Consider the following 72,089-nt stretch of genomic DNA (forward strand, 5'->3'; position numbering starts at 1 on the left):
GTCATTGAGGAATCGCACGCACTCAAATCTGGAAAGCCTTTTGCAATCACCTTGATATAAATGTGAGCCTCACCTCAGGATACCACCCTCAGTCTAACGGACAAGTGGAGAGGCTTAATCAGGAGATTAGTCATTGCCGAGAACTTATTGCAGTAGAGAACAGCACCAGTGGTCTGAGTTTTTGCCATGGATGGAGTATGCTCAGAATTCGCTCACTCATTCTTCTACTGGCCTCACCCCTTCTAGTGTGTCTTGGGATACCAACCTCCCCTGTTCCCATGGTCGGGTGAACTCTCATCAGTTCAGCGTCTCTCTTATGTGCAATCAGACCAGTAAGATGGTGAGGCGTCACTGGGCAGGTGGCGTCATGGGCCAGGAAGCATAAGAGCATGTGGAATGCTGCTGGCCTCAGCCTCTGTCATGAAGCAGGCACGGGCAGGGCCGTTCAAGCAATCATGGTTACATTCAGTAACCTCAGAGGCGTTCCTCTTCAGGAACTCGAGCTGCGTCAATGACACTTTGGGAACAAGATGCCAAAGCCTCAGGCTTCCCAGTCCCAGCCCAGTGTGCAGACTTGGGGAAGGAGGAGAGAGGAGCCACAGGAACCACGGGTCCGAGCGACCGTTCATGCCCGCTCCCCAACCAGTGAGGGAAGCGATACATCCGCGATACGTGGTGACAAGGAGCTCCTAGCATGGGTCCCTGTGACAGGAAGTCGGGCTTCCTCCACATGTCTAAGGCACATGCAGCATGGCATGACACTTTGATCATGCCAGCGGATTTCCACCCCAAAAAGCGCCCTTGTTCCTGAACCACCACTGTGTAGGGTCTTATGTACAGCAGAACAAGAGGTGCGATGTTGGGCGCACCTGCCATCAGACCCAGCAGTTTCTGAAACTGTTTGACAGTGAGTTATCGGCCTTCACAATGTGGGCAGTCAGCCCCCTCAAGGGGCATGCTCCATTCCCAGGCAAGCCATGCACATATCGTGTGTGTCATCTGGCATGATGTACCTTTTGCACAGATGAACACACACTCGCCTCTCTCGTTTTGCCTTGTTTTTGGCATTTACACACTGGCCAAACTGCACACACACTTTTTGCATGCTGAGTGACAGAAAGCTGAGGCGGCATTCAACATGCTCTTATGCTTCCTGGCCCATGACGTCACCCTCCTATGACGTCTCACCATTTTCTTGGTCTGATTGCACATACGCTCAGAGTTGTCCTGCTGGGAGCATTCCCCAAAGTGCCATTGGCGCACCTCGAGTTCCTGAAGAAAACATACCTTGGAATATCACAACTGACCAGTCAGAATCAAATATTCCACAAAGCCTTGTAATGACATTATATTCCAAAGGCGTTTTTCTTTATGTAGCCTAAGGTATGCAGCACTCATTTCAATTGACATGTAATAGGTCTGTTGAACTCTTTGGTAAACCTAACAGTAAAGTTCACTAAATGAAATTTATTGAGGTTTATTTAACTCAAATGTAAAAACGTTAATTCAACTCAATAAATATTTGTAATGTGAACACAATAGATTAAGTTAGGTAAAGCAGAACTCAATATAAATAAGTTACTATAAATTAATTTAATATATAATTACCATACAGCCTATGATTATTACACATGTAAATGACTGACCAAGAAATATAGGCTTAATTTATGATTTCTAACATTGTTTCATTGTTTGTTTGACATAGGGCAATGGTTAAAAAGCTAAACTGTAATGTAATATAATAAATCTATTTCATGTTAAGCATAGAAACTTCACAAAAAATGACAGGTATGCATTCTAACTTATTTTTTTTTTCTGTTAAAGACACATTTGAACATTTTGTTATATTGTCAACTTTATCTGAAGATGTGTAGTCAACACTGGAGTTAGCTAGCAAAAGACCCTAACATGCCATTTTATCAAAAGATAGTCTTAAAAATGTAGTGTTAAACAACAGTTTGTCCATGATAAATTAAGAAATATTCTTCTGGTTTTTAACAGATAGTAACAAATACCACAAATTTTATTTTTAAACTGAGGAGACGGCTGGCAGACCCTCTTCCTCGTCTTTAACTGTCACTCACTCCAAGACTCATCAAGACTCTTAAATCATACTAACAAATTGTTTTCATGCATTTAAAGGCAAAGAAAGTACAAAGGCTGCAATAATAATAATAAGCCTAAAATGAAGTAGAATTTACATTACAATTGACAGTAGTGTACCAAACTGGCACTGTGTGGTTTAGGCGTGAAGGAGCACTCGATGAGAATAAATAAACTTAAACAGCTTTAATTCTCTTCAAGCGGACAAAATAATAATATACAGGCAGAATATAAACCACACGTAAAAAAGCAGTGAGCAGACAAACATGGACTTAAATACACAAGGTCATTGACTAAATTAACAAGAAACAGCTAAAGACATTGATACAATTAACAGGAACAGAAGGTAGGGCACACAGAGCACATGGCACAAGACAAAAACGACAACAAAAAAGAGTACAAAGGCGTGATATATGCCCCCCGTGGTGGCCAGTGGGCAGAAAGCAGAAGGAGTCAGGGAGGAGACAGGAGAGTCCTGGTGCAGGAGGAGATCCAGAGCCCAGCCATGATGATCCACAGTTGAGTCAGCGGAGGAGGAGGAGCCATGGAGGAGGAGCAGCCATCGACTCCATGGGGCTGACCAACGAGAGGTTGAGCAGGTGGTGGAGGAGACCGAGGCAGAGAGCTGAAGAGACAGGGTGACACAGAGCGCTGGAGGACCTGAGCAACGCGCTGCAGGCTTTGGTGACTGAAGCAGAGGCGGGGGCGAGAAGGCTGGAGCCAGGCGACAGAGGACTGAGGTGGAGCCGGAGGGAAGGAGGAGCCTGACAGAGCCAGAGGGATGGAGGGACAATGCAGAAGCCAGAGCAGAGGAATCCCAAGGCAGCGGATAGTTGGCGACAGACCAAAGCGGAGGCGGAGGGATGATGCAGCCTGGTAAAGCTGATGGCCTGATGGACCCGCGGTGGAGGAGCCGAGCTGGGAGCCAGCGGGTCTACAGGCGAGGTGGATTCCAGGACTCGGAGGCCGGACGATGAGGTGAGGATCCTTCACCTTGGCGCAGTGATGGAGACTGGCAGACCCGTGGCGAGCACCAGATGGTGAGCTGAGGATGAGTGCAGGGGCTGCTGGGATCCATCAACAGCGGATGGTGAGGGTGGGAAAACTTGCACCGTAGACACTGGCAGCGGAGCTGGCACTGGGAGTGCATGTGGTGTGGGCACTGGGCGGAGCACAGGTGGCGCGGGCACTGCACAGAGTGTGCGTGAGTACGGGCACTAGCCAAAGCTTTGGGGAACAGTCTCTGGGGCGCCCTTTGGGAATGGTCTCTAGAGTGCGCTCTTGCATTCTGGATAGCTGAGCGGAACCAGTGGGCAAACAGGACGGCTGGACAGAACCAGGAACAGGTGTGGTGCCAGGTCGAGAAGTCCCAGGCCTACATCAGTCCGGGACAGCATCGCTCGTGTGGTGGATTTTAGTCCGCGAAATGAATCGAGCACAGGAAGCTGTCCGGGTACCACAAGTCGTTTGTGAGGGCGAGAAAGTCCTTCATATAACCCTCGAGAGAGCGATCCTTTGGGTCATCATAGAAATTCATGACAAAAAGAAAAACAAGAAAACACAAATACTTTTAGGGGTCGATCGTTCTGTCAGGGTGTGGTTTGGCGTGAAGGAGCACTCGATGAGAATAAATAAACTTAAACAGCTTTAATCCTCTTCAAACGGACAAAATAATAATATACAGGTAGGCAGGCAGACAGGCAGAACATAAACCACACGTAAAAACCTTGACGATCGGACAAACGTGAACTCAAACACACAGGGTCATTGATTAAATTAACAAGAAACAGCTGAAGACAATGATACAATTAACAGGAACGGAAGGTAGGGCACACAGAGCACATGACACAAGACAAAAGCGACAACAAAGAGTCCAAGACGTGACACACACACACACACACACAAAAGCTGGCAGGCAGCAGGTGAGTATCAAATTGAGCTTTCTTTGCGCCTTGACACTAACAGTCTTGTATTCATGTAAACATGCATTGTTTTATCTGCACTTTTACACAAACTTCTTTAACCAGTCTTCAACTCCTAACAGTATTGGGCACTTGCAATTATTATGGACTCAACATTAATTTCAAATTGATCTAGCTCAATTTCAAAGCAAGTGTGCTTTTTCAAACTGTAAAGAAATTTTGACTCTACTATACTATACTGGCCATCGAAACAAACCAACTTTGTGACTTTACCAGCTGTGGCAAATCCCTTGCTCTATAATAGGTGTGCCCAACCCTGCACCTGGTGATCGACTGTTCTGCAAAGTTTAGCTCAACTCTAATCAAATACACCTGCTTGTAATTTTTAAAGAGATCCTGAAGACCTTAATTGGTTGCTTCAGGTGTGTTTGATTATAGCTGAGCGAAACTTTACAGTGCAATCCATCGCCAGGAGCAGGATTGAGCACTCCTGCTCTATAAGCTATAGACCCTTTTCACATGACATCATTCAACTTCAGTTCTGACTAGAAGCTGGGTATTACTTCCACCAATATAGAAAAGCGCTATTCACTCGAATGTTTGTAAAACTTGCGATGCGATAGGAGAACCTGCTGCTGTATGTTTTTGTCCTCATTTTAGGAGAGGCATCTGGCATCTCAAATGCATTTACCAACTACCGATCAGCGAGATTTGATGCTTTAAGTTGAGGAGGAGTTACAAAAGCAAGCACGCGATCACGATTCCCACGACTCTTGTGCACTGTTTGCTGTCTTTATTGCAGTCAGACATATTTGTCAAATAAATGTTTTAGACATTTACATGTAGTTACAGAAAGCCTTTTAATTCAGTAATTTAGGCCCTGTCTTCTTTTGCCCTATGCGCAGGAATAGTTCAACATAAAGTTGTACTATTAAAATATCGTTAAATGTAACTTTCATACTTTATATTTATAACAGTGTAATTCAGAACAAATATTAAATATATTAAAAGTAAGCTTTAACTGCTTACTGTTTAAAACAGATAATTGAGAATATCATATTGCATTTAGCATAATGAAAAAAATTATGATTGATCATGCCTCACCTTTATGAATGCAAAACTTGCCATGTAATAAAAATATTTAATATATGGCTTATAATTAAGTTTCCTTTAGTAAATAAAAACCCTCTTTTTATTGCCTATACTATACAGGCAATTTAATTTACACAGTGTACTCTAAATTATCCATGGAATGACTATAAACTGAATAACTAGAAAGAACAAAAATTAAAATAACTTTGATGAAATCTCCTGACCCTCCATAGACAGCAACACAACCTGTTCCCAGACCCAGAAACACAGTAGGGATGTTGTTAAAACAGTCCGTCTGCGACATCAGTGGCTCAAGTTCAATTTTTAAGAAGCTAGGAGAATACAGTTGTGCGCAAAGAAAATTAAAATTATTCAACAGTTATTCTTCTCCAAATTGCACCTTCCACCATTCCACTTCTATATTTAATCAGTGCTGCTGCTGATGTGCTGATCTAGTTTATGTGCAGAGGAACATGTGTTGTGATGCACTCAATGATGGTGCCCTTGGGTGATGCAAAAGAAAAAAATGAATGAAAGTCATTATTTTGGTTTTCTATGTGCACAAAACGTGTTCTCCTAGCTTCATAAAATTGTATTTGAACTACTGCGGTCACATGAACTGTTTTAACAATGTCCTTACTGTGTTTCTGGGTCACAACTTTTCATGTTTGGGTGAACTATCATGTTAAGCATAATTTTTTTCTAGAATAGTTTGATAGCTTATAAATGTAACATTTTTGAATATACAACCCACAAATGTATTTTTATGCTTGAAAAAATACATATATTAATATTTAGAAAAATACACCTGTTTTGTCATAATTTCTTTGTACTGGTGTTTTTATTGCTTTGAGTTTAATGAACTTAAACCATTTAAGGCATCGGTTTCCTCAAACTATTTAAGTAGCTATAGAGTTAGAATAAGTTACCTTAATTCAAACTGGATGAATGGAATAAACTTAAAATATTTAAGTTGAGTTTACTCTAATAATTTACTACACCAACACTAAAGTTAATTTAACTAATTTAAATGTTTGTAGTACTCACATTTATTAGTTTTAAAACTTAAATGGTTTAAGTCTATTTCCTCAAGCGGTTTAAGTTACCGTAACTTGACGGGTTTAACAGTGATAGCATTTAATGCCTAATATGCATAATAGGGAAATAAATGGTTATCATGCATCCTAAAAAGTCAGTAGCATATAGCAAATAGTTAGTTCTCAGGGTGTGGGACAATATGGAGACTGAAAGTCTAGGCGTAGTATTTGAATCTGCTTATTCACAATTGAAAGACTATGCGTGAATGCACTTGAGATTTTTCCAGTTTTGTGCCTTCCAACCCATAAACCCATAAAACCATATGTCTCTGTCTTTGAAGAGAATCTGACACTTGACTGCTGCTCCATTGTCCCTGATGTATGCAAAGGCATCACTGTCTGTAATAGTACAACCCTGTGCCCAGATGTCAGTCCCATTCATTTTGTGTCGCAGAACATGCACCTGTGATCAGTCTCTGTCATCTGTCGACTGACATTGTCATAGCACTGTGTGAAATAATAAAAAAATAGCTGGTCTTGACCACTGATTTAGCAAATAAACTAACTGATTAGAATATTTTTGAAGGTGAAATGAATAATATTTGTAGTAAAAATGTTTGGTTAGGTTAAGGATATCGCACACACTGACCTATGATGACATGTCTAGCTAAACTGGATTTAGTTTTTTCTTGCAATTCAATAAAACTTCAGACAGCACATTAAGACACATAGCAATCTATAACCTGTTATAGGACAATTTAATCATCTGTCAGCTGGGTTGAAATACCTGTAATAATTTCCTTTATAATGTAAACTGAATCCCAGATGTCCTTATGGCCATGTTTGAAGCAGAAAGTGTTTAAATAGGTATTCCATAGTCTAGTGGGTAAAAGGATGTGTTTTTAATAAGCCAATTTTTCAGCAGGTTAAAGCTCTACACTACATCTATGGTCAGAGCAGAATAAGTGCCAGAGTGCATATGTACACCAAGAGAATTTCTAGAAGAAATTGTCATTAATCACATAATCCCCATGTCATTGTAAACCCATAATAGCTTTTTGTCTTCTAGACACAATTTTACATGAAACTCTGCCGCAGTAGTTCAAACTGAATGTTATCTACCCTAGCACCATTATGGAGAATATATGTAAGTGTGCATCCACAGGATTCTTTACTGAAAGGGGCTCAGTATGGAGTTAGCGATGATGGAATATCGCTGGACCAATTCAATAAACTGGAACTGGCATTGATAACTTCATCTGAACTTGACGTCAGGCTCATTCTCTGGGCTCGGATGAGATTCAGTTTACTACTGAGAATGTAACACTTTGCACTGGGGCCCTCCACACTGAAACCATCTTATTTGTTTTTCAGTCACCCAGAACACCCATCATATTGGCATTGCCTTGGCTCGAGAAACATAATCCCCGTATCTCCTGGTCAGAGAAACAGATTACTCAGTGGTCCAAATCCTGCCATCAAGAATGCCTCAAGATCACTCCTCAGGTTGACACAACCACTCATCGAGCTAATGACTGTGCTATAGAGCTCCAACCTAATGCACAAACCCCCAAGAGTTGTATATTCCCTCTATCACAACCTGAATCCAAGTCCTTGAAAGAATACATCAAGGAGGAGCTGGTCAAGGGATTTATTCATCCATCTCACCTCACCTGCATCTGCTGGCTTCTTCTTTGTAAAGAAGAAAGATGGCTGATCTCCGCCCTTGCACTGAATATAGAGGTCTGAAATGAAATTATTGTGAAGTTTTGGTACCTCTACCATATGTACATTCCTCACATTCTACATCAGAGAGTCATACACTGGGTACACTCCATTCCTAGCTCAGGCATCCAGGCATTGCTGCTACCACACAGTTGCTTAATAATTGGTTCTAGTGGCCTACTTTGCAGGCAGACACCATAACCTTCATCGGAGATTGTTCCATCTGTAGCACATCCAAAACCACTCACCAATTACTGGCCTGAACTTTGCTATAGATTTCCTCACAGACTTACCACTGACTTATGGCCACACCACCATGCCCACAGTCATCAACCTTTTCTCCAAGGCATTCCATCTAATCCCTTTGCACAAATTACCCACAGCCCTCGAAACAGCCAAAGTCATATATAACATGTTCAAATTTTACAGCTTCTCAGAGGATATAGTCTCTGACAGTTCACCTTCTGGTCCACTTTCTGTCAAAAGCTCAGTCTCAGTGTTGGGTTTAACACCATTCTATCATCCACAAGCCAATGGATAAGTCGAATGGCTAAACCAAGAGCTTACATGCTTTCTTCACTCCTATTGCCACCATAACCAGATAGACTGGAGTCTCTACCTCATGTGGGCAGAATATGCACAGAACTCTCTGAAAACCAGTTGCCTCATGGCTACAAGCGGAGTGAGGAGAAATGGAAAAGAGGCTCATTTTCATCTCCAATCAACAGTGTGCAATGAATACAATTATAAGCTGATTGTCAAAGACGTCCCAGTACCAATTATCAACCAGGTCAATGGGTTTGGCTGTCAACCCGGGATCTGTGCCTCGAAGTTCCCTGCAAGAAACTTAGTCCAAGCTACATAGGTCCCTTTAAGGTTGGGTCAGTGTCAAATAGACATCTATAAAATGTCTTTAAGATGTTGAACTATGACAGGTCCTTTACTGCAAAACACTGAACACTGCAGAACACTCTGAAGTAACGAAACCATGTGCTTTTTAAAACCATTTTCATAGTTTTATGTTGGCTTGAAAAAGATGCAAATACATATATATGCAGAACCCACCACTGTATCCCTTCTATCCTTATCCACAAATCAGACAAGAGAGTAGATAAACTTCAGTAAGATTAACTTAACTTTCTGGTATTCATTTATTTTATTTCATGCTTTAAATAACCATGAATGATAAGATGATAAGTTCAAATTACACCTTTCAGGTCCTGACACTTTGTTTAATATCAGAAATAACCTCGTCTGTCTTCTCTGTTGGTGTGTTGTTAGTTTTCTCTTTGCTCTGTGATGTATTTTTCATTTCATAAGAACACACATGTAGTGTGAGAGCTGCATTGTCGTTCATGGCAACAATATGGAGGGTGGGTCTTTGTGAACAGTCAATTGTCATCAGCTAGAGGACATTAATGGTCCAAATAACTCTGTAACCATGGATACATATGTACACACCAAGAACCAGAGGTTGGGCGTCCTCCCCTACGTGTGCGTGCAAAGGATAATGGGTAATTTCACATTCCATTAAAAAGGTCTGGTTGGTGCCGCCGGCTACAAATGCAGCTAATGGTGTAATGAAGTTGGCTCACTTCAATTTGAGTTCTAGTTTCTTTCGCTTAAAAGCCGTCAATGGCTCATAACAAGGATTTGTGGCATCTATGTTAGGATCAAAGTCTATAACTGCAGTCTCCGCCCCAACCCCTGACTCTGTTCCAACAACAGCCTCCTCATCAAAAATTAGCATGCCAGTTTTAACTAACTCATCACCCAGCTCTAATCATCAACTTCAGGTGAGGACACTGTTTCTGCAGGGAGAGAAAGAAAAAGAAAACACTGCAACAGCAGCAGAACCGTATGACTCTGGACATTACAATAAACAAACATAATAACAAAATAAAATAAAATAATAAAAAAAAACATGTAAATGAACCAAAATTAAATACAGTAAAAAAGTTCTTTTAAATTAAATGATACAATTCCAAGAGATAACTCAGTTTAAGGGCTTTTGTAATCTTAAGATTTATATAAGAGTTTCAGATTGTTACACCGACGTATAAAGTTGGGTTTAGCTATAAACTATCTGCACTTGTCCCAAAACAAATCACAAAATTAACAAATTCAGAATCTTTTTTTTTATGAAAAATATCAAACTTGACTGCCTTCACATTAAATGGCAACTGGGATGGCTCTGGTTATTCTATTCTAAATATTAATAATACAGTGCAAATTTCTAATGTACAAACTTAAATGGCGCACTCAAAAACACAAAAGAAGGTCTATACTGTTAAACAGGTTAAACGTACATTAATTTAATTGTATCCAGTAATACAGTGGTAATCCTAAGTATTATCCGTGATCGTGATGACCGACCGTAATATAAGACTTTTCCACTTGCGTGGTGATCTGTAAAACCTTGCTTCCAGTTATTATATAAATATTTCATAAATAAGTCCATGGAGTATTTAATTCCCATTTCGTGGACTTCTGTGTCCAAAAATGTGCAAAATCATGATTGGACAAGGTTTTCACACTGCAGCTGTCATCGTAAGAAACTAAAGGAGGGCGGGGCTCACCGATAGGTCAATTGGGAGTTCAACATCAGTTAGGCAGAGCATATCATCCAGAGTCTCAAGGTGAAGGTGAATTAGAAAGAATATTATGCACTCCTGCCCCTAGAGAAATACAAAGGTTCAGTAAAAACAACAGTAATACGCATATTGAGTACACCTGCTCTGAGAACACCTCTTAGTAAACATTAATATGAATATTGAGTACCAATGCCCTGAGAGAAGTAGATAGATTAGTAAAAATAAAAGTGATATGAACCTATTGAGTAATCCTGCCTGAGAGCAGCACGGAGTACACTAAAAATAACATTGATATAAACATTGAGTAATTCTGTCCACAGAGCAGCATGAAAGTTCAATAAAAACAACAGTAATAGTAATATTAAGTACTCCTTTCCCAAGAGCAGTGTGAAAGTTCACAAAAAAAAGCAGTAATATGAATATTGAGAACTGCTTCCTTGAGAGCAGGCTAATGCTAACGCTAACCCACTGATTATGACTGATGTCACAGAGATTTTAATGTGTTCCGTTGTCACTCATATCGGTTTCATAGACAGTGCACACACATTAGAGCCCGACAGGCCCAGACTTTTTACTCGACTCTGGCCAGGCTTCAGGCCAATTTCCACATCAAAGTTCAGACACAGGCCAGGCCTAGGGCCTGTTGCAAGGCTTCTTCTTATTTTTATATTTTAGACATCTAACAATGTTTAGTGTCTTGCATGAAACAGCAGAGACCTTCCGTTAGCAGTTCTGTGCTCAGATGCATGCAATAGTTTAGCAGAAAAGCTGCAGAAAAAGTAATTAAAAGTAATTGTCTGCTTTGTTTGCCTGATTGGACTGTTGACCTGTTGATGACTCACTGCCTGCCCACTGGGCGGATTATCCTTGACCCTGTACTTGTTTCACCGTTGATGTCTATTGTCTTTATCTCTAATAAACCTCCGTGAATGGATTCTACCCTGTCTTCTGCATCATCGTTACAGAATACTTTGCCTACTATGAATCCAGTGGAGGTGTCCAATCTGCAAGTGGCATTTGCATACCTAATCAAGTTACTTTAGAACTATCAGCACTGACCAAATTACAATCTGTAAATGAGCACCTGACCCAGTTAATCCGCTCGCTTCCTCCTACATCAGCTACAGGTAAGCTTTGCCCATCCTAATAAGTTTGATGGTTCTGCAGATCAATGTATGGGGTTTCTCCTTCAAGTTAGAATATATCTCAAGGACCAGGAAAGCAAATTCGAATCTGAGGACAAAATGAGCTTTTATAATGGATAACGGATATATCAACCCAGCTACTTCAAATTTCACGGGGAAAAGTTCTGCGCACTGTACTCAATAGAATTTAGAACACTAGCAGCACAAAGTGGGTGGAACGATGTTGCTCTCAAGGCAGTCTTTTCTAAGAGTTTATCGGCAGAACTTCAGACCGAATTAGCGTGTAGAGGAGAGGAACTACAATTTTCTGAGTTTGTCATACTTGCCATAAAGATCGATAATCTCATGAGACAAGCACCCAAAACCAAGAGCACCAAGACCAACCTATATTTGCTGAGTTTACTTACAACCAAGATAAAAGATCTCGAACCGATGCAAATCAGAGTTTCCAGGCTATCTGAGGAGAGAGAGAGAGAGGCGCCGAATTAAACATCTCTATTTTTACTGTGGCACCCGGGACATCGTAGTCTGAGATGTCCCCATAAGAGCTCTGTACCTCGGGTAAATATTGAACATCTAGCTCTCTTGTCAAATAGAACTTTTACTCTACCTGTACTACTAAAAACTGACACCTATCTGTTCATCTCATAGCCATGATCGATTCGGAGCCACTTTGAATATAATTGACCGTAGTATTATCACCAAATTCAACTTGCCCCTCAACCTTCTAATCCTCCTATTCAAATCAAATGCATCAACGATTCTGTCATTGGCAAGAAATCTCAGAGCAGACACAAACCCTAACCCCTCAAGTTGGTCTATTTCACCAGTAATACATTTCATTGTATGTAGTTGACTCACCAAAACACAAAATCGCTCTTGGATTCCCATGGCTGAATGCACACGACCCCTCATCTCTTGGGAAAAAAGGAGAATTACTGAACTGGTCCCCAGTCTGTTATCAATGATGTTTGCTTCCTAAACCTTTGCCGTGCTTAACTATCAGTGTGGAAAGCCTCAACACTCAGTCAGTCGACATTCCCCTCTGTTACCATGACCTCATGGAGTAAAGTCAAAGCCACGAAACTACCACCTCATAGACCTGTGGACTGCGTAATTGAACTGCTCCCTAATGCCATGTCACCCAAGAGTAAAGTATACCTGCTAACATGGATGAAAAAGTTAAGCTATGGAATAATATACCTCGGAAGCACTCATGTCTGGTTTCATCCGTCCCTCCACATCTCCATCCGCCGCTGGATTGTTCTTCGTAGAGAAGAAAGGTGGATGATTATGGCCATGTATCGATTATCAGTCCTTTTATAGACTTAATTTCAGTTTTTCTCTGCACTGCAGATGCATAATGCAACAACTGAATCTTCGTGGTATGCTGTTTGCACTGCTTTTAGTCCATTTAAAGCTAAAGTCTGAAAAAGACATTAAAATCCTAACAATTGAATAATAAGCTTTGGTTGGCGGTCAGAAAAATAACCTACAAAATCTTAGGTTATTTAACCTACAAATTCTCCAGCAGATTTAGAGGCTGCGTGCAGGATCAGATAACTCAAAACTTTGATCATAGCAACCACTAAGTCCATATCGATTTTTGTGTAAGTTTTGTGTAGAAATTACCATATGCCCAATATTTTGTTGTATGTTTGTTTAGTAAATGAATCCTACATACACACGACATTACAGTTAAGTTTGAGTAACTACACATGAAAAGCTACACACTTGCATATTGTGTACCTCTGGAAGATGGCAAGACCCTATTGGGGGTATTTCAAAATGGTTCTTGTGCTTTATTTTCAATTTTCTTTTAGGAACTTCAAAAAGTCCCATGTAGCTAAACCACGCTTTATTTTACCCTATAGCATAGGTAAATTAATAATGCTGCATCAATCCTGTATATAGAGCGTAGGAAGAAAGAGGAATAGAGAAAGGAAGAAAAAAAGGCAATGGAGCACACCAGCAAACGCTGCCACATGTTGGACTTTGCAGACACCCGCACTATAGTGGGTAATCAGGTTGTGGGCTTCACAAGATGGTGGTGTTTTCCCACAGCGTAAAAGAGGAATAGGGCGAAAGATGCTTGAAGAGGTTTGTCCAGTCTGGTGCATGTGGTATTAATACTGAACCATGAGGGGTTGAAGAGTTAGGACAACTGCACACCCATGCCTAGAAAACCACAAACAGAAAGCCACTGATTACATACTCTCAAAAAAAAAAACTCAGGGCGAGATAGATATCACTGTGTTTACTCTTTTTGAAAGTGTTGGAGAGTTTCTGAGGTGTACTGCTATACTGCATGTGTTCCGTGGAATTAAATTTTAATTTTTTTTGGTAATTTGTCTGTTCAGAATGAAGTATTATCATTGCTAGATCCACCTAGGACAATCATTCTCTGTGCTGTAAAGCTACGCTTATCTATCACAGTTCACCTTAAGCCAACTCTGACTCTCTTTTTCACTCTCCTTCTTTTTGGCTCGTAATTGGTTCCAGAGACCTAGACGTCTCCAACAAGCTGCACTGCAAATAAGATTCTAAATGTAAGTGGTTCTTGCCTTTAGATGACTAACTTTATCATTTAAATACCAGTGCTCTAGAAAGTTGCTTAAAAGTAATGTATTACAATATTGCATTATTCAAAAAAAAAAAAAAAAAAACATAACTGGTTGTGTTAATTGTTAATGAATTATGTTACTTTTGCATACATTTTTTTTACACCCTAGCTTGTGGTTGTACCATTTTTTCCCTTAAAAGCCAAGAAAGCGAAAACAAAGAGGTCAAAATAGAACTTTAATAAATATAAAAGTAATTAAATAAATTGCAATTAAATTGCATTATCTGTAAATTAATTGTAGCTCTATATAGTAACCTATATGATTTTATTATACAGTGGGATTGATTTTACGGTCTCAAGCAATCATAAATCACAGAAAATAAAATTAAGCAGTTTTACTTAATTTTGGCAAGGCTTGTGATGTCCATGTTTTGTTGAAGACATTAAATAGGCTGTTTATACAATATTAAACAAATAGGCTATTTGATCATGCTGTAAGTGTAACAACAGCAATTATCAGCCCTTTGGTGCCCTTTGTAGGCATTTGTAATAATGTAAAAAAAAAATTTGTATTACTGTATTACATTATGTATTATTCAGTGTTATTCAATGAAACCATAATTAAACCGTAAACTATATAGTCCTATTGTCTTGTTGTTTTTATATAATAAAAGTCATAGAAACAGAAATATTAGGTTAGATGTATTGTTGTTGGTTGTGAAATTATTACCACCAATAAAACACATTAGCCTATAATGTCAACAGTCAAAAATGTTTCACAGAATTATGAACATATTACCTAAAATTGATGCACTGGCTTCATCTAGAGAGTTGATGTAAGTTTGAACTTTGAAAAGTTTACAGAGGTTTGAATTGGTGCTTTTTGTAGAGAACAAATATGGGTGCTTTGCATAAAAGTTTGAGCACTCTAGCTAGTTACAGAGTTACAGATGCTAAAACAAGTAGTGTTACAACCACACAAAAAACCCAAACGTTCTTGTCTTGTTTACTTAGTTGTATTGGCTTCTGTGATTCTAGACTTTCTCTTTGAACTGAACTTCAACAGTCACCCAAACATGTGCACTTAATTAACATAATATAATTTGTCTCGTAACAGCATTTGTATTGCATGCCATATTGTATATTACACATGGATTTTTTATAACATTACAAGTCTGTGGTCCATCCTCCATGTGGACACATGAGCATATACAACCCACTCAAGACACAATTCCTAACATAAAAAGATAATGCAGTGCAGCGGTGCTCTGAGGCTGTTGTGGCGTGTAACCTTGGCTTTCATGAGCTCACGGCAGAACCAGAGCCAGACCAGAGGGATCTTGGCTCACTTCTGGGCTCTTGGATGGAGTGTTCAGAATGCGTTAGGAGCTTCCACACTTTCACCCACTCCCATATGGTGTGTGAATCTGGCCTAAGCGCATGTTTGAGGACTAAAAAAACGTCCCATATGTGTGTCTGTTTCTTTTCATTTGCTCCCAAATCCAACAGAAGCCTGTCTTCTGTGAATTTAACAACATCTTCTGTTTTCCCCTCTCCATTACCATAAAGAAAATATAGATAGAAAGAGAAATTTAGTGTAATAGAATGCATTTCTTCAGTACACTATCAAAGAACGCAAGCATTCAGTTAAATGCAATTAGCCCTGTCACAATAATGAATATATCAATTTATTGCATAATATATGTAAACAACCTTAATAATTTTTGGTAAATTGCTCATTATATTTACATAAAAAACACAACAGCATAAAAAAAAATGTTGTTTTTTTTTAATCTGCCTTGTTTAGGGATCTGTACCTTTGTGCATTACAGAGATCTGACTGCTAAATACTGTGCCCCCTTACTTTTCAGAGAAAAAAGGATATAAATCTGTAGATGGAAAAATCTCTTTGTGCATTTGCCTTTTTATGCTTGTAAGAAAATGTGTATTTACTTTTTATTTTTATCTAATATTTTAATACTTCATTTTCATGATCGAAATATTTCTAAGAATAAAATGTTTTTGTCAGCTGAAAGTATGTAAGCCTTCTTGCATTATTATGCAGTTACTTTATGATTATACATTCAGTGGCATAAAATGGTCTTAAAAATGACAACAATACAGCTTATCGCAATTATTTATGGAGCAATATATCGCACAACAAAAAGTTGGTATTGTGACAGGCCTATAAACAATACTTCATTTATTTACTTTTTACTTGGTCAGGTGAATTAAGTGGCCCAATTTATCTAAAGTAAATTACCTAAATATAAATATTTCATAAGTGTTTAACATATTATAATCAGCTGAGATAGGTTTTCTCTTCAGTGTTAGAGTATATACATATATATACACTCACCAGCCACTTTATTAGGTACACCTTACTAGTAGTGGGTTGAACCCCTTATGCCTTCAGAACTGCCTTAATCCTTCATGGCATAGATTCAACAAGGTACTGGAAACATTTCTCTGAGATTTTGGCCCATATTGACATGAGCACATCAGCTGCAGATTTGTCGGCTGCATATCCATAATGCGAATCTCCCGTTCCACCACATCCCAAAGGTGCTCTATTAGATTGAGATCTGGTGAGTGTGGAGGCCATTTGAGTACAGAGAACTCATTGTCATGTTCAAGAAACCAGTCTGAGATGATTCATGCTTTATGATATGGGGCATTATCTTGCTGGAAGTAGCCATCAGAAGATGAGTACACTGTGGTCATAAAGAGTTGGACTCAACAGCCTACTCAGGTAGGCATTTACATGATGCTCAGTTGGTACTACTGTGCCCAAAGTCAAAGTGTGCCAAGAAAATATCCCCCACACCATTGCACCACCACCAGCCTGAACCGTTGATACAAGGCAGGATGGATCCATGCTTTCATGTTGTTGACACAAAATTCTGACCCTACCATCCGAATGTTGCAGTAGAAATTGAGACTTATCAGACCAGGCAATGTTTTTCTTCTATTGTCCAATTTTAGTGAGCCTGTGCAAATTGTAGCCTCAGTTTCCTGTTCTTAGCTGACAGGAGTAGCACCCGGTGTGGTCTTCTGCTGCTTTAACCTGTCTGCCTCAAGGTTCGCCGTGTTGTGCATTCAGAGATGCTCTTCTGCATACCTTGGTTGTAACGAGTGGTTATTTGAGTTACTGTTGCCTTTCTATCAGCTCGAACCAGTCTGGCCATTCTCCTCTGACCTCTGGCATCAACAAAGCATTTGCGCCCACAGAACAGTTTCTGAAATATTCAGACCAGCCAGTCTGGCGCCAACAACCAAGCCGTGTTCAAAGTCCCTTAAATCACCTTTTTTCCCAATTCTGATGCTCGGTTTTAACTGCAGCAGATCGTCTTGACCATGCCATTTCCTTAGCACATCAATACATCAGAAAAACTTGTGATAATAATATAAACTATGCATCTTTTTCTAGCACTTTAGATAGAAGGTGGGCAGGCGTGATTACCATCTCCTGAGGAGCAACTCGTCACCTCTCCGGGCCACCCGTCTCAGGGTCTCTTTCATCGTCTTCATGGAGGACTTGGAGGCTACCTGAGGTGGAATGCATGGTGCTCTACGGCCCGGCCTTGCGGGGTCTCAGCACATGGCGGAGCTGGTGTTGTTGCTCCAGAGGGTGCCCTCAGCGGCAGAGCAGAGCGAGAGGCGAAACCCACGGTGGGGCGGTGGCAGCTGGAGGATCACACCAGGGTAGGATGTACTGAATCGCCTCGGTCTGCTGTTGTCCCACCGAGAACTGCTTAGCGAAGTCCTCAACAGTGTCGCTGAATAGCCCAGCCTGGGCGATGGGAGCATCTTGTCAGCATTGCGCATTTCGGCCAGGTTAAGCCATAAATGGCACTCTTAGGTCACCAAAGCAGACATCACCTTCCCGAGTGGGCGCGCCGTGATCTTTGTTGCTTGTAGAGCAAAGTCGGTGGCAGTGCACAGCTCCAGCATCGACCTTGGGTTGGAGCCACCCTCGTACAGCTCTTTCAATGCCTTGGCCTGGTGAACCTGCAGGATTGCCATGGCATGCAGGGCAGAGGCGGCTTGGCCCGCAGCACTGTAATCCTTAGCAGTGAGTACTATAGGCTTTGGATGGGACGATTCCGCTAGGTGACGGCGTTTTGAGAGCACAAATGCACGCAACCGCTCTCTCTACCTGGGGAATATCTACATAACCCCATGTCACCCCGTCATCGAGGGTGGTGAGGATGGAGGAGGAAGAGTGGCTTCCACCTCCGAGAAGAAAGGCAGGGGCGGGCTGCGTTTTACTATCACGGGCAGCACCCAGAAACCAAACATCCAACTGCGAGGGCTCAGGGCTGGGCAGTGTTGACACCTCCAGCCGATACTCGCAGCAGCCTGGGCAAGCATGGCTTGAAGCCTCGGATATTGCTCAGAGGAGGCTGCAGCTCCTGAAGGCCGTGGCTCCACCCTCGGCAGGCGATAGCACATCCCCGATGCTGCAGTTGACATTGGTCCTCCTTGGTGCACCAAAGCGACACAAGAGGACCGCTGTGAGGCGGCCCCCTGCATCGCTAGGCAGTTGGACGGGACAAGCACTGTGGGAGGAATGAGTGGTCAGCAGGGTTGGAACTGACAGAGCGGCACTCACCGTAGCCTCACTCACTGATCCCCCAATATGTCAGCCACTAATCCTCTGTTAGCCACAGAGAAACCGAGTGGGGTGATAGCAAAGGGTGCCGATCCCTCCCAAAGGATAGAAAGGTGGGATAGCAGAACTGTCATGGGCATGACCTCGCAATGAGGACATAATCCTCCCGATTACAACGTGATCAGCGGTATTCCTGAGTTTAATAATTACCCTGGGTGTCTCACCAAAAGACATTTTCCCAAAATGCCGTTTCAACTGTGCCCTCTTGGGTGCAGTCTTCAGTGTCTGGGGCCTTGGTGAGACACCCAGGGTAATTATTAAACTCAGGAATACCGCTGATCACGTTGTCGACGCCACCCAGAACAGCTTATGTTTTCAGCTTCTCCTCTGTTTGTAGCACTTCAGGGCTGGTAGTTATACAGACTGTCATTCAATCTGATGAGTGGTTTATACCTGCGTGACGGAAAGGGCTAAGGATTAGTTAATCACTTGCCAAATTTCATTGGCGTTTTCTCTTATCAGAGCTAATCAGAGCATATACATATATATATATATTTTTTTCTTTTATGCCCACCAGGATTGGTCAATGGGAAAAAAATGCTTTTCACTGATGCTGCAGTTATGACAGTAGGTATGTCTACAAAACCTGGAGAAAACTTAATTATTATCATTTATCCTGTAGTATTCTTATTTATACTATTAATATAAATGTCAGAGTTATATTTCAAATGACATCAATGGTGAAAGGTGCACTTTGGAAGTAGAATCATGCAGTAGTAATGTATACTGTAAACCCTAACCCTAAAGTTGAGACTACTCAAATGATTTGAGGAAAGTGTTTTCTTGTATTAGCTCTTGTATTAAATAATTTATAAATCATTAAAATACCCCCAACACACACAGTCTGTTTTTGTCTGTAAGCTCACATTCAATCATATTTTTAAAAGATACATGAACAAAAACATAAACTCAGATTTTTAGAAGTACATGTCAAAAATTAATTTTCTGTTAAAAATAAGTTTTAAGTTTTAAATTAATATTACTCGCCAAAAATATAGGCCTATCTATTAAAATGTGTCACAATTTTGTTAATCATTTTTAACCTCACCATTTCTCGAAGTTACAGCCACAGTTTGGACACTTCTCTGAAATTCTCAAAGAAGCTTCTTGTTAAACTAAAAGCATGTATACCTTGTTAATCCGTATAAAACAAAACATTTTACCAACAATAAACCAAAATGTACAGGTGTGTTAGACATTAACTTACCAGCGTATTCCATGGGCCTTTATCACAACATCCTCCTCCCCACCCACTTCACGACCGCTTGCCTGTTAAATATTCTTCAGCACAATTCATCATTTAATACCACAAGTAAAATGGCATTTTTTGTAATCCCAGTTAATATGTAATGGTCTCATTTACCCAGCGTTCAAGTTTATGGAGAGCCAGTAGTCAGACATTCTTACTTAAGATATTAACTGAACTGTACAGTTTGACCTTTCTTCCTTACAATGACTCTTAATCCATAAATAGTTAAATATGCCCTCTGATCAGTGCCAGAACACAAACAATTAGCCCTTCCTCATATGACTACATCTCCAATCACATTCTGCAAAATTCCCTAAGGGGCTCTTTAAAAACCACAAAGTGGAGGACAAAAGGCACTGCTCAATCTGTCACCGCACACTTACTGAAAGAGTTCTTTGGTCAGGAGGCTCATAAATCTACTAATACAAGGCCAAAATTCAAGTGGAATTTAGTGCTAGCAGCCATTTTGGTCTACGCATTGTATTTACCTAATCTGCAGCATGAATAAAAAGCATGATGTTGAATGTGAGCTCTTGGTAGCACTAGTCTGTGCAGATTATACATTAATCCTGTCAGACCGAAGCTCTGGCCAAAGTGATTTCAGTAACAAAAAAATTGAAATAAGAAAGTAAATCAGAAAAAGGAAGGAATTTTCTTTTCTTGTCCATACCTGCAACTGTTGTCTTGTTTTCTTCTACTTCCTTTTTTGTGTGTGTACTTTTTCCTTTTATGTAACATAAAGAGGACATAGGTCAAACTGTTCAGGGTTTAGCAGTTAATTTAAATATGTTTGTTTAACACTCTTCATGATATGTATATTTTTAAGCAGTTTCATAACCCCAGCCATTTCCTAAAATACTGAAACATATACAGACTACACAGACAACAAAAACAATATTTGTTTTTATTTCTTTCAATACAGTGATATAATCACAGTTATTTAACCCTGTTATATAAATAGATTACTGAACACTCTTTTAAAGTTAGAATAAAGAATGGAATGTTTTTAGTAAAACAACAACAAAACACCCTTAACATTTTAATTAATGGTCGCAAGTTATGTTAACTCTGATAGCCTTAAAAATATTCACCTGGTGCTTGCCAATCCATAACACAAAATGGATACAACCAACCAACCAAACAAACAAAAACACTATAAAAAGCTTTTTACTTTTTGATGTATCCATGTGATTGGATCATAAAAGGGAGGCTTTACATAACTGCACCACAAATAATCTGGGTGACTGAATGGCAGGGGTTGCCACATTTTCTTTCAGGCAGTGTAACTTATAATATTGTTTTCATAATGCATTTATTTTCTTTTAGATAATTAGAACACAATTAGAATCAAGACACTAATAAGTGTGTTGACTTACAGCACAATGCCTTTGGAATGAAGGAAAAAAAAAGTGAAACACAAGCATGTCTGCATGTCTAGCCATACTTAGAAGGTTGATTCTGTTTCTATTTGTGGGAGATTCAAAGCTTTTCCAGGAAATCTTGGTCATCTTTGATTAAAGGGAACCCACGGGCTCAGCGGTCACACACTAAGCAACAGATTTACACACCAACATCTCTCATCTCGACCTGGCCAGTGTCCGGGCTCAGTCAGGAATGGCCTCCTTTAAGCCAAAAGCTACACGAATGTTGTGCCAAAACCAATGGTTTGAGCCAAGAAGTGCTGTTCCATTCGAGTGACTCCACACTGCTGCATCACACAGGCAGGTCTGAACTGTGAGCAGGGCTGGATTAGAAAAAAAGCTTCCAGACCATGCCCGGGAAGGCCTGAATAAAAACTGAACAGGTAAAAATTTGCAAGATAGACCGCATGTAATGTCCCTTTTGTTGATTTAAGTATACACATCTTTTTTGTGTTCAACGTGTTCCTAGTTTCACATATTTTGTTGGCCCTGGAACAACATTTTAATCCAAATATTTTGTCTTGACCATATCTCTACACCTAAACCTAACCTTACCCATGGCCAATCAGGAAATTATAGACTAATGACACTGCTGTACAAGCACCAAACACTGATTGTAAGCCTAAACTTCACAAAAACACAAATCTGATTGGCTAATATCAATGTTGTTCAAAGGTCAACAAAGACCCAGGAAGACAGAAAATTAGAATATCCATGTTTGAATCCTAAATTTTATCAAGTAAGATTTGTGTTGACACATATAAAGAGAGTTCACTTGTTTCTAAATATTATTAGTTCATTCAATTTTAGCCATCCTTAGCACCCTCTAATCACCAATACTGGTAGTTTTTCTTTTTTTATTAATTCTCTCCTTTATGTATAAACATCTCAGATCTGATTCACTCTCACTTTCTTTCTCTGACATATCTGTTTATGTTAGAAAAGGTTAAAAGTAATCTTAGATTAAAAAAGATTAAAGGTTAAAAGTAATACAAAAAGGATTTTCATTTTTTTTACATTAGCTTATTAATCAGATTGTAAATGTAAGACAGTGCTCAGACAAATGAAGCTGTTATATGTTATATGTCCTTGTGTTTTTGATGTTGTTACTCCTGAACATGCTGGTCATTTTGGAAAAGGCCTTTTAGCATTAACAGGATTATCTGTTTGGTCAGTCCACATGTGAACAGACAGAATGTTCCTTTCTCCTTTCAGGTTCCTTAAACTTTAAATGCTGCAGCAAAGCAGTGAGTAAGAACAGATCATGCACATGTGAAAGTCAGGATCAGCCTGCATATCCACTGCATTGCTGCCTCAATCTGAATGCAACTAGCCTATAAAGGCTAATTTTAATACCCCCTCCCAACGTGCACACAAACGCCCATGCCATATGAGGTGAGGTAGTGTACGAGGGTGGAACTCCCATCTGCTGAAGGCCTGTTGTGGCAGAAGGTGCTGCTAATGAGGCCTGATCTGCTGTTGCACCTGCCACTGATTTAAACAGACTCACATACATGCACTCACAAACACACACACACACACACACACACACACACACACACACACACACACACACACACACACACACACTCCCTCACTCTCCCCTCCAGGTGTAATCATTGTTTATCTTAACGGGAGAGCCCAGGATTCCGACCTGGGGAATTCATTACCGGACGAAGAAGGCTTCCAGTAATGGCAAACTCTGACCTATCTAAACCATCCCCCTCCACTGCTACTTTCCCCATGAGAGAGAGAGAGAGAGAGAGAGAGAGAGAACGATAGAGAGATAGATACACAAACTTAGAGCCATGGGATATGTTGCGACATTTTTTTTGTGTGTCAAAGTTTTGAAGTATTTTTCAAGCAAGCGATCCAGATAGAATCTGTGGCAGATTTTTGGGGGAAAATGAGTGGAATGGAGTTAAGTGTGGAGAAATGTCTTAAATAGAGCTGAGAGTACTACTACATTCATATCTGGCTGAATACATAATCAGATTATTTAAAATATTCAGTAACGAATAAACAAAAAAAATTTAAGTATACGTATAGAATTTTATGAATGTTGGACCTCTTTAATATTTTACGTTATGTAGAGTAAAATGTTTTTATTAGACTTTGTTTATAAGAAGCTCTTTATGTCTGCAGAGTGGTCAAATAAACATGTTTATTTATTTGTATTTATGTAAACAGAGTGATGTTCTTCCTTTGTCAGACCACCCTCAAACAACAAATAAAAACCGTAAATGTTAACAAATGTTAAATGGCATTAATAAGCATTTTTATTCTGATCATGGCTTTAACAAGGGCATTTAAGAAATAACTAAGCTTGCACTTATAACAGATTTTTTTTGCAGTGTATATCTTCTAACAATAGAGATCTATATAAATTTACACATATACTTTGCTTTAAATTTGCTGTTTGGAAAACTAGTGGTTTTCCAAAATCTAAAGACAAAGTCACTCTATAGTAGGCTAACTATGCATAACCATAAATTACATTCAAATTGCTTATCCTCACATGCAATCCTCACATCTCTTTTTTGGGGGAAAAAAGAAAGATTTAATTTTTAGACAAAAATAAACCACCTGAATTCTTCCACTAAAAATGGATACTTGGAACATAGTATAAAATCAGTACAAAAGATGTTCTGACATCCTAATATTATCAGTTTCTAAATCAAACACCTCGATCTAGGGTACACACAAGCTGTGCTGATACCACAGCTTTGGATCAGGACAGAAGACAGACAGCAGGCCTCAGATCAGCTTATTAGCTCTTAGCATTTTAATGTCAGTGAGTAGTGCTAGTACTAGGGCCAAGCAGATTCTGTATATAGGGATGGGGACTGCCCTCTGCTGGAAAGAAGCATGTAGAATACGTGCGATATCTACACTGGATATTTAGAGAAGCTTATCTAAACTACACTTTAGGGAGCTCTCTCTTACAGACCTGTGAAGATTCTGGGATATTTTTGCACTAATCTGTACCATGCCACAAACACAACTGCATAATTAAAAACTGTTGCAAACAGATTTAATATGATGAGTAGTATTCATCTACAATAATATATTGCATAGCGCACACTAAACATTAAACCATGAAGGAAATGGGGATATTTATATTGTTCACATCTACGGCACACTTTATTTTAATGCACTGCCCTTATCCAAACAGTGTTTCAAGCATTGCAACTATATCACAGTGAGTTTGTGATATTCATGGAGTGAGCTCAGATTTTGGCATGCTGTGGTTTGGCTCCTGGGCGCAGTGTGAGAGATGCTGACAGTGTGACTGAGCACTTCTCAAGGACAGAGAGGACAGACTAGAACCTGCATAAATCTGGTCATTCAGGTCTCTGCACCTTTCTACCCTAAAATTAAGTGCACATATGAATTAAAGAGAAGAATAAATATTCATATCAACTGAATCCATTTATGGACCATTACAAAGGCTAGTTTACTCTCCAAAATTCACCCTCATTTCATTTTCAACCGTTATGCTTTTATTAGCTACAGCTTTATTCAGTTAAAATGTTTTGTTGTAGCACGTTCATGAGACAACTAGATTTCTGATTTGTCAAAAAATATTTTATTTGAGTAGAATCTTCTCTATGAATAATTCACTTACTAGTCATTTTTATACAGTCACTGAGTTTAACTGTCTGATGATTTTACTAATATTAATAGTATTAGTAGTAGTTTTTTTCATTGATAATTATATATATTTTTTAAACATAAAATGAATTATGGGTTGACCAGCATTCAGATTGAGAAGGAAAAAAGACAAGCGCAGCATTAGGTCTATATAGTTTTTTTTTTTTTTTACTGAAACAAATAAGATTGTGCAAAATACTTTTAAAAAATAAAAGTCGAATATAGAGAAAATAGAAACAAATTCAATAATTGTCCACTAAATAATCACTATATTTTTTGTTCAACCCAGATAATGATATAATATTGCTATCAGGTCCCTGCATATTCCCACTCCTCCCCAAACCCTCCTGAATGGTTTTCTATTATTAAGCATGTGATCCTGAACTACCGTGAAGGGACGAGCTGTGGAAAGCACTAAAACACCAACCATGGCATAGCACGTCCCCTTGCCAAAGAACCCTTCAATTAGAATCCCAAGCCTACATTCATAATCAGCTGCCACTTGGTGAAGAGGAAAGAGAGAGACAGAGAAGGAGGGGGACCAGCTAACGAGGCCTTTGTGGAGACTGATCTGTTCACAATAAAACAAGAGAGAAACGTATGACTTCTCAGGGCCCGAGTCCTCTATCCAGCGCTAACGTGCCTCCAGGCAGGCGCTCGAAGAACAATCAGGCCTGATTTCCAATTCTACGCTCATTAAGATGAGAGCGCGTTCGCACAGAGGGGAGGACCGAGGGGGAGTATCCGTGTGTGTGGGACAACGGCTGCGTTTGGGACTCTTGAAGGCCTGGGAATTTTGACTCTCACAAGGTTGAGTGATTAGTCTTAGACCTCAATGCCTGGGAGCGAATGGGTGCTCTGATCCCATAATGTTTCCCAATATCAGCTGTCATCTTCTCCCAGCCTGGAGAATGGATTGAATATACTGGTTTAGTGGCTAAAGTGGTTTGCAAAAAGGTTTTTTGAGAGTGGGTTTGAGTATTAAAAATTATAGAATAATAAAGACTTAAAATAATGCTTTAAAACAATGCACTGAACTGTACTCCATTATTCAGTTATCTTCAACTGTGTTTAGCCTAAGTTTCTGTTTGCTGGTAATGGTTGATGGTAGCATTTTAGACTGTGTTTCAAGCAACTTGTTTGGTCCAGGACATCTTATAGATGCTCCGTCAAAGATCTGGGGATTTTTTTTTTTTTTTGCCAGCATAACACATTTATTTTTGTTTGATTTTTCTTTCTTTCTTTTTTAAATGTTCCTTAAACCATTCCCCATTTCCTCGTGTTGCTTGTGTTCCTGGTGTCTTGTGGAAGGAGGCCACTGTCATAATCAACTGCTATTGCAATTTCCATGAAAAGGTGTGCAAGGTCTGCATAGTCTCACTTTGCCAGGCCTTCAGACTGACAGCAGAAGGTCTGAGAACCTGGGCCGCTTTAAATAACCATATGACTGACAGATAAAGTAACCAATCACATTTCACTTTGTTCCACATCATGTTTAGGGGTTGGAAAAATTGCCCCCACCAATAATAGACTTTTATTTTAAATGTTCTGTACTTTAAGCATTGCATATAATTTTGAAAATCCAATTGCAGTTCAAGTTTACTTCAGCCTACCAGACAACAAGCAAAGCCACTAGAAGTCAAGCCTGCAACCATTAGCCAAAAAAGTGTAGGGAAAAAAGCTTCTGGTCTGGCAGTACGTCAGTGGAGGGGAGGTTTTACTACACTAAATAAACACCTTTCTTAGAGGAAACGACTTATCATTTAATTAATTGACAGCTTACCTGCTAAACTTCAACATGTTTTGCAATAAGCAATATTTTTGGATCTAGCTGGTTTAAAAGAGAAGTCACTGACATTTTTGCTCCATGGTTCTGATGCTCACGTACTTATTGTAGATTGAAATGATTGATTCTTTCAGTGGTGGACAAACAGCATCACGGACCCTCTGACAGATCTGAGGCCACACAAACCCATACACAGCAAACTGTGATGCAGTGTATGTTTTGACAACTTTTTATCATGGCCTACATTAAGTTTTTCTGAAATGTGATCTATAGTAGCTCTTCTGTATGACCAGACAGCCTAGCTAGCCTTGCATCAGTGAGCCTTGGGTGCTCTTAGCCTTGGGTACCAATTGTCATTTTTTTCTTACAGTACTTACTGTATGATGACTGAAACACACTGGTTAAAAAGTGAAGAAAATGGGCAAGATTCAAGGGGGGACCAGCTTAGAATGCTGGTGTGCTGGTGGATCTTTGAAGTGCTGGTACAATCACAGCAAAACCAAAACAAAACTCTAAACATATTACAAATTATGTTTCTTAGTGTCTGTTCATAGTTAAATAAAGACCAATTATCAAACTAATTTTAAATAAATTATTTTGACAAATTATTGAAAGTAAAAGACACAAGATGCAGGTTACATGATAAAAGGTAATGCAAAACCCTCAGTGCAAGGTCCTATTTCATATACACAGAGTAAAAAGTAACACTGAAGCAGAGTTTCAGATACAGTAGAAATACAGTAGATTGACTTGATTAGTGATTAGTTAACAAGCAGAATTACTAAGAGAACAGCAATAACAGAAGAATGAGAAGAGACAAGCAGACAGACAACAACTGACTCAATGCCACTCAGCCTATTAGATAAAATCAACTGCAAATGAAATTAGTTATATCACACCAGAAAATGCACCAGCGGACCAACACCAGTAGTGCATTTTTTTGGGGTGTTTACTACAAGCATAAAATGGGACAACTTTACATCAAATATCTTTGTTCTTATTCCATAACCTGTAAATACATAATATATTATTTATTTATGATTTAAAGCCATGCCAGCAACAATAGCTATATTCGTCAAGGTCTAAACATCTCGATTTTACAATTCATTTTATATATATATATATATATATATATATATATATATATATATATATATATATATATATATATATATATATATATACATACATATATATTCTCTCAGGTCCATGGTGCGAGGGGCGGCTGCTTCTTCCTGTGGCTTCTCCTGGCTTCCTCTGAACAGCAATCAAAGGGGATGAACAGCCCGGCATACTGGCCCACAAACGGTAAATGTGTGCATCTCAGGGAATATGGGTCTGACAGGGAGGGATTCCCTCACGCACCCTTCCTGGACTCACAAGGACACCAGCGTGCATGCCCGGGGTAAGAGACCGGTCTCTCAATGATAATTTTGGTGATAATCAAGGGTAGAGGCAGCTGACTCTTTAAAACAACTACATAACCATTTTTAATGGTGGAAATGCACCACTTCATATTAATGCCTTAAGACAGTTAAATAAAATAAGCGTGAAATAACTTGGAGGAACATCAGACTGGAAGACAAAAAATTAAAAATGATTAGTTTATGTACCACTTGCATTAAAGCTCTACAGAACTCCATAAAGATACAGCATCTATTCATCCCAAATTCCATTCTATCCTTCCATCAGACGTCACAGCAACTTGGTGCTCAAATAGCTACTTCAGTCCTGATGCTTCATCCAGCACCCAAAGGATTCTACTTCATGTTCACCTCCAGTTTCAATTCAAAATTTTCTATCCTTCACTTCTGCCTTTGCTACCATTCAGACATGCTTGCTTATAGCTGTGTGCTTTGCTCTCTTCATATGTAATTTTCTACTGTTCTAAGAATTTAACTTCAGCAGATTAAAACACGTTCATACTAAAAACTGGAATACTACAACCAGTTTACATTCCAGAGAAGGGAAAACACAGCTGCCTACAATCAAACAGATGAGCAACTATTCCTCGACCCCTCCCACTCCCTCCACGCTTCCCTTTTTCCTCCTTCCCACTGTCACTTTCTCCTGCCTTAGTCCCTCTGTCCCTCCATTCCTCCTTCCTTTCCACCCTTTTTCCTCCCTTTGTCCCTCCATTCTTCATTTCTTTTCTCCATCCCTTCCTCTTTTTTTACATACCTTCTTCCCTCTATCGTAGCAAATCAGCTGAATTTACCTCAATAAGTGACATGCAAGCTGACCCAGACACGGAGCGATTATCCTGATGACATAAAGTTTGCTCAAAAGCCTCTTCTGCAGTCCAGATGTCTCATACAGCATCCATACTTCAGCATAGGACCAATCTTCAAGCTGGTTATTCAGGACTCCCTTATCCTCCAGTTCTATTTACAACTGGTCTACCTTCCACTCCTCCCTTTCTCCCTCCTTTCCCCTATTCCTCGATCATTCCCTCAGAAGCCCTATATCCTCCAGTTTACAACTGGTCTATCCTCCATCCCTCCCTTCAATATCAATAAATCAATCAATTTTATTTTTATAGCACTTTTAACAACACAGATTGTATCAAAGCACTCAACAGTATAAAATAGAAGAATACAATGATAGGGATGTATAATGACAAGATTAAACAATTTGTTATTAAATGCAGAGATGGTCTCTGTAATCATTTTGACGATAATCACTAGAAATTTTGTGTCCCCAACATCTCAACATCGTGTTCTGGTCTCTGATGAACATCATCTCTGGGTCCTGATCCACCATCTAATCTGGATACAAACTGAAAAACAGAATAAGAAAAAAACAAGACTAATATTAGCGTAGATGCCATTCTTTTTACAATGTCATGAATACATTGTGTCTTATGAGGAGAGTTCCTGGTTCCAGCTCATCTAATTAATGCAGCCTAGCAATCATTTTACAGATTTGAATAATAAAAGCATATTGGTGTGTTATGTGTGGGCTTGGTTAAAAAGATGTGTCTTTAATCTAGATAAAACTGACAGAGTGTGTCTGCTTCCCGAACAGAGTTAGGGAGATTGTTCCAAAGTTTGGGTGCTAGATAGGAAAAGGATCTGCCACCCGCAGTCAATTTTGATATTCTTGCTATTATCAAATGGCCAGAGTTTTTAAAACACAGCAGGGGTGCAGGACTATAATGTGATAAGAGCTCGCTCAAGTATTGAGGAGCTAAACTATTCAGGGCTTTATAGGTAATTAATAAGATTTTAAATCTATCCAATGTTTGTTAGGGATCCAATGCAGTGTTGACAGAACCGACAGAAGCAGAAGCATAGGTCATAATTTGGATATGTTTATAAGATGGAAAAAGGTACTCCATATTTCACTGAGCGATATGATACCTCCTCATTTACTGCTACAAACTGATAGCGGTCAGATAAATATGATTTGAACCATGCTAACGCATTTCCACTAATGCCAACATAATTTTCTAGTCTCTTCAAGAGAATGTTGTGATCGGTAGTATAGTATTATAGTAGTATAGCTGAGATCTAATAGCACTAATAACAAGATACAACCATGATGAGATGATAGAAGCAGGTCATTAGTAACTATGGTACGGTCTAAATCCTGATTGGAGATCATTGCAGATACCATTTTTTCTAAGAATGAACATAGTTGTGAGGATATTACCTTTTCTAGTATCCATAGTTTCTTGAGAGAAAAGGGATATTAGAGATTGTTCTGTAATTTACTTTCAGTTTTGACTTTCAGGTTTAACTACAGCCAGTTTGAGGCTTTTAAGGACATATCCTAATGACAATGATGATTTAATAATAGTCAAAATAGGATCTATGACTTCTGGAAGCATATCTTTTAATAGTTTAGATGGAATATGGTCTAACATACATGTTGCCGGTTTAGATGATATAACAAGTTTGTATAATTCTTCCTCTCCTATAACAGAGAATGAGTGTAATTTTTCCTCAGGGGATCTATAGTTCACTATCCGATGTGAAACTGTATCTGTCGGCTGCATAGTTAAAATTTTATCTCTGATAGTATAAATCTTGGAAGTAAAGTAGTTCATGAAATCATTACTGCTGTACTCTTGTTAGGAATGTTAGCAACTGTTGACACTTTAATTTTGTGTTAATTTGGTCACTATATTGAATAAATACTGGGGGTTGTGTTTGTTTTCTTCTGATGTAAAATAATCAGATCTAGCCATTTTAAATGCTTTTCTGTATGATAGGATACTTTCCCGACAGGCAATATGAAATACTTCTAATTTTGTTTTTCTCCACCTGCGCTCCATTTTCCAAGCTGCTCTCTTTAGGTTGCGTGTGTTTTCATTATACCACAGAGTTCGATTGGAGCAACTGTAAAGGAGCAACTGTATCTAAAGTGCTAGAAAAAAGACAATGTATAGTATCTGTTATATCATATCATAGTACTTGTTATAACACAAATTTTTGTGTTGTATTGGATGTGCTAAGGAATTGATATAAGTCAGGGAGATTACTTAGAAAGCACACTTTTGTGGTGGAAGTGATGGTTCTACCATACTTGTGTAAGGGACCCCCTTTTTGTCACGAAAATCAAGAGAAGGATTCAATAGCGGTGAACGACAGTTTATTATAAGATAAACAAGAGAGAAAGTCACTGATGGCGATGGAGCTCGTGCAGCGCGAGGATGGAAAGCAGTGCAGGGACGCAATGGGCAGCCAATCCAAGCGTAATCCAAGCGTAATCCTCCGAAGCAGACCGAAGCAGACCGACAAACAGAGCAACATCAGAACAGGAACGGACAGAACAGGAACTCAGGACAACGGTGAGGATCTGACAATGAGAGTGGTGTTAGCAGGTCTTAAATAGCCCAAATAATGAGCCACAGCTGGGGCTGATCAGATCGCAATCATGAACTTAGACACACCCAACACTCAGCACATAACAAACAGACACAAGATGAGACAATGAATCCATGAACCGTGACAGTACCCCCTCTCCTAAGAGCGCCCCCTGGCGCTCCCAGCCAACCTTACCCGTTGATTGTAATCATCGATAAGAGAGTGATCCAGAATGTCCCTGGCAGGAACCTAACTTCTCTTCTCTGGACCGTAACCTTCCCAGTCCACCAGGTACTGGAATCCACGTCCCCTCCGCCTTGAGTCCAGAATGCGATTGATCGAATATGTTGGTTCCCCATCTACGAGACGCGGCGGTGGAGGAACCGGCGGATTAAGGGGTGAATGAAAAACAGGTTTTAATTTAGAAACATGAAACACGGGATGAATTCTCCTGTACGCTGGAGGAAGTTTGAGGCGGACTGTCACCGGACTAAGAACTTTGGTGACAGAAAACGGGCCAATGAATTTGGGAGCAAGTTTATTACAGACGGGGCGGAGAGGAATATTCTTAGTTGAAAGCCACACCTTTTGACCAATGACATATACAGAAGGCTTTGACCGGTGGCGATCGGCCTGAGCCTTAGTGCACCGTCCCACCCGGAGGAGGGTCTCTCGGGCCCTTCTCCAAGTGCGACGGCACCTCTGGACGAATGCGTGGGCAGAGGGAACCGCGACTTAGGATTCCAGACTAGGAAAGATAGGTGGCTGGTACCCTAGACTACATTCAAATGGTGAGAGACCCGTGGATGACACTGGTAACGAGTTATGTGCGTACTCAACCCACGAGAGTTGTTGACACCAGGAAGCGGGATTCTGCGCCACCAAACGTCGCAACACCCTTTCCAGATCCTGGTTAGCCCGCTCAGTCTGGCCGTTGCTCTGAGGATGGAAACCAGAAGACAGACTGACGCCGCCTCAGCCCCAAAGCGACAAAACTCTTTCCAAAATTTGGATACAAACTGGGGTCCCCTGTCGGAAACCACGTCCATCGGGAGGCCATGAATGCGAAAGACGTGATCAACGACAGTAACCGCTGTCTCCTTAGCAGATGGTAATTTAGGTAAGGGGATGAAATGAGCCGCCTTCGAGAACCGGTCCACTACGGTCAAAACAACCGTATTGCCCAGGGAGGGCGGGAGGGCCGTCACGAAATCTAGCGCGATGTGGGACCAGGGTCTCGAAGGGACAGACAGCGGTTGAAGTAATCCCTCTGGGGGTCGATTGGAAGTCTTACCACGAGCGCAGACTGAACAGGCCAAAACAAAATCCTGAATGTCCCGAGCCATGGCGGGCCACCAGAATCGTTGGTTAACTAGAAACCTAGTGCGTCCAATTCCTGGATGGCAAGCCACATTGGAACAATGACCCCACCGGATAACGTCGGACCTTAACCCCTCAGGCACGAATAACCGGTTCGGTGGGCACCCGGATGGAGGCGTTACCCCTTCTAAGGCTGTGCGAACCTTCGATTCGATCTCCCACGTGAGTGTAGAAACAATGAGTTTCTCAGGTAGTATGCACTCAGGAGACGACGGGCGTTCTGAAGAATCAAAGACACGGGACAGCGCATCGGGTTTGATGTTTTTGGACCCCGGGCGGTATGACAGCGAGAAATCAAAACGACCGAAAAATAGTGCCCACCGAGCCTGCCTGGAGTTGAGGCGTTTAGCGGATCTGATGTACTCTAAGTTTTTATGATCGGTCCAGACGATGAAAGGTACCCCCGACCCTTCTAACCAATGACGCCATTCCTCCAAAGCAAGCTTAACCGCCAACAACTCTCTGTTACCAATGTCATAATTGCGTTCAGCAGGGGATAATCGATGGGAGAAAAACACGCAGGGGTGCATCTTATCATCCGAGGAAGCCCGCTGGGACAGCACCGCACCTACCCCCACCTCTGAGGCGTCGACCTCCACCACAAACTGACGTGTGGGATCAGGGGCTGTAAGAATGGGAGCCGAAACAAAGCGGCACTTTAGTTTGGCAAATGCAGCTTCAGCTGCATTGGACCACCTGAACGCCGTCTTGGTGGAGGTCAAGGCCGTCAGAGGAGCGGCTAGTTGGCCGAAATTACGAATAAAACGTCGGTAGAAATTGGCAAACCCCAGAAACCTCTGCAGGGCCTTACGGGAATCAGGGGTTGGCCAATTCACCACAGCCTTGATCTTGTCGGGTCCATGCGAATTCCTCGGCCGAGACGATGTACCCCAAAAAGGGAACTGACTGTGCATGGAACGCGCACTTCTCCGCTTTGACAAAAAGCCCATTCTCCAACAGCCTTTGGAGCACTCGCCTGACGTGCTGCACATGTTCATGGAGAGATGAAGAAAAATCAATATGTCATCCAGGTAGACATATATGAACTGATCTACCATGTCTCTCAGCACATCATTGACGAGTGCTTGGAAAACTGCGGGGCAATTAGACAGCCCAAACGGCATGACCAGATACTCAAAATGCCCCCTGGGGGTATTAAAGGCAGTTTTCCACTCATCCCCCTCCCTTATGCGGACCAAATGGTAGGCGTTACGCAAATCTAACTTGGTGAAGATGGATGCTCCCGGCAACCTCTCGAATGCTGAAGACATCAACGGCAAAGGATAGGTGTTCTTTACCGTGATGTTATTCAAGCCTCGGTAATCAATGCAAGGTCGCAGAGAGCCATCCTTCTTCGCGACAAAAAAAAATCCTGCCCCCGCTGGAGAAGAAGAAGGGTCGAATGATCCCGGCTGCTAGAGAATCAGAAATATATTTCTCCATGGCCTCCCTTTCAGGAACTGAAAGTGAGTATAACCTGCCTTTAGGCGGAGACGTACCTGGAACTAGATCTATCGCACAGTCATAGGGACGATGTGGAGGAAGAGAAGCAGCCCTGGACTTACTGAACACTTCCTTCAGGTCGAGGTACTCCTTGGGCACGTTTGACAGATTCACCGCCTCATCCTGAAACGAAACACAAGACACAGGAGAACAAGCAGACACAAGACAAGAGGCATAACAGTTCTCGCTCCACGCCGTGATTGAACTCTGGCCCCAATTGACCCTAGGGTTATGCCGAACCAGCCAGGGATGGCCAAGCACCACAGGGATAGACGGGGAATCAGTCAATAGAAATTTAATTGTCTCTGTATGATTTCCAGATGTGACCAGTGTGACAAATATAGTGGAGTGAGTGATGTCAGGAAGGGCTTGTCCATTGAGGGCACTGACAGAGACCTTGTGACGTAGGGAGACAGTGGGAATGTGGAGTTGAAGGGCAAGAGTTCGGTCCAAAAGGTTACCCGAGTCCAGCATGGCCGAACAGTCATGTCTTCTGTCTGCCCACTGCAGTCTTACCGGGAGGAGGGTGGTGGTTGAGGATTTGTTTAGTGATACTCCACCCGACAGTAACCTCAATTCTACTGCCGGGCTTGTGCTTTTACCGGTCAATCCACCAAAAAATGGCCCGATGCCCCACAGTACATACAAAGTCCTTTGGCTCTACGACGATCTCTCTCCTCCCGGGAAAGCCGAGCTCTACCAACCTGCATGGGTTCGGTGTCCGGTGAGTGACTGAACATGCATCTAGAGTCCACAGGAGAAAAATCCGTAACAGGTGGTAATCGCTGACGACATGCTCGCTGGTCACGTTGCTGTAATCGCGAATCCACACGGAGGGCAAGATCAATCAGTCCATCCAGGCTGTTGGGTAACTCCAAGGTAAAAATCTCTCTCTGGATCCGGTCAGCCAACCCATGCAGGAACATGTCCCACTGCGCCTCCTCGTTCCATTTGCACTCAGCCGACAGGGTTCGGAACTCGATGGAAAAGTCCGACACAGATCTTTCACCCTGACGGAGATCGGTCAGTCTGCGTGCCGCCTCACGCCCAACTACTGCACGCTCGAAAACTCTTTTCATCTCCTCAGACAGTGCTTGGAACGAGGAACAACAGGGATGGCGATTCTCCCACACCGCCGTTCCCCATAAGGCTGCCTTCCCGGACAACAGGGTGAGTACCAATGCTACCTTGGACTCTTCAGTAGCAAAAGTCTGTGGCTGAAGTGAAAAAAACATTGAGCACTTAACTAAAAACGATCTGCAAAAATTAGGCTCACCATTATATACTTCCGGTGTCGGCAGCCGCGGCTCGCGCTGAGTCACGCTGATAGGAGAAGCGGGGGGAGCGGGCGGTGGGGGTGGCGCAGTGGGCGTCCGCAGATGTTGGAGTTGACTGGTGAGTTCGGACATCTGCACCACTAGCGCGTGCACGAAAAGTTATTTCAGACAACATAAGTTAAGCAAGATTAATGTTTATTTTGCCAGGCAAGAATGGGTTCCAAATTGGTATAATTCATAGACATTTGCAGAACTTATCAGCAGTACAAAAATAACACAAAACAAAATAAAACAAACTTAAAAGGTCATTATACCTGGTCTTTAAAAAGTACATAGTGTGGTGTATGAGGACACACACCACACTACGGGCCGATCTGGCTACAGAATCGCGCCTTGTTGTGTTTTGTCACTTTCCTTATATACTCAGAGCAGACAAAGAGATCCCAAATGTAGTTGTATAAACCTTTTGGTCTTTAGGTTCCCGTGCTCCAGTGTCACACCTGGCTGGAACACGTTTAGAGACCCAAAAGGAGGTGTAAGGAGGTGAATCAAAACCTGTAAATGCAATAAGACTAATCTGAGAAGGGATATCCAAAGGAACAAAAGGACTTCAAAAAGAGAGTAAACAACACCACCCCCCTGTTGTGTTTATGACACCCTCTTCACCTCTGCTCTTCCTGCTTCCCCTCCTTCTGCCCAAAAGACTTGGTTTAAAGTTCATTAAAAATAAGGCATTATATGTCATGTGTCTTATGAACCTATTGTTCTTCACTTTCATGTTTGGTAAATTGGTCTCAATTTCACCGTAATCACTTATATTATGGAGAAGATTAAGAACTTGATAGAACTGATAGATAGTATCAGTGGTATGTAGATAATTATAAATTATATTTGATCACTAAAAGAAAAGAGAGTGATAAATGGAAGAGCAATGCTACACGGAGCAATCCCCCATTGTAGCAGCTTGTTCAAAACCCTCATAAACATTCTTTCATTCAAACATTCTCCTCTACTCTATTTAAACTATTTAGTGATATAATCCTGAAATTTAATAGTCTCAGACAACGACTAGTACAGCTCAGATGCCTCATCCAGCACCTCAAGGCACGCAGGCCTGTCTGGACTGTCCAACCTCCTTCCATCCTTCCTTCCATCAATACATTTCCATCATTCCATCTACAGCCTATACATAGCCACAGCTATGCCAACTACTCAGCCAGCCTCAGCAGCTCATCACCCTCCTCTTGTCTCAGCGGCTGTACACTCAAAAGCACGCTATAAACCAAGCTAAGCACATCCAGATATTGTCTCCTTCATTCTTAACCATCCTTCTTATTCAAACTAGTTTTCAACTGCTTATTTTTTACAGCTTCACCCCTTTCAGCTCTTCTTAAGAGCTCACAAACGTATTTGTCTAGCAGGCCATGGAACCTGGTTGGCCAAGCTGATACCACCAATGTCTTAAAATCTCGCTATCTATCCAGTCCCTTGTGGTCCTATGGAAAGGCCCCAGAAAGGTTCCTATTATTAATATGCTGTATACATTACGTTCAGTTGTACAACCTGCTCTAGGATTTTCAACTCCCATTCTAAAGATTCTAAAATTCTTGCTGGATTCTCTCCAACAACTACATATTACCAGATGCCTTTCACCCCATGGACGACTTCCTATTGTTTCACCTCCATTGCACCACTACTATCAGAATTTTCCACACAAATCAGAGTTAGTGTATAGTGTATAGTTTTTCCTATATTCAGAGCAGAAAACCTCATACCGCAGTAGAGTTTAGGCATCACCGTCACCGCTTCCTTCCTGTCAACTGACATGCTGCCTTCAATACTCAATTTCTTATGTTCATTCACTCTTAAACTCTTTCAAGCCTAAGCCAAACCTACTTAGCCTATGTCTAATCAAGCTATCCAAACTAGTCGTTGTTCACACTAGTATTCTCCAGTTTATTACGATGCTCAATCTCTGTCCTACCCGTACCTCCTAGGTTATCCACTCCCGTTTTTCAGAGATTACTATTTATTCCTCAGATACCTTCATCTTCATCCTTCAAAATGGCAAACCGTCCAATTATGAACATCTCAACTTATTAACATCTAAATCTTCTATTTATCCTTCTCAGTTCTCTATATCAAATTATGATACAAACCAAATTGAGAAAGTAACAGAATGCATAGGCAATATAAAAAACTAGATGATAAGAAACATCTTAATGCTTCATTTGGGAAAAAAAACGAGGTGCTAACTATTGCCCCACATGTAATAATCTAGATCACCGTTTAATTCTTGATGACTGCTCTCTTAATTTTTCTTCATCAATTAGGAACCTGGGTGTGCTGTTTGACAGCAATCTTTCCTTGGAAAACCATGTTTCTAGCATCTGTAACACTGTGTTTTTCCATCTCAAAAATATACCCAAATTACGACCTATGCTCTCAACGTCAAATGCAGAAATTTTAATTAATGCATTTATGATGTTGAGGTTAGATTATTGTAATGCTTTATTTGGTAGTTGTTCTGGAAACAAACTTCACTGGAACCAGAAAGTATGATCATATTAGCCCGGTTCTGTCAACACTGCACTGGCTCCCTATCAAACATTGGATAGATTTTAAAATCTTAATAACTTATACAGCCCTGAATGGTTTAGCACTTCAATACTTGAGTGATCTCTTATCACATTATAGTTCTGCACGTCCGCTGCATTCTCAAAATTACCTAGAATACCTAAAATATCAAAATCGACTGTAGGCGGCAGATCCTTTTCCTATCTAGCACCCAAATTCTGGAACAATCTCCCTAATGCGGTTCAGGAAGCAGACACACTCTATAAGTTTAAATCCAGGTTAAAGACACATCTTTAAGTTCATCTGATTCCAATCACGTTCATCTGATTCCAGAACACACACAAAAAGTCTGTTGCACAATCTGATATAGCTGCGTTTAAAACTGTGTTTGAACTGGAAATTAAGTGCTGTGTGTCCGGCTAGAGGAGAACTGGTCCCAACTCAGCCTGGTTTCCCCTAGGTTTTTTTCCCCATTCTGTATGAATGGGGTTTTGGTTCTTTGCCACTGTTACCTCTGGCTTGCTTAGTTGGGGCACTTACTTTCTAGCTATTATCGTTGATTTGATTACAAAGACCGTCTCTGCATTTAACAAATTATTTAATGTCGTCATTATAACATCCCTATCATTATTTTGTCTTATTTGATACTGTTTAGTGCTTTGAGACAATCTGTATTGTTAAAAGTGCTATATAAATAAAAGTAAAAAAATAATATACTACAACATTTGGAACATGAAAAAAAAACATTTTAGTGAATTACTATAATTTTGTAAATAAAAATATTTGTGTACTGTATGTACAGGAATAGTTAAATTAGCAAACTTTCACCTGTAGTAAGGTAGTCTCTAGACCAAAAGTCTTACCATTTTAGTCTATTTTAGTCAGAATTATCCATGACATTTTAGGCTAGTTTTATTAACTGCTTATCAGAAATAAATTCTTCTTTAGACCAACCACCGCAACACCTGCCCAGCTCTCCCATTCTCATGCAGCCACACTGTTAAAGGCTAACAAAACCTACGCCAAACCTACTTAGACAACTGCAACAGCAACTGTTTAGAATGAGCGCACCTTCTTTATCAACCAAAAAATGTTTTGTGTTTTGTTACAAAGTACAAACGTTCCTCTAGTTCAGTGGTTCCCAACCTTTTCTTGTTTGAGGCACCCTTGGAAAGCCTTTCAAAAGTTCCCGGCACCCTTATAAGGAAATAGATATTTAAAATCTCCGTAGCTTTTTATTATTATTTATTTATTTGTTTCATTTCGAGAGTTTGCATGTAACAACACCTTATACCTAGTCCTAGATGATATGAGAATACTGTTTACACTGATTCTGCCTTAATAAAAAAATTTTGTTGAAATTTTGGCGGCACCCTCAAAAGATCTCACGGCCCCTTAGTGCCGCGGCACACCGGTTGGGAACCACTGCTCTAGTTGATAGCTGAGGAGCAGATTAAGCTAACCGCTAAATTCAGCCTCACTCAAGGTCCTCTTGCTCAAAACAATGCCTCCCTCCACAGCCGCTTTTCCCTGTACGCAAGAATATCAGGCTCTCAGAACAGCACAGTGGTCACACTAATGGGTGCAATAGCCTTGGCTTATGGCACACAGAATAGTGACTGCATCACTTCCTCCTGGGCGTGGGCAACGGTACTATATATTTATAGAGGAAATCTGCTTGGCTGCAGGATGGACCTTGCAGAACACATTTGCATTATAAATTGAACATCTCTTTGCTAGCTTTTCAGGTCCTTTCAGTGCAAGAAACCTAGACGGGGTACTATCTATTATTATCATTATTGTTAGGCTGTTGTGATTGGCTCTCTAAGGCAGCAATGGCTATTTTTTGCTATATTTTTGCCTTTAGCTGTAGGACCTTCACAGTATTCAGTCTACAGATTCTGGCTTCAGTTTTCTAAGGAGAAACGTGGTTACCCAATGTGTCAGCAAAGCTGTATGCAATGCCTCGTTTATTTCATTATCGTAATTACAACTCTTTATTTGCTTTAGTTAGACTCTAAATACCTATATTCATGTCTATGTATTCGTATCTCTACTTTGATATCTTCTAGAGGGTTCTTTCTTGGTATCAAAATGATCCTCTCATTATCCCTCAAATGATGATTTACCTTATAGAATCACAAAGTGCATCATATCATTTTTACTGTGTTTTGGAATAAAGTTGCTCCAACTCTCCAGACCAGCAATAAAGATGCTAATGGGCCATAAAAACAAACAAAGAGACTTTCTACCATTCAAAGTCCATGCCCCTGACTGGCAATTCCACTCAAACAGTGGATGTGTCAGGGAACTATTAAATGTCCCAAACACTGACTATTCAACGCTTCTTTCCGACGGATACTCTACAGACTCAACTCTTGAGTCCAACCTTCTGGTAGTTACCTTTAAATAACTTTGCCATCTCGCTGTAGACTTTCCTACCTTCAAGAGGAACCAGAGGAACCTCCAGCACACACATAAAGAAATCATAAAGAACTTCTGTCTAGCGCATCAGGATTCTTTTGCAGCAACAAAAACTAAACTGAATTTTGATTCTTTGATGATTCTCACTAGGTTGTGGTTAATTGATGTGAAATACTGCCATTCTTCTCCTCTCTCTCTCTCTTCCTTACTTTCCTTTATCCTATGTATATGTGTTTTGTTAATGTGTTGTATGTTATCTATAGTCTCTTTTATTAAATCCCTTCACAATTGATTGTCTCTGGGTGCTGCTCACAATTGGAAGTCACTTAATGTTGACCCTTGCTACATGCTAAATTACTTGCTAAATTACTGAACTCATTAACAGTGCCTTGGAGGTGTATTTTATTTAAAAGTGAAAGTTCAAGGGGGGTGCTCCGGTGCAGTGGGTCCAGACTGTGCTCAAGTGTAGCTGTCCAGAGGGTAAATGAGAATAAGCATTAGTTCTTTCCTTCATGGAGAGGTTTCTCAGTCTATGGCAAGGCTCATGTGGCTTATCTAGCTGAGTCCTAATAGGCTGCAGCTGGTGCCGATCAGCTTGTGATGATCCAATCCAGGTACTCCTCGTCCATTTCCAGGGTGATGCTGTCACAGATGCTTGTCACAACATTTGTTGGATTTCCTCCTTTATAGCCTGCTGATGAGCCTCAGGGACAAGGTAGGGTCGCTGCCGGATGATGTGTCCGGATGTCATGCTGCAGGATGGTGGTCTCCCTGGGAAGCATAGAGAACACATCAGAGAAATGACAAACCAGGTGCTGCAGCTTTCCCTTCTGGGCTTCCGGCTCCCGAAATCTCTATGATGGGCAGAGGAATCAGCGGACTGAGGGTGACTCACCATCTCTCCCGCTATCTGAGGCCAGAAGAACGGTGCGCTGGTGAGGACCTCGAGCTGGCCTCCGTCTTCAGTGGCTCCCTCTTGGGCTGGCAGACTGTGTCAAGGCGGCTATCAAGCAGTCAAGGTTGATGAGACGATATGCTATTCATAATAAAAAAGCTCTTGTTAGTAATAGTTCAAATTTTTAAGATTCAAATGATAATTTGGGAAATTGTGTCATAATCCAGCTGTCAGTCACTGATTCCAAAGAGTACGGGTATTTCATTGCAGTCAAGAGCATGAAATATTGTAGACAATTGTGATTGTATGCATTTTCACATTTGCTAAAGTAGACTTAATTTAACCAAAGTCAAGGGCCAAGTATCCAAATCAATAATAGTGATTTCAAACAGACCATATGAAATAAATAAATAGTGTATGATAATCGAACACTGTGATTATGTTTTCGAATTTGTTAATGTAATAGGATAAAAGTATTCCATTTCGGGAACTCAAACTGCGTCGAAAACACTATGAGAACACCTCCTGGGCGGGTGACGTCAGCGAGCAGGAATGCATAAAGACACGAGCATCAGCTTTCTGTCACTCTGATCTCGCTCTCTGTGTGTCTGTTTCAATTACATGTCCTGTGAGTCTTATGTCCTATGAGAAGAGGGATCTGATAGGGATTATCAGCCATCTCAATCTCATCTATCTCTTTCTTTTCTGTCAAGAGTCCTCAACCCCGGTATGAGGAGTAAGGCAATGCCACATGTTGAACAGAAACTCGCAAGCTCTCTATCAACCAGCTCAGTAGTGGGTCATGCTGGTATGTGTCTGCACACTGCAAGATGTGTCACAGGCGTGCCAGACAGACCTGCTGAAAGAGCTGAATTGCATGCCTTGGTGAGTTCAGCAAACATGACTGTCGGCAGATGCAATTAGACAAGTGTTCAAGCGGTGGCATTCCATTGTTCCTCACTGCATTCCAGGTCTTCTGACAATGTGTGCAAGCCTTAGATATGTGGAGTAAACCTTGGTTTCTGAATTAGGGCCTATTTTGGGAGGCTCCTTGTCGCAGCATGATGCTAGTGACAGATGCGTCCTTCACTGGTTGGGGCAGCAGTCATGAGTGGCCACTCAGCCCGCAATCTGTGAACTGATCATCCTGTTCTGGACGCTCATAGCTTCTGGTCTCCCAGCTGAGGTAGTAGAGACTTTGCTCCAACCCAGAACTCCATCAGCAAGGAAACTGTATGCCCTGAAGTGGAAGTTCTTTACCTTATTTCGCCAGCAAGAACCAGTTAAACTGCCCAGTTGGTACAATTATGGAGTATCTGCAGGCTAGATTTTCTGCAGGGTTATCCCACTCCACACTGAAGGTGCATGTAGCAGCTTTATCGACTTATCATTCACCGTTCAATGTGGGTAAACACCCCCTAGTATTACGCTTCCTCCACTGTGCTCCGAGGTAGAGACTGCCAGTACGATCTCGTGTCCCCATGTAGGACCTGGCAGTGGTGCTACAGTGGGTTACACAGCGAAGGTCCCTACTACTTCTGCACTATGCCCCATCGTGCTACAGGCATTTCATCCTCCTCCCTTTCAGGACCCTAACCAGAAGAATCTGAACTATGTGTGTCCTGTGCGAGCTCTGGACATGTACGTTCACAAGGCAGCCTTGTGGAAAAGGTCAGACCAATTGCTTGTGTATGTTGAGCCTCCTTGGACAGGTCAGCCTGCTTTAGGCAGACCATCAGTCTTTGTTGAGACAATCTCAACTTGCTATGAGTCCTCACAAGATACAACCTTTAGGGTCTACTATACCATAAGGAGAAGGATGGTGATACTGGGGGTTACCTATACTGGGAAGGCATCTTTAAAAAAGGCAATTGAATGTACTTTTTCTATCTCCTACTCATGTGTGGAAAAGTACTGTTGTTGAGAATGGTAACCTTGAGGGGTGAGACAAGGTATAAAAAAGCAGGGCCATGCTGTTGTCTTTGTCGCACTCTGCAGCAAACTGTGTGTTTATGCATGACTGTCTGACCTTCTTGCTAGAATAAAATCCTTAAAGACCATTTATTTAGTTTGTTTCTTACCTTTGAGAGCTGTTTTTTTTAATTTGTCAAGACACATTTTAAGAAAATTCATGATTATATTTTTCTGTTCAGGTCTTATAAAACAGGCTTATAAAGTCTTCAATTTGAGTTTAAAAATCCTGTAGAATGTGTGTTTAAGATAAACATGATTACATAAAGTAAACAATTCAAACTAAATATTACAAAGGTATACAAAACTTATATTTTTGTGTGAAAGATGAAAATAATCAGGTTTTGGAGGCCATGATATCAGCATCCAAAATACAGCAGTCTGAACACAAAGAGGTCTGAGACACCATTCCTGCTTAAGTGGACCAAAAAAGGTTCAGAGTTCTCTTTCAGGAACAGCCACAGTGTGAACACAAAGAAAACTGGGTCTTTTTTGAAAACTTGGTCCACCTCTTGGTCCAATTAAAAGGGTCTGGGTCCGATTGTTTTAAAGAGGACTCAAGTGTGAAAACACCCCCAGAGTCAGCTTCGTCTGAAGTCCTCTTAAGGGTTGGCATCATCTCTTCTAATGTGCTGTGTCGTCTGAATTCTTCGTAAGAGACAGGATATAGTCGGCAGGAGCAATCTATAGATTACACCAAAAAATGTGATGCAATTATATTTGGGAACTAGCACTTTTTCACAACGAACGGGGAAAGACTTTTCAAACCCAGAGACTCATTGTAAGGGTGACATCTCATTACAGTGATGTAATGAACAGATTGGTGGTTCACTTCAGGTGGTTCTTGTTCTGAGCAAAATAGAGAAGGAGGAAAAAACACAGGAGAAATGGTTAAGGGATGCTACATCACATTTCAGTGCTCCTTCAAATGTTATTGGTTATTCTCCTTGTCCCAGAAGTATTGGATGCCTGTAATAAGATGATTCTTGGGGTGCTTCTCATTTCTTATTTGTGCATTCTTGTTTCCTTTCCTCGTGTCTTAGCTCCACCTTCTTAGGAGATGAAGAAAACATAAAAGGAAAGGAAATGAGGACAGATGAATCAAAGGAAGAAAATTGGATTTATTCTTGACCACTCTAGCATCATTTCAAAGCATCATCGGCTGTGCTAAAGGGATCTGCCTATATGTTGTTAAAGTTTTTTAAGGCATTAATCATACTTGAGAAACACCCATAATTCACTTGAGTTGGGACCTGGAATCATTGTACCAAACACATGCCTGTTATTGTTTCATTAGCTTTTTATTCATTTTGTTTTTATTTAATGCAATTTAATGCATTGTTCATACAGTAGATACTTTTCAAATACTCTATTAATATACTTTTTAAAGACTGTAATTGCACACAGACACACGCGTACATACATACATACAAACATCTACGTGTGTGTAAACTATAAGAATGAAATTGGTCAAAATGGCTTTTATCTTTAATTTTGCAATCAGATACAGCACCACAATATTAGAAAGTTAGTCTGTGTTCCTATAAAACCAAAGTTTCACCATGTTTGCAATTGATTTACTGTGTTATTAAACAGTCCATTCATTATAATGTATATGGAAAGTGATTTTTATTTATTGAATTCCAATGTATTTATGTTTTTTTGTTTTTTTCTTGCTGTTGCATTATTGTTTTTCCTTTGTACTTGCAGATTGTGTACTTCAATGCAACAAATAGCAACCACACAGTGCAGGAAAGTAAAAACATTTGCATTTTATTTCTGTATTTTTTTCTAGTTTAAATTAAAAAATATACTACTGATCTGATTTAAACCTAAATGTATTAACATTTTTACTGTTTCTAATGTGATTAAATGCATTTAGTGTGATGTCAGATTCATGGTGACCAATAAGTATGCTGGAGGCATAACGATTACTTGTCTTAGTGGTTGAGGTTGTTTGTACGTTGGTCTATGTGAGTATAGATGGTGACATAATAGCTTCTTATAATGCCTGTGAAGATTTAGAGCATCGATCAAGAATATAAATCCGTTTTGAGCTTGGATGGGTTGAGGGCACTCAAACACCTGCTGAATTTTCAGCAAATATGTGGGTAAATTAAAAAAAAAATCACTGTTCACATGTCCCAGTCTAGATATGGCTCTTTCTTGTCCTAAAGATTTAACAGTTAAAGCTGCAGACCATAACTTTTGTTACTCTAGTCATTAATAAACACAACTGTGTGTGGAAGAATGTTCTCTCTATGTCTCACGATGAAACACGCAGGTACTGGGATGCTTCACAGCAGTACCTACTCAAACTAATCTGTACTACTGTACAGTACTGATTCATAACAAGCCAAACACACAATTTGGAAAATGTATGCATGGTGTACATTGTTATTTTATACATTTTGTAAATTTAGCATACAAAAATGTTATGGACTGCAGCTTTAAAAATACATAATGGAATTCTACTTAGATTTCTTCCTTTCACCTTGTTCAGTGCATTTTGTAGAAAACATGAACCTTGTTAAGGAGACAGATAGATTATACATCCTCCACTCATTAGTCTCCTTGACCCTGTTTTAAAAGAGATAAAAAAAAATAATAAATGTTTTTAGAAATATATTTTTTTTACTTTCCTGTACTGGGTGGTTGTTGTTTGCTGCATTCAAGTACACAACCTGCAAATACAAGGAAAAAATAGAATAATGCAACAAAATAACATAAATAAATGCATTCAAACTGAAAGCAACTTTTTAATAAACAAAAATACATTTTCATATAAATCATAGTGAATGGACTGAGTTTGATAGCAGATGACTAATAACACTAAAAATCAAATGCAAAGATGGTGAAACCTGTGTTTTATAAGAACACAGACTAAACCTTCAAGGCTACAATGTTTACAAGATTAAAGATAAAACACATTTTGAATATAGCTTTATTAAAATTATATATATATATATATATATATATATATATATATATATATATATATATATATATATATATATATATATATATATATATAATGTAATGTATGTGTGTGTGTGTGTGTGTGTGTCTGTGTGTTTATGCAGAGCTGGCCCAAGGCATAAGAGAACTAAGCAGCTGCTTAGGGTCCCGTGGTCACCAGAGGGCCCCAAGAGAAGTCTACATGAAATGACTTTTTGTTTTATTTATTTAATTTGTGATATATTATGTCGATGGACAGTAGTAATTATACAAAACCACAATATTAAAGGAATACATAATTTACAATAATGTACATAATTTTATTATTTCCACATTTTTCTAAACTTGCCTTTCTCTGACTTCAAAGCATAAAATTGGTCGCATCTTGGGGGTGGAGGGGAATTGATTCAACATGTGGGTTTTGTTGCAGGGGTGCATTTCATAAAACCATCGTTAGCGACTATGGTTGTTCTCATTATTTCCACAAAGTGAAAATCATATCATATCATACCAGGCAAACAATGATATATGATGTAAGCAGCACTACAACAAATAAAACTGATCATAGATCATTTGTGTGAATAAACAAGCTTTGACAACAACCAGACATATTGGCGGCACTGAGGGGGCCCCAAATAAAATTCTGCTTTGGGCTCCACAAAAGCTTAGGCTGGCTCTGTATGTACGATCACGTATGTGCAATTACAGTCTTTAAAAAGTATATTAATAAATTATCTGAAAAAGATCTACTCTATGATCAATACATTAAATTACATTAAAGACAAAAATTAAATAAATAAAAACAAGCTAATAAAAAAATAACGTCTCCAGGTTATGCATGTAACCAAGGTTCTTTGAGGGAAGAAGATGCTGCATCACCACACTTTAGGAATGAATGTGCTATATAATCTCTCCAATGGAAGGGCGAGAGGGGCGTGGTAGTCAGAGATCGCCGCCACGTACACCTTACTGGCTCAAAGCAAACAAAAAAGGTGTTCAGCTTGTTCAGCAGTGATATGGAGCTGATGCAGGTCTGTGGTGCTACAGGTTTCAAGTGTCTCTGCTGTCGCTGAACTGATGAGATAACCTTTTGGAGTACAGTCTCTTAGTCTGTCTGATGCTGTGAGACAGGTTGGCCCTAGCTGCAGGACAGGTAGGCCCTAGCTGTGTCAAGGCCCTCCTCATCTCCAGCTGTAAAGGCAGCATTCCAAGCCTTTAGGAGTCTGTAGACCTCTCCTGTCAGCCATGGCTTCTGGTTGGCCTAGACAGTGATGGACTTTGTGACTGTTACAATATTGATGCACTTAATGTAGGATGTAACAGTCTTTGACCTTGATGACTGTTGTGTATGGAGGACACTTGGGGCACCATTGACAGTGAGGCACCAAGGTGTAGGAGGGGTAGGGCATTGTAAACTCCTCTCTGTGTGGCGTAAACAAAGTCCAGGGTGTTGTTTCCCCTGGATGTCCCCTTGCATGGTTGAAATCTCCAGCCAAGATGAGAAAAGCGTCTGGGTGGGTTGTCTGCTGCTTACTTATGTGCTGGTACAGATCATTTAGTGCCACACTTCTGTTGTTGTTGGAGCTGGGAGGGATATATATAGCAGCTAGCAGTATGGCTATATATCCCCTCGGTTGATAGAATGGCTGGCACTTAATAATCATGAGCTCCACCAGGGATGATCAGTGTTTGCAGACCACTGCAGCATCATGACACTACACGTCATTAAAGTAACTTCCAAAGCCCACTGCCACAATGGACAATGGGACACAAGTCCAAAGCTGATGATCCACGGGGCGAAGACATTTGCCGTCAAAATCTGGGGAACAAATGTGAAACAGCACCTCTGGATGAATGCATGGGCAGAGGGGACCGCAACTTTGGATTCCAGACTAGGAAAGCTTTGTGGCTTGTACCCTAAACTACACTAGAATGGCGAGAGGCCCGTGGACAACCCTGGTATTAAGTTATGTGCACACTCAACCCACGAGAGATGTTGGCACTAGGAAGCAGGATTCTGCACTACCAAACAATGCAAAACCCTCTCCAGATCTTGTTGCTCTGAGGATGAAAACCAGTGAGCAGACTAACCTTCACCCCTAGTAGGTGACAAAACTCTCTCCAAAATTTGTACACGATTTCGGGTCTCCTGTCAGAAACCACATCAATTGGGAGGCCATGAATGTGAAATATGTGATGAGCTGCTTTTGAAAAACGTGTCCACTACGGTCAAAACTACCATATTGGCCAGGGGAGGGTGGGGAGGGCAGTGACAAAATCAATTGCGATATGGAACCAGGGTCTCGAAGGGAAAGAGAGCGGTTGCAGTAACCCCTCTGGAGTTGTCTTACCACAAGCACAGACTGAACACGCCAAAACAAAATCATGAATGTTGCGAGCCATGGAAGGTCACCAGAATTGTTGTTTAACTCGAAACCTAGTATGCCCAATTCCTGAATGACAAGCCACATTAGAGCCATGACTCCGCAAAATAACGTCAAACCGTAATGTCTCTGGCACAAATAATCAGTTTGGAGGATGCCCATGCAGAGGCATTACCCCTTCTAAGGCTATGCGAATCTTTGACTCGATCTCGAGTGTAGAGACAATGAGTCTCTCAGGTAAGATGCACTCAGGAGATGACAGGCATTTGGAGTGATTGAAAATGTGAGACATCGTGATGATGTTCTTGGAACCCGGTGGTATGACAGGGAAAAATCTAAATGACTGAAAAACAGTACCTCCGAACCAGTGATGCCACTCATCCAATGCTAACATAACTGCCAACAACTGTTACCAAATTTGTAGTTGTGCTCCGCAGAGGATAATACACTATAGTTCCACTTGCAACCTTTGCAGAGGTTGGGCTCGTGTCAAATCATGCCATAGGAAAGATTTGGGGAACGGGCGGTGGGGGTGGCGCAGTGGGCACTCTCAGTTGTTGGGAGCCACCAGCGCTTGCACGGCTCTGCCAGTCCTTGCCAATCCCAGCCAGTCCCAAGCATTTGCTCATCCTGATGATCCAATCGTTCTTTTTCTCAAGTAGTCCTCAACGGTCAGGGCTTCGGCTGAATCCATTGATGGTCAGATGGTTTTAGGTGTGGAAAAACAATCAAATTTATTGAAAGAAGATAACTCAAAGTTACAGCAGGGAATTAGGCTTGTGCACAGCATGGCTGGAAAGTGGGCGCAGGGACACAATGGGCAGCCAAAGTGCAAAACCGAAGATCAACGAGCGAAGACAGCTGCGGGCAAAATCCCCAGGAGACAGATCAGGAGACCCCAGGACAAGAACACGAGGTAACTCAGAAGATCTGACAATGAGAGGTAGCATTAGCGTTAGCTGAGACACACACTCTCACACAGCAACAAACAGACAAACAAGGATGAAACAGTGACTCTAACAATTGTGACACATTATACTTTTTGTCTACTGGACTTCTCAATCCAACACAGTTTCTTGGCCTTTGTGATAGTTTTTTGCCACACATCAGAATGACCATAGCAAGGCAGATGTAACTTGGACACTTTTCTAACAGGCATGCATCTCGCTGTGATCACTGGTGATTGGTTCTGTACAGATTTTCATCTCAAACAAGCCTATTATTCCCTCTACCAAAACCACCTCCATGACAGAATGAAAAAAAAAAAAAAAAAAAAAAAAAAAGTTGGGAAAATCCAGGCTCAGTTCAGGGCCAGTTCTCCTCTGGCCAGACACCCAGCACTTAATTTCCAGTTCAATTTTAAGAGCAGCTATGTCAGATTGTACAAAGGACTTATAGTGTGTGCGTCTGGTTCCAGTGATTTGTCCACAGTGCTCATTTAGGTGTTCTGGTCTCCAATAAATGTCATCTCTTGGTGCTGAGCCACCATCTGATCTGGATACGAATCGAGAGACAGACTAATATTAGCGTAGATGCCATTCTTTTGTGTGTGTCATGGGGAGCGTTCCCGATTCCCGCTGATCTAATTAATCCAGCCTAAGTATTGAGAAACATTCCAGGCTTTATAAGTAATAAACCAGAGTTTGATAGGGAGCCAGTGCAGTGTTGATAGAACCAGTTTATAATGATCATACTTTCTAGTTCTAGAAAGGACTGCTATGGTGCTGCGTTTTGGACCAGCTGGATTTTGTTTATCAAGCATGCAGAACAACCACGTAATAAACATTACAATAGTCTAACTTTGAGGTCATAAACACATGAATTAACATTTATATCTCAAAATTTGGATATATTTTTGAGATGGAAAAACACAGTTGCTATAAGATGCAGTTGCTACAGATGCTAGAAACATGGGAAAGCAATCAAAGGAAAGACTGCTATCAAACAGCACACCTAGGTTCATAACTGATGAAGAAGAATGAACAGGGCAGCCATCAAGTGTTAGACAGTGTTCTGGGTTATTACAGGCAGGGTTTTCAGATCTAATAATTAGCAACCCCATTTTTTCAGAATTTAGCATTAAAGAAGTTACTCATTAGCCAGTTTTTTATGTTGACTATGCATTCTGTTACTTTCTCAACTTGGTGTGTATCACCAGGCCACAAATAAATATAGAGCTGAGTATCATCAGCATAGCAGTGAAAGCCAGATGAGGTCAAATGTAAAGTGTAACGGCCCTAGTACTAAGCCTTGAGTTACTCCATTCTCACTTGTGAATGATATGATACCTCCTCATTAACTTATACAAACTGATGGCGGTCAGAGAAATACGATTTGAACCATGCTAAGGCATTTCTCTTATTTTCTCTCATGTAGCTAAGCTACATGCTAATGCACATGTCTCGTCCTGAAGCATTTTCTGTAGCGCCAACAAGCACATTAAAAATATATATATATATATTTTAGCAAAAGACGTCAGTCTTGTTTTTAGTCATTCTGAAGCCAGACAAAGTCACTTACTTCTACAGTTTCCTGTGTGCCCTGCCCTCTCGTGACCCAGTTTCTGTCTTGCCCTCAGTTGTTTGATTTGTTGCCAGCTGTTTTTCCCAGGTGTCTTGAGTTCTCCCTTCATCATGTTTTCTATATGTCCTGTGCCTCCATAGGGTGCCTCCAGTGACTGCGACTCCAGAGCACCCTCCAGTGACTGAGCCACCAGAGTGTCCCCAAGTCTGTGTGGTGGGAGAGCATAATGGTCCCCTGAGACCCCTGATCCACCATGGCTGCCAGAGACTCCTGAGTCCTTGAGTTCTCCATTCATCATGTTCTGTATTACAAGTGTGTCCTGCCTGGTATCCGTCATTAAATGTCTACCTGTTTGCTGTGTACCCTATATTCTAAGATGGAGGATTAAAATACTTTTTTTGTACTCCTCGACTCAGTAGTGTTTTTGCAGTGCAAGCATTACACTTATGTACTTGTCATGCTTTCTCGCTAAGATGTCCCAGAGAGCTTATTAGTTGACATTTCACTTGCATCGCTGGATCAGTTTGTAAATCTATGTGTATTCATTTTCATATTGTACAGTGCTTTTCACGGTACATATTTTCACTGCAGCTTAATAGAATATGCATGTATTAACAACACTAAATAAATGCTTGTAAATTAGTTACTGCATGCCATTATTAGTGATTTTATTCCTTTTAAAATGTTGTTCTTAGTTCTAAAATAACCACAATTGTTTCACTATGCCAATCTTACATATGGGACAGTCGAAAATCGTGTAGTGTATTTTGCATTTTATGTAGCCACAGAACATTATAAAAGTATCCCAAAACCACAACCTGCCTCTGTAAGTTTACCTTCAAATGGTGACACACAATATCTAGATTCTGCAGACCAACTCCTGTGGTCTGGAGCATTTCCGTTGTGTTGTTGCTTAATTTCATTGTGTTATGAGCTTATGTTTGCTTTTTTAATTGCATTGTATTGTGAGCTATGTTTGCTTTTTTAAATTGTGTTGTGAGCTAATGTTTGCTTTTTTTAATTCTGTTGTGAGCTTAGCCAGTGTTTGCTTTTTAAATTTTGTTTTGTTTTGCACTATTGGGCCACTGTCGCAAGTTCTGTTTATCATTTATGCAAAATATCCAAAACGTAATCCTCACTACCACATGGCATGCCATGGGATGAAATATTGCTGTTCAATTTGGCCTATATGTGGTTTTCATTTACATTTATTCTTGTTCTTGGAAAACACTTTTTTTCATCTCACCAAAGCTGCTGGCCAGTGAGACCTAAAAGTACATAAAAAGACAGAAGATGGCACAGGCTGCCCATATGGCTGACCTGGTGCAGAAGGACATATGAAACACGTATCTCTGATTTGCTGCTTTCCTCTTTGCTACACTCCTAATATGTTATGATTAGCTGTTCAATACCAAATGATGTAAGAGCTAGTAGGAGGGAAAAGGAGGTGAAGAGGAAAATGAATAGCTAAGCAGTGGATCTTTGCTAAGGTCCATTAGAGATGAGTCCCAATGAGGACCTATTGTTATTCATGGCTATGATATGGGCTGTTCTTAAATAGCCATTACCATTCAAAGCTGATTATTCGGGAACACTGACCTCTAGAAAGATAGCATTTGGTCATTAAAATGTATCTCTGTTATTATTTTACAAGTATTAAATCCTTTCAGTATTCAGGCATAATTCACCATATCAAATCAGTCTAGACATCAAACTGTAGCTACTATGACAAGGCTGGATGCGTCAAAACAGAGGTCAAAGGTTGAATTAGCAGAAAAGGAGAGTGAGAATTTAACTATAACCCTTTCCTCCCATCTATATGCACGTTAGAATGTCTCTGAACGTTTTGCAAGTATTTCACACGCTCTTTCAAGTGCAGACAGGAGAGGGGCTTTTTACCCAGTGGGGGGCTGCTATTGAGAAGACGCCCCCCTACCAACTTCTCCATATGATTTCTGGATGGGGTGTTTGGCCATTCAGAGCTCAAGGGGAAGTTATCGGCCTCTGCATGACTGAAGTGGGAAAAGGGCAACTGGGAGCGTTTAAGGGATCTTCAATGGAGAAGCGTGGGCATACATGCACGGCTGGCGTAGGTAGAGGACAGATTGGTGTGAGGGTGTGTGTGAGTGGGATGGGGGGAGGGATTGACAATATGTTGAGTGGGAATGAAAGAGAGAGGGCCAGATGGCTTCGGCAAGGAATCACACACTGAGCAGAGCAAGTGTGGAGAACGAGTACCAGGGTCAGTCTTGATGTTCAGTGTTCCCCTGAGCGATCTCTTTCCATCCCTTCAAGTAGCCTCACAGGCATGTCTTCTTTTTTTATTCCCAATCTCCCATATGCCTCAACTGTGTCACAGTTACTTTGCTCTCGCTTCCTTCTTTAAATCCTGACATATGCCATGAAATATGTGGAAAACTATGGTGCTATGACACACATATAAGAACACACGTGTCTACACAAGCCATTCAGAAGTTCATTATTTAAGATCAGGACTTTATCAAAATAGGAATCCAGAGAGGAGAAAATGTGGCAATTGATTTTTGTTCTCACTTCGCTATGGACGTGTTATCATAGTACTTTCACAGAAACTCAGGGCCTCTAGAAAAAAGGGAAAATAGAAATGTGCACCTGTCTTTGCAATGTGTTAGGCTGTAACTCACACCAGATTTATAGCCAATTATATCAGAGACAGACTCGGACCATCTGGAAGGAGAGATTAGGGTTTGGAAAAATAACTAGGTTTTGGAGTAAAAATATGCTTTGAAAGTCCTTATTAACAACAGGGCAAGTGAGAATAATCCTTTTGTCATATCCATAGAACAAATTGTTAATTAACTTAAAAAGGGGGGGTCTACTGATAGTGATCTCATCCATTACACTTTTAAAAAGAATCAGTGATTTGAAATATACACTAACAATATTCAAAGGAAATGATCTGAGAATGCTTTGAAAACTTAAAGTACCCACAACTTTTATTTTTTGTGATCCCCAGTGATGAGAGGGTGGACAGGAGGATATGATGATTGACAGTGTCAAAAGCAGCAGACAGATCCAGAAAAAGCTAAATTTTCAAAACTGTTCCCACATTCAGCAATACAGAATCAAATGTAGATCAAAATGTAGATTTTTTTTGTGGATCAAAATGTAAATAATGTTTATTGTTTATTGAATGTTTTTTAAAATTCACAAATATGTTTGTTGTTCATAATTCACAACCTGCAACACACTATACATTTTGAGCCCATTTTTCAATGCTAAAAAAATGCTTTCAAAACTGATAAAAGCAAATTCAAAACTTTCTGCAAGAATTATATTGAAATATAAAATTGTAGCAGTATATTATGAAATGGTAAAACAATTATTCCAAACACAATTAAATACAATTTAAGCTGAATGCTGATCCAGATGTCCTATTTTTTTATTTTTTTTTTCTTTCTTTATGTCCATATGCATTTTTTCTTTTTTGTTATATTTTGTTACAGTTTTACAGTTAAACACAACATGTCAGAAATGCCCTAATGTTCCAAACCTAAATTATTGCGTAACGCATCTAGTCCTGCAACAACAGCAACTCAAAAGTATTGAGAAATATCTCTATATAAAATACTGTAACAGCTAATCAGTATTTTAAAGTAACTAATCACTGAAATATTTAGAAATAGTTTACTCCTATCTCAGTTGATGGAATAATCAAGTGTTGAAACTCTTTTCATTAACAACATACAGTAAAAAAAACATTTTTGAATTGATTTTGTGGATGAACAACACTATTTTCTGGAATTAGAGAGAGAGAGAGAGAGAGAGAGAGAGAGAGAGAGAGAGAGAGAGAGAGAGAGAGAGAGAGAGAGAGAGAAGAGGATAGCTACATCAAAACAATGGAGAAAAAAAGAGTTAGAGTAGAGGAGTGAGAATGTATGTTGTACTTTTCTCCTTACACATGAGGAACCCATGAAACTGTATTTCTGCCATAGAATATAAAGGGTAAAAGGTCATTTTGACTTTATTTTTGAATTCTGACAGGTTTTTTTTCAGTTGCAGATTTACAGTATTTCACAACTCGGATAAAATCTGAATTGTCCAACATAAACATAAAATTACAATAATAGACTGTCTTTACTTTTTTATGTGATGGAAACAAGCTTGCATGGTAACCAAAGGCCATGAATGTTGGGGTTGATGACTGGCATCAGCTACCATCAATATACAACCCCCATCCACTGGAAAGCAATTTCAATTAATGTTCAAATTGAATTTGTGCCCATTTTTTCCAATTTTGTACATTCTATAAAGAAATGACTCATTCAGGTTTAGATGCTGTAGTATCTTGCCAAGAGTTAACACATTCAACACTGCAAAATGGGTTTCAGTTAAACTGAAGAATAATAAAAAAAGGTTTTCATATTGTCTATAATATGCAGGTAGAACTGAAACACAAGTAATGTGTTTTTTGTAAAGTCATCAACTAAAATTTGTCAGTCTATGCGCTATGATTTACTATATGTTTCTGTTGGATAAAAAACTACTGCTAATGTTTTGAACGAATGGCTCAATTTTGAATCAGGTTTTGATAAAGTTAGATATGTAGAAAAAGGTACTCAGCATTTTGAAATGGAGAGTTTGTATTTATTTAACAAAATGTGTTTTTGTACAGAAAATTTCTTAATTGTGTGATATTTGTGTGTTGCTGTGTTAAGAGTCTAGAAAAAGTACTTTAAGTATCGGTAAACACTTGTTAGCAATTTAAAAACAGTAATTGGATGGCTTTGGAATGATTTTTTTTCAGCTGCTAACAAACTTTGTTCAATGCTGAAACCACATTTTCAAAACTGTTCACACAGTCTGCATTACCAACATGAATCTTGTCAAAACACTTATTGGTCTCAGGATTAGCTTGTTTCATCATAATACTGCAAACAATTCTCATTCAGAAAACATACATTTTGTTCATAACATACTTTTTTAAAGTACAATAAAACATTACATAATCTATTAACTTTTATCTTTGAAGTTTGAATGAATTGTTTAATTATTGAATAAGAATAACGTCTTGGTTATGTATGTAACCCTCATTCCCTGATGGAGGGATTGGAGACGTTATTTTGTGGCGACTGACTGGAGTCATGCTTGGAGCCCTGATTAGAAAATGCCATGGCCCCTCAGCGATGGTTCGAATCTGTGGCAAGGGGACATAACGTCTCTGTTCCTCCATTAGGGAATGAGGGTAACATACATAACCAAGACTCTCCCTTTCTGTCAGTCATTACAAGTTATGTCTTGATGACAGACTGGGGTCCTTGTGGAAAATGCCACAACCTGAACCCCATAACAACAAACAAATAGCACTACAAATACTGATAGGCAACAGTGTGTCAGGCAATTGCTATGCAAGGTCGTAACCTTCCAAACACCCCAAAGCAAATTCACTTACCTTGGCGCCCGTATGGGCTGACGGTGAGTACATTACTGCTGGAGAAGCCAAGCTGTTATTTCTAGGATAGAAATAATTTCTTAATAGAAGGGATTTTGACCTTCAAGAGATACCTTCAATTTCTCTATTTGTTGTTACAGTTTGGCAGAATGAAAGGGGCGCAAAGGACGCTATGGAGGCCACAGGAAAGAAGGTAACATGTGGAGACATCAATGGGGCAGTACTGCATGTGATATTGGTCTCTGCATCAGGTCCTGCCCAAAGAAAGGGAGGAATGACTGACAGCAGAAACAGACAGGTAATCTGCCAAGGGAAGATACAAGTTCACCTGCAGGGGAAACTTACCATGGAAATGCACTTATGGGATTGCCCAAAGGGAATTGACACTGGGTCTGGCGTCAAACTGCTTCGTCCATTCTGACTGCCGGGTGTGATGGGAGATGCTCAACCAGGGTTCACTGTCCGGGGAACACGGCCGTGAGAGAAGGTGCAAACATCCCGTGTGAGGGGAATATTTGGGCAGCAAGCAGGACACCGGCTAGTTTTTATCTCAAAACACGGAAAGAAACTGCCTCAATGCAGAGATTGTAATACTGCACAAAGGTGTTCGGTGTCTCCCAGCCCACAGCTCTACAGATGTCTGCCAGAGAGGCGCTGTGCGTCAGCACATGGGAGAAGGCCACACTCTGAGTGGAGTGGCAAATGGGGGCAAATGATTGTGGGAAGGTGTGGTATGAACCTTCGGCATGTATCCAGGCCGGGTCTCAAGACAAGATGAAAGTAGGCCTGCACGATCACAAGGCCCTTCATGCTGGCCGAAAAAGCGCAAGTGAAGTGAACGCAGTCAGGAGCTCTTCCTTAGGAGACAGGAACTTAAGCTCAAGTGACTTAATCAGCTCAAGGACCTCGGGGTGACCTAGGTGGATTCCTGCACGAAAGAAAGCACTACTTCAATCAAGCATCTTGGAGTCCTCTGTGACAGGAACACCAATAAGCAAACTGACTCCACATCAACTGCTCTTTTCTGAAAATGCTAATTGGTATTTATTTATTCGTTTAATCTGATTTAATTCTTAATTCTGAGCTGGGTAGTGCAGATCTGTGCAGAGATTGTAACTTTACAATACACAAGACAATGAAAGTTTATTGAAATATACTTCTACTAACATGACTAAGATATGAATGCAACACACATTCACACGAAGACACATACAAATAGTTTGGGAAGGAATTGATTAAGGAAGTCCAAATTCTATTTGCTAGTTCTAAGATCCCAAGTCAAAAGAAGTCATTAAAGCAGAGATTTTAGCTTATCTTTAGCTTTTTACTTTGCACCATTCAGTTAAGAGAGGGAAACTTTGTCTGCATTACTGAAAATGCTGGCTTCTCTGAGAGAATCCTGGCTTGATTGGTTGCAGCGCTCGTCTTGGATGACGTCTTTTGGGATTCCCAGCTATTTGAATGGACGTTCGTGGAAGTCTCTCGTTATTGGGTTGCTCACCTTTGGAAGTTTCTAGAGTTGAAGATGCGGAGGGTCAATGGAGTTCATGCTGAAGGCACGCTGGAGCAGTTCATTGATCTGTACAGCAAGTTTGAGGAGTTGTTGCAGTGCAAGTGATGGAATGCGCAATGCTCTGATTCGGATGGAAAGAACTCTCAACTCCTCAGCTCAGAACTCTGAACTCAGAACCCAGATGGAGAAAGACTTATCAAAAGCATCTTGCTTCAAGTTTTAAATAGCTGATTTGGGGCTTACCCTGAGGAGTGCTGTCCAATTAAATCCAGTTCGGCTCTTCTTTCGTTTATAAATTATCTTATATTAAAACAGAGTTTCTGTCCCCTTTGGCGATAGCATCTCTGCAATGTCCTATACTTTATAAAATGTTTCCTACATCTCATATCACAATTTAAATCTTAAAGGGACATTCCTTTGCAAGGCAGAATAATAAACTGATGTAGTTTGTGCACAAAAGTTTAATTAACGAAACGTTAACTCACATAACTGAACACACATAAATGCTCGCATAAATACACAATAAAGTGTAAAGAAGCTATGGAAAGTCAGTTAACCAATTGTAAACCATCAGCGCCATTTATAACGGGGTCTATAACTAATAATAAACCTCTGCTTATTTTAGATAAATGTGCAATACTTGCGTTGCCTCTTTGGTAAGGGTCCAGATGCAGTTTCGAATGAAGTCTTGATGGTTCCAAGGTTTTGAACTTGGTTCTTGGTTTAAAGAGTGATGATTTTCAAAGATGTCCTGGCTTGGAAGTTTCTTTCCAGGTAGAAGGTGACAAGAGTTAAGAGACAGATCTGAGTTCTGAGAACTGAGAACCATATATTTTCATTGTCTCTAAGAACACAGAGCTCTATCTTGAGGCCCACAAGATGTGGTTGTGCTGGCAGACGAGAGAGTGAGACATGCATGAAATTATGGTTTCAGCAGGCCTGAAACACAAGAATTTTCAATAAAACTTAAAAAGACTATTCATTTAAAAAAATATGAGCACTGTACGTTTCAAAGTCTGTCTCTCGGGATTCGTGTGCTGTTATTCTGAAAGTGCCATGTGCTGGAAGAGAATGGTTTTCCAATTTCAAACAACCTAAAAAACATAAAAATCCAATGTAAAAATCAACCCAGGTTTTTAAGTAGCAAAAACACAGAGTTGTACATTTGAACTTGTGAATTGACTAGAATATAACTATATCTAGTTATCTACTGTCAAAAATATTTTTTACATATTTCTATTAGACTTTTTACAAAGTCTATTAGACTTCTTAGGAAATTGTGGAGGTGAGATGAATCATTTGGCCAAGATTCCCAGTCATTGGGTCCCAGTTATCAAAGTCGGCATAGTCTTGAACATCTGTAGGAAGATGTCATCATGCAACGTCATCTTAGGCAGTAAATGAGAGGCTTGGATGTGGGGAACCGGCAACGCGTTGGGCAGCAGCAGCGGTGCAATGCCCCAGAAGGTGGATTTATTCACAAACACAATGCTCAACAGAAGAAATATTATACATTGCATAAAACCATTCAAATCAGAAACTTTTTTAAATCTACACTATCTGCTAACTAACATATTATGATAAACACACATACACATGCTGAAACACTCTTGCACACTTGGCACTTTTATGTATAAATCTATTGTATAGTGCCATATTATAATACACTTTTATAATGCACTAAACCTGTGCTGTTTAAAACATCTAGAGCTCATATCTGGCCTTTGAAAAAAAGGCTGTCCTTAAATCTGTGTGGGCAAAGCTATCAGAGGTTTTGTCCAGTAGTCTTTATTACATATTCAGATCTTTAGACACCCAGACCTATCCAGCATGGATAGATCTCTAACTGCTGCAATAGCAAAACAAATCTCTTGATGTGCTGTAATGGCATTTTTCAAAACAAAAATTATTTGCAACAAAACCTGTCCAATTGCGACTCAAAACTAGCCCAAACTAATCGCATTTTGAGTGGGTGCCCTGGTAAAATCATGTTCTGGGGCTAAAGTACACGTTACTGAGGTCGCTTTAACCAGCCAACATGAAAACAGCCTGAGGCAACAGTCATAAAGTAGTCCCATTCCACAGGAAAACCACAGACTTGGCAACAGCGTGACAGATAGTAATGTCTACAACGGATTCAACCGCTGTTGCAGCGTGACCACAACAGCTTGAAGTTGTCTAATTTGGCACGGCCTCCTGGTGCACTAATAGTAGTAATGCTTTCCTCTGTGTATACATCCTTACAAGTACAATTTTAGTATTATTTGTGTCCCCTTCATATATTGCTCAGAGAAAATTTATTTCTCCCCAACTGTTATGCAAAATTTATGCTTCTGGCCTCAAATGTGCAAGTGACCATTTCTTTAACTGTTAACAATTTCCCTGTATATTTCAGTAAGCTACTGGTAGCATGGTTGCCCTCAATTTACTGTATTTTGGTTTCACAGCAAAGGCCTGTTCACACCAAGCATGATAACTATAAAGATAATGATAAAAGGCACAGAGAAACAGAATTGTTGGAATTATTTTGCAGCTGGTGACGATACAAAAATCGACAACTAATCAGAATCCATCCACTATACACCAGCTAGAGAATTTAAAGTGGCAGATGCAAGTCTGCTTAGAATAAACAGACTGTGGCTGGTTTTTGCTAATATCATTATCTTTATAGTCATCATGCTTGGTGTAAATGGACCTTAATGCAACTTTACAGTATTTTTTACATTTATTTTTACAGCATTTAATTTTTATTTTTATAGGACATTTAATTTCTTATACTATCTCTACTGTATTTGGATAAAAATATATATATAAAATATATATATATTCATTCGTTTTAATTTGGAGCACCTGCACCTCATGCTAGATCAGTCACCTCACTCTCACTGCAATCACTGCATAAAGCACATGCCACAGCTCTTCAGTTTGTTGGAGCTCATTTGGACAAGCTGCCCGATCATATCCATAAAGGCTTGAACTTTGTTGACTCCTGTTTTCTGTCAGTGTGGCATGTGCTTCCCCTTCCCCTATGCTCCTGTTTCTCCAGTCCTCCATTGATCCTGTGTTCTTGTTTTTGTTTAATTGAAAGACTGCACTAGGCACTAGACTACTGGCGGCAGAGCGGCAGAGGCGGCTGACCTTAAAGACTGGGTCTATATTGTGGCGTTAGTGGGCATATGATCTGGGCAAGCCACACAGTAATAATGTAATTCTTACTAGCTCTTTTTTACTTGCTTACAGACTCCGACTTCCTTGACTCTGGGTCAGCAGGGAATTTCATCTCGGGAAGCCTCTGCCACCAACTCTGATTACTCACCATCTAGCAAGTCACACTCAATAACCAGTAAACCCCTAAGCAGGTGATATGTTCACTACAGTATGGGTTTGGTTCAGATTCAAGTGGGCCAAATACTCGAGAGAGGAGACACATCTGTTGGTTCTGTAGGGTTCCACTGCAGAGGTATAATAGATAAATAATAAATAATAAATAATAAATAAAGACAGGTTTCTGTCTGGTGGCAGGGGAATGTTCAGCAATGGTCTCTCTCCTTTGGTGATCTCCTATGATGAGAAAATTTGTTCATGGAGTGAACCATATTTGTCCTCCTTTGTTTTTGTGCCTTCAACATTTAAGTATTATAAATTCAAGGGCACAGGGTGTTATGATGATAAAATAGAGTGTCACAGACAGTCTCCCTTTAGAGAATTTGGTAGTGTGGAATCTACTGCCAGATAATTCCTCCTTGGGTCGTAAAGACTGCATAAGAAGGCTACAGGATGCAATTTGTGTATTGTTTTCTGCATTTCAATGGTATGGTTTACACTACCTTGAAACAAGAACAATAATTGCAAGCTCTTTTGGACAAAGAGGTTGTAGAACATATCCCCTCTTCGACAGAATGGTTCCCAGAAATGACAGGGGGTTCAACTGTCCATTGTAGATCTCAAGGACCCATATTTAAAAAATAAAAATTTGCCACAATGCAGGAAATTCCCAAGGTTCACTTTTAGAGGAAAAAACTTACTACTATCAGGTTCTGCTATTCTGCCTAGCCTTATCAACATACACCCACCGGCCACTTTATTAGGGACACCTTACTAGTACCGGGTTAGACCCCCTTTTGCCTTCGGAACTGCCTTAATCCTTCATGACATAGATTCAACAAGGTACTGAAAACATTTTTCTGAGATTTTGGTCCATATTGACATGATAGCATCAGCTGCAGATTTGTCGGCTGCACATCCATAATGTGAATCTCCCATTCCACCACTTCCCAAAGGTGCTCTATTGGATTGAGATCTGGTGACTGTGGAGGCATTGGAGTACTGAACTCATTGTCATGTTCAAGAAACTAGTCTGAGATGATTTGTGCTTCATAACATGGCGCGTTGTCCTGCTGGAAGTAGCCATCAGAAGATGGGTACACTGTCGTCATAAAGGGATGGACATGGTCAACAACAATACTCAGGTAGGCTGTGGCATTGACACAATGCTCAATTGGTACTACTGGGCCCAAAGTGTGCCAAGAGAATATCCCCCACACCATTACACCACCAGCACCAGCCTGAACCATTGATACAAAGCAGGATGGATCCATGCATTCATGTGGTTGATGCCAAATTCTGACCCTACCATCCGAATGTTGCAGCAGAAATCGAGACTCATCAGACCAGGCAATGTTTTTCAGTCTTCTATTGTCCAATTTTGGTGAGCCTGTGCAAACTGTAGCCTCAGTTTCCTGTTCTTAGCTGACAGGAGTGGCACCCAGTGTGGTCTTCTGCTGCTGTAGCCCATCCGCCTCAAGGTTCGACGTGTTGTGCATTCAGAGATGCTCTTCTGCATACCTGTCAACACTGCACTGTCAACACTGCACCAGTCTATCAACACTGCACTGGCTCCTATCAAACATTGGATAGATTTTAAAATCGTATTAATCACCTATAATGCCTTGAATGGTTTAGCTCCTCGATATTTGAGCAAGCTTTTATCACATTATAGTCCTGCACATCTGCTGTGTTCTCAAAACTCTGGCTGTTTGATAATACCTAGATACCTAGAATATCAGAATCGACTGTGGGTGGCAGATCCTTTTCCTATGTAGCACCCAAACTCTGGAACAATCTCCCTAACTCTGTTTGGGAAGCACTCTGTCAGTTTAAATCTAGATTAAAGACACATCTTTTTAACCTGGCCTACACATAACACATTAATACACTTTTATTATTCAAATCCGTTAAAGGATAGCTAGGATGCATTAATTAGATCAGCTGGAACTGGGAACACTCCTCATAAAACACTATGTATTCGTGACATTGTAAAAAGAATGGCATCTACGCTAATATTAGTCTTGTTTCTTTTCTTATTCTGTTTCTCAGTTTGTATCCAGATTAGATGGTGGATCAGCACTCAGAGATTATAGATGTGCCCCATGGACAGATCACCAGATAAACACACACACGCACAAACTAATACACTTGGACTAGAAGTTAAGTGCTGGGCCTTCTCGCCAGAAGTGGACTTCCAGCGATTATTGTCGAATTGATTACAGAGAAAGTCCCTGCATTTAATAAAAAATTGTTTAATCACGTCATTATACACCACTATCATTGTATTCTTCTATTCTATACTGTTAAAAGCATTATATAAATAAAAATTATTTGATTTGATACCTCCATTGTAATAAGTGATTATTTGAGTTACAGTTGCCTTTCTATCAGCTCGAATCAGTCTGGCCATTCTCCTCTGACCGCTGGCATCAACAAGGCATTTGCACCCACAGAACTGCTGCTCACTGGATATTTTCTCTTTTTCGGGCCATTCTCTGTAAACCCTAGAGATGGTTGTGCGTAAAAATCCCAGTAGATCAGCAGTTTCTGAAGTAATCAAACCAGCCCGTCTGGCATCAACAACTATGCCACGTTCAAAGTTACTTAAATCACCTTTCTTCCCCATTCTAATGCTCGGCTTGAACTGCAGCAGAAACTTGACCATGTCTACATGCCTAAATGCATTGAGTTGCTGGCATGTGATTAGAGCAATTACATTTTTGAGGTATATGAATGAGATAATCACTTTGATTGGAGTGCTCTGCATGAGGCTCACTTTCGTTTAGGAGTAAGCCTCTGCATCCTTGTTCTGATCAAAGTCATGCCCACAGATGGTGGTTTTTCAGAAATTGGTGTATGACACACCATTTACTGCTGTGTTTCAGTGGTGGAGTTTCTGTGAAAGAAATGGTCTTCAGGCTCACATCCTGGTACTTTCAGAGTCTAGGTGGCCACCAGTTTGGTCTGCCACACTCAGATTGATGTTGTTTCTGTGGCTACCTTCTAGTCACCAACTTCATTCATGGAATTCAGTGGTTGAGGCTGCCAACTAGAGTGACAGTCAGTTTGTGAGAACCAGAGGGTCTAATGGGACTCCATGTGAATAACAAGAATCAGTGCATATTAGGTTTCTGATTCTGTTGATACCATCAGTCGAATGGTCAGACCGAGAGAAAGATAAATGCAGTTGGGCACTTCTTTCTAACCTTCTGGCGTGGCCACCAGGACTCTTGGAACCAGTTCCTGGGCTGAGCAGGGTATGCACAGAACTCTCTTTGCCAATCATCTACTGGACTTCCTTCCAGTGCATGCCTGGTTACCAGCCTCTGTTGTTTCCTGTCAGGGGGAGCTCTCGAATGTCCCTGCAATGAATGACTGCTTCTGAGAAAGCGAGAGGGACTTGGAAGTGGCCCATCATCCGATTCAGCAGGTAATGCGCAGGCAGTGATTGACAGGAGCCAAAACTCTCATCTTCCAGCTAGGACTGATAGTATGGCTGTCAACCTGGGACATCAGGAAGCTTCTGCTCTGCAAAAAACTTAGTCCCAGATTTGTTGGTCCCTTCTCCATCAGGAAGCAGATCAACCTGGTCACCTACTTACTCAACCTCCCAAAACACTACCTTTTTTATTTTCTTAATATCCCTTTTGTTTAAACTGAAATGGATGACTATTGATCTCCTCAAACACAGCAAATTCCAGTGACAAACAAGGTAATTTTACTTTGCACACTATGTTAAAGCAAGCTTGATTAAAATTCGACAGAAATAAAATGTCTTTGTCTTTCTTCAGTTCTAATAATTATGAACTTTAGTTTGATTAAAATAAAACCTAAGATAATTCACTAGGCTATATCCGAAACTTTGAAGAAAGCCAACACAGTCTCAAAATCTCATGCTGCAAAATTTGCAGCATTTTAAATGTTGAAATACTTCAGTCAAACCTCACACTTAGGTCCATTCCACAAAGTGTTTATAAGCACAAATATGTGATTATGAGCGGATTTTAAATAATTTTCTGTGAACACCAGTTTATAAGGGCTTGGGGTGATTTTTAGATGGTGCACAATAATACATCTGAATTAAATCTGGGTTCGACAACCCATTCTGAAACAAACCAAACAACAAAAGCAAGAGCACATAATCATTGCCATAATCATTATCAGTACCTCTTCAGTTGTAACAGAAAGACTATATGGCTAATTATGAATAATGAGGAAAGAGTGCATTGTGAGGGGACAAAAATTTATTTGGACAGGCTTGTGGCTCAAGTCAATTATGTGAATGGAATCACTGGCAGGAGTTCAGCAGCAGATAGAGTGGCTGTATATTTTATTGTGAGAATGCATGTGTTGTGCACCATTTTAGAACTCTTTGATTTACTATGTAAATGCAACAGAACTTTTAATTCATATGTACAAAAGTATCCTGATCATACAAAATGGAAAATAACAATTATTTAGTCTGCAAGCTTGTCAGCACAACTTTAAATGCTTTTTCCAGGAGAACTTGCTAGAAATGCTTTTTACTCTACAAATGCTCTTCATGAATGCTCCAAAACAAGGTCCTTTACAGAGGATCCTGTGTGAGTATAACTCTATTTACAGGTGGGCATGACGCCAGAGAAACCATTCCAGCCCCCAGCTCTCACCTTATCTAACCTCAGCTCAGGCAGGCAGTCTGCAGCAGTGCCTGTCTTTCCTACAGTCTCACATGTTAAAACAATCACCATCAATTCCCTATCTCTATCCCAAAGGACCTCTACCCAAGCCCCAAAGGCCCATACAGAACTGGCTGATGGCTGCTAAGAAAATCTGGAGAGGAGCAGATTGAGAGGATTGGAGAGCATTTTAAGAATACATACAGTTAGAACCTAAGTTTAAGCCAATTACCCAGAATCACACTTAAACAATTATTTAAACATGTACGTTGTGTTTAACACAACCATCCATCTGTGTACACTGACTTTTGACCCCAAACCTTTGAAGAACAAATTTAATAAAGGCAGATTACCTGGTGTTATTTACTTCTCGTCCATGCTGACGTTTAGTATGGTGTTTATGTCGGGTGTTTGGTCTCTCTATTTCTTTCCCTATGGTGAGTCGAGGTTTTGGGGCTCTGCCCAGCACAACATTACAGTGATGAATAATGGCTGACAAGGGGAACACAGTAAAATAGAGAGCAATGATGGACGTATCTCACAGGAAATGGCCTTAAAAGCTCATTCCCAGTCAAAAGTGGGCTTTTTCACCACTTTGTCCAAAAGAAAATATTCTTGTGTGCATTGTCTATTTATTGTACAGTTAAAGTTAAGAATTTTTTCTCTCATCTATTTTGTTTACAGCATATGGAAAATGAGGGTAAAGTAAAATAGAAGTATATTTCTTAACAATTGTCTAAAATATCAGGGATAAGCAACCAAAAATCTGATAACTCACTTTTGACATTGGTTATAGCTTGATTCATATTCCCTTCTCATTACTTCATGAGACATGTACAAGCATGATAAAGAAAGTTTAATTAAAAGAGAAATACAAAATAAAGAATTACTAGTAAGTTAATGAAAAGTTTATTGGTAACAATTCTTAGAAAATGATTATCTAATGATTATTGTGACTTCTTAGTTACTTCTCAGGAAAACAGGTGTGACCAGATCTTTAATATTAATCCTATAACAATCAACTTTTCCCTCACATTTCCTAAATGTTCTTTGTGACAGCAAATCGTAGGTGGTTTTATCTAATGTCGGGCCAAGATTGTAACAAATGACTAATACTGGCTGTAAATATCAGACTGAGAGAAAAAAGGAAAGAGAGAGAGTGAGAGAAAGACAGAGACAGAGAAGGTTCAATTCCATAATGTATCTGTAGTAGTCTTGACAATAGGTGGATTTTAGACTATTTCAAATTTAATATTAAACAAAATTACATTTAAAATTCTTTCTCTCAGCAACACACATATAATATGTTTGAGGTTTTGTTTATGTAATTGCTTGTGTCTGAAGAAGCTCAGTGCTGTGCCAAGAGTAGCGACATAATTAAAACTTTGGCAGTTTTGCAACCTCCTGCATCTAAATACACACAACAGTCTCTAGAGACTCTCATTCACACACAAGTGTGTATATGTACCACTTCTTACTGGATTAAAATGCCTATTAAAGTGTATGTTTATGGAAGCTCTCTCTTGCTCTTAAATTTTAAAGTTTTAACTTGAACTGTCTTTAAAAATTATAGTTACAATAGGCCAAAGTGACCTTGTTCATTTATAGCTCTAAAAAACTTACTGACCGAAGTTTCAGTGCACTTCCTGCAAATATTGGTCTCAATTAAATGGTTAGTGCAAATTTTTAAATGACCAGAGCAGTTTAATTCCTGTTTAATTCTTTTTTTCAAAAGGTTACTAATTACACATAATTTAGATATGTTTATGTCGGGAAAGAAAAAAAATATTTAGGTTAACATGCTGTCTAACACAAGTGGTACTTTTCGTAAGTTTCAATATGTTCATTTAAAAGCAAAAGGTTATTTAATGTAGATTAATGTATTGGTAATTTCTATAATTAAAAGTTAAAAATAAAATAATATATAATAATATACATAATAATGTAATAAATTGTACAAATCAACAATATTATGAAAAAACATGAATTATGAGCTAAATATGAATCAAGTTTATTAAATTAACTAATGTTGATTAAAACTTAATATGAAGTGTAACCACTGAGTTTGTGTTGAAATATGCCATACATAAATCACCATTAAAAGGGGGCAACAAAAAAATTCAATTAATTAATGTTTACTAATTATTGTATCATAATAATCCATTGTGTCATCAACGTTCATGATCAAATGTACCAAAATATTTAGTTTGAAGAAGGCATGATGTGTGGTTTTTTTCTACTAATATTAACAAATATATGAATAAAAAACTACGTAAATTCACTTTAAAACTTATGTTTAGCTCAATTCTCTCTTTTCAGATAAGTTTTGTACGCTAAAAAGTTTAGTGTTTATCAATAATGTTGATAAAACTTAGCATAAAGTGATATGTTTTGTCACTTAATATCCTAATAAATTTTATTTGGTTTGTGCTCTATTCTATTCCTACACAAATTCAGCTGCAAAATCACTTGAATAGTGAAACAAAAACACAACAGAATAAAACTAAAAGAAGACACAAATGTGCATGCTTTATTGCTTTAGATACCAGCATTAAATAGCTACAACACAATGATACATTTTGTGAAACTAAACTTTTTTATTTTTTTATTTTTGAGACCACATTAAAATCTCAAAATAAATCTCATATTTCAGATCAACGATTATAATGAGTTTTCATTATATTACACTTACTAGACTTTCTGTTTAGTAAGTGTAATATAATGTCCATTATGCTACTTAGCAATCAGGTTGTATGTCTAAGGCTTCAACATCGATATTTGAAAGGGACAGGTGCAGAGAATGATGCAGGCTGGGTTTATTTATGTATCTGTAGGAGCAAGGTTACTGTTATTAGAAGGACTCAATATTACATTCCTAGACCCAAAATCCCCATCCCCTAGCATGGTATAAATAGGTTTAGACCAGAGAGCTGCCAGGCACCCCTTGGCTTTTTGTCTTTAATTAACCTTCGCTAGTTCTGTTCATATCGCAAATGTGGTTCAATTGATAAGGTGCCCTGAATTATTGATTCAGGTGCACACATCCCCATGTCCAAAGCAATAATTAGCATTAGAATTACAATCAAGTTATAATAGTTTATGTAATCAGAATCTATTTTATTTTCAAGAAATCGTTTTTGAAAATGTATGTACCTACATTGCACCTCACGAATTAAAAGAAATAGTTAAAGTACAAGCAAAAAAATTAAGAAATGAAACAAGCTATACAGTTATGTAGCTAAAGTAGTGATTTTTTTTTTTGTATCAAAACTATTTTTTTCTGGGCTTGACAAATGAACTAAATCCTTCAAAATATGTCTGCATGTGAGCAAATCTGAAGCATCTCCTTCTATAGTCCATTTCTGCTCACCGTAGATGAGGTCTGCGGCCTCCCCAGCAGCCCACTCAATGTCTCCATCAGCCAGCACTGTCAAACGGTGTGATTAAAATGTGCGCCACTGGCACACCCAGATGGGCCATTGTTCCATATGCATTCCACCTCATGCGCTATCGAAACCCACGCCAAGAGCATGGACACAACAGTTTCTGATTGGGAGTTTTATGGCAACGCTTTAAGCTGGGTGGGGTGGGACTTATAAACTCAACATGGGAGTATTTTTCACTTTCTCGCTCTCTTTTCTAATAGCCAGGCTTGGTACAGGATGGTAAGTAAATAAATCACCATTAATAATAATTTGCATATGGGGCCTGGTGGAAGTGTGTGCAGTGTCACTGGCCGCAGGTGAGAAAAGCTCTACGATCAAAACTACTAGTAAAGCTGGCACCCCAGGTATATTAGTGTGGTGGATGAATCTAAACGGAGACAATCTTTTAGGTATATTTTGTGTTGGAAATGTTAGAAAAAGGACAAAGTATATTTTATATAGGATACAAATAAATGCAGTAGCTACTAAAATACATTGTGAGGGAATGTACTGTATACAAATTGTCCTATTAAAAAGATTGTATTAAAAAGATTGTAAGGTCAATAACATGGACAGCATGCACACATTGGCTTGTCTGTTTGGATGTTTTTGGTTACTGAAGAGTCAGTACAGCTTGAGTGGGAAGAAACTGCTTGGTTGTTTAGCCCGAATTCTCTAGATGGAACGAGTCAAGGGATGGGGAGAGGGATCGATTCTGTGGGTCTGAATGCTGTGGGCCTGAAGTTGTACATTCCTTAATAACAGGTTTGTGAGTACTCTGCGTAAGCAGCCAAAACCCATTTGATATCTGCAGTGTTTAAATGTCTTAAATGTCTTTTTGTTGCAGTAATATTAACAGATCTGTAAATCAAAAACACCCATAAGCACTTTAAAAATGCATATTTAGCTCCATTTATCTCTGCTTTTAGCTTAGTGTACAAAAGCTGTGCACTGGTTTGTAACTGGAGGGCAGTGTGTTGAGGCTGTGTTCAGCCTGCCTGCAGAATTTAATAAGAACATGGCTACCATCCAGTGGGAGTGAGCAAAGGGATTGGCTGAACACCTGGATAAAGGGAGGCAGGGGGAGGTTCTTACATGATTGAGCTGGAATAAGAGCCCCTCACCTGCATCCAAGTGGAGAAAATCCATTAAAGAAGCTGCCTCAGGCTCAGAGAAAATGGGAAAAATTTCAATCATTTTATTCCCTTCATATTTTTTTCAAGCAGTATAAAATATTTTTAGAGAATTAAGTCTGAAGTTTCCCATATGTCTCTATTCAGGTTTCACATGCTGTACCGACAGCATGGGTATCATATGAAATAATATGTGTGTGTGTGTGTTTAAAATGTATTTCCCACTCTTAATAAACTGAGTAGGATGTGTACAGCCATACATATTTTCAGATATATGGGCTGTCTCATTTTAGACCAAAGACATATTTTAGACCAGAGGCAATATTTACAGATTCCTCAGAGATTCAATGCTGTTTGCAGTTCACAGCACAGTCAGAGTCACAATGCTGACACAGACCATTCTCACATATACCTTGTTTGGTTGCTTAATACCCCAAATTCATATTTACACCACATTCTTGGCACAAACCTCCTTGAGGCGATATGTGGGCAGTCCTCATGCGACATAGGATGATGTCTTTATGGAGCGATGTATGCGAGGCAGCGCTTGCCAAATCACCTCAATTACTCTGTGGGCTGCCTTTGCACACTTGGGATTGGTTGGGCATGGAGTCAAGCTTATTATTGCATATGTGGTGGGACAATTAATCTCTTTCGCTGCTGAGGAATCAAGCATCTCTGATGAGACCCGATAAGAGTCAGGGTCTGTTATTGAAATCTCTGTGATTTTGCCATTATTTTGTTAAGAGGGTTTTGTTTGTAGGTAGTAATTTTGATGCTGCAGCTCATTGTTCATTCAAGAGTGGTAATAATAAAATGTAATCCATTCACAGGAAGAGAGTTGTTCATTTGTTCATTTTTTTACGTGAATTCAAAGTGATGTGTGCTATTATTTTGATTTCACAATACTTTCAAAAACATCCTATCATATGT

Source organism: Puntigrus tetrazona, chromosome 7, assembly GCF_018831695.1.
Source record: "Puntigrus tetrazona isolate hp1 chromosome 7, ASM1883169v1, whole genome shotgun sequence".
Classification (NCBI taxonomy): Eukaryota; Metazoa; Chordata; class Actinopteri; order Cypriniformes; family Cyprinidae; genus Puntigrus; species Puntigrus tetrazona.